Source organism: Monodelphis domestica, chromosome 4 (assembly GCF_027887165.1).
Source record: "Monodelphis domestica isolate mMonDom1 chromosome 4, mMonDom1.pri, whole genome shotgun sequence".
Lineage (NCBI taxonomy): Eukaryota > Metazoa > Chordata > Mammalia > Didelphimorphia > Didelphidae > Monodelphis > Monodelphis domestica.
This window is the reverse complement of record NC_077230.1, coordinates 111,132,533-111,204,621: the sequence shown is the minus strand read 5'-3', so window position 1 is coordinate 111,204,621 and position 72,089 is coordinate 111,132,533. Positions and strand designations below refer to the sequence as shown.

The window sequence follows — 72,089 nt, the reverse complement described above, 5'->3', positions numbered from 1 at the left end:
GTTGAGGGCCTGGGACTGCTGGGTAAGGGAGTCTCTTGATTGACTTTAGTGTCCCAAGCACTGATGACTCATGAGTGTGAGCTGGAACTGAGAGTCTTTACAGAAGTGATGGGCCCCTCATCCCACTCTTTTGCTTCTCTTTTTCTTCCTATGGAGGAGTGAGGTGAGTTGCTTTCCTCATCCAGAAGTGATGTGTGCATGGGCACCGGGGGCTCCTCTTTGTGGGTGTGTTTGTTCTGTGGAAAGGAAACTAGACTAACAGTTGGTGGGGGAAGAGGTAACTGGGAGTGGCAGTTGGGTCTTGTGACTTGCACTTCTTTCCTGGTGGATTTTGACTTCCTTCCTGGTGTTGGAGGAGGGAGGAGCTTGTTCAGCCCAGTCTGGTGTGGTGTACCTCTTCTTGGTTCAGCCAGAAGGTTCAGGCCCAATCACTTCTGAATGTCAGAATTGTTCTTGTTTGCTTTCTATCTACTGCTAAGATTCTGAATTAGACAAAGTGAGAACTGATATACAGTAGACAGGAGTGGGAGAAACCCTCTGCCAGCCTCTGGGGCCTGGCTCCAGCTCTGAAGCTGAGAAAAAATTCCAGTCCCAACTGGTTATTAAACTTTATATTATTTGAATTCACAGTCAGATAAGTGGACTATCTTTTCTGTGCATAGAGGGAGCTGAACATCGGTTCAGTCATTCAATGACAAACAGTCCTTATTGGACCCCTGCTGCTTCCTCTCAGCAGGGGGCATCTCCCTCCTTTGCATCACCAAGCAATAGTCCCTCTCTCCCCTCAACTCCTCCATACCCCCATACAAACCTACCATTATCCCCTGGTTTTTTTCCAGTTTCCCCATTTCCTTTCCCAATAAATATTACAGTTTTTGGCGAACCAGCTAGGTTTTCCAACCTATTTTGTCAAGAATTTGAGAAAATCGGGCCTGCATACATTTCAAAAGCCTGTGTGACTGTGAAAAGTAACCATTTTGAGAGCAGTGTTGAGTGCAACCAATCTGCCTAGTGATACCACACCCAAAAGAAACCACTCCTCCTGAAGGAAGGAGGCGACTCTTAAAGGGCCATACTTAAAAACATTTTTTCTGTTGCAAAAAGCTTGTCAAGATACAAGACTGCAAAGAAACTATTACTTGCCATGGGTTATCTAGCCTGGATTGGATATTTATTTTATATGTTTTACAACTTATTTTTGGTCACAATTCCGGATTATATTTATTTTCTGCTTAGCATCTATGAAACTTTGCAATGGCTGAATATAAATATATATCTTTTGATTTCATTCATTCCTACATATGCTGGAGCATTATTCTTCTTAAACCAATTATACTATACCCTAAAAAAAGGTGTGCATCTAATTTATGGGAAAAAAGTAAAAGACAATGAAATGGCTGTGATGATTTTAGCCATGAAGGAAGAGATGATGCAAGTAAAGCAAATGATTAAGCAACTGACTGAAGAGATACAAGGTGGCAAAGGTATTAACACATAACATGACATACCTAAAAATAACAATGTAGTTAATCAAGAAAATACAGATGGGGCTGAAGGTGGAATACCAATATTGCCACTAAAAGATCAAACAAGCCTACAACCAGATAGCGGCATAATTCATATTAAAACACATAAACCATTTAAAACAGGTGACCTTGAAAGTCTGAAAAAACGGATGCCTTCCTGGTTTTCAGAACCGATGAGATGTTTAAAAGAATTTAAAAGAGCAATTAGACTTTATGATCCAGATTTCCAGGACACTGAAATTCTTCTATCAGAATTATTTTCAAAAAGGGAAAAACATCAATTCATTGATGAAACAAGAAACAATCCAAATTTAACATCATGGCCAGAGGAAGGAACAGACTTAGAGTTATCTAATAATGAAAATCTATGTTACCTAAGAAAGGCCGGAGAAGACTTATTAGAGGCAATGAAAAGTTTTTCAAAAAGACCAGATACTTGGGGAAAATTTGAGAAATTGAGACGGGAAAGTGGGGAACATCCATCAAAGTTCCTTGATAAAGTGATTGAGGTAGCAGAGGATGTGCTTGAATTTTAAAATTTAACTGAACAAAATCTCCAACACATAAGGAGACAATTTGTGAAAGGCAGTAACACATCTATTAGGTCATATTTTAAACTTCAATGCCCAGATTGGGAAACACTAAGTCTGGAAGATTTAAGAAAAAACTGCAACTTACATATTTTCAGGTCATAAAGAAATCCTAGAGGAAAAAGATGAAATAATCAAAGAGCTTAAAGCCAAACTCAAGGAGGCAAATAGCACAAGTAAACATAAAGAAATTGAATTGAAGAAATAAAAAATCTAGCCACTCTGCAATCATACAAACCCACAAGAAATTACACACAAATCAATCAAAGGAGAAATGTACCCAGATGTTTCCTCTGTGGAAAAATGGGTCACATGATTTGAGACTGTTATTTAAAGGCACAATTATTCCAAGCTAATAACAAACAGAGGTTCTGGAAAAGCAACATAAAATATAGCAGCAATAATACACAAACAAATACAGAATGTTGTGATTGTAATTGCAAGAATTCATTGCAAGCACCAAATTTAGAAACCATGGAGAGGTACATCCAACAAGGAGTGAAACCATGTTATTCGCAAGTAGTCTCAGGTGCTGCCAAACAAAGAAAAAAAAGCTGAAATGGACAGCTAAGACTTTGAACTTTGTAAATTTGTTTATGTAAGAAGAGGACAGATAGAAAATGAGACTTGTATGTAAGAATGAGTGTGTTGAAATAATAAAACAAAAGTAATTTCACATATTAGGGAAATAGCATGCATCACTACATAACTTGGAAGAAAGAAGAGATCCATTAGTCAACATGAGAAGTGGAAATCTGAAGAAACTTGTTAAGTATTAAATCAACACAACACTATTAGATACAAAACACAAAATCACAAACTAACATATTGAGAGACCTTGTTTATATAAACAAGTATCTGAAATTGTATTTATACAAAATGTAAATATGTATATAGTTAGTTCCATAAGGTCTTAGGCAAATAGAAAGATCAACAGATATTCCTATTTGACTGACATCATGATGTGGAACAATGCATATTATTGTATTATATGTAAATAATTTCTATAAATAATGTATTAGTTTTCGTTAACTTAGAGTAAGTAGTATTAGCACTAAGATTCAAATTTCTTCTAATAGTTTTGTTCAACATTTATTGTACTGAATTTATTGTAAAACCCCCAAACTACCCTTGCCCAAACTTTCCTGCAAAGAATCCTTAAAGTAGATTTAGTAAATTGATAACTATAATATAAATAAGTGACCTTGGGAAGGTCACAACAAAAAAAAGGGGACAATTGTGGAAAGGAAACTAGACTAACAGTTGGTGGGGAAAGGGGCAACTGGAAGTGGCAGTTGGGTCTTGTGACTTGCACTTCTTTCCTGGTGGATTTTGACTTCCTTCCTGGTGTTGGAGGAGGGAGGAGCTTGTTCAGCCCAGTCTGGTGTGGTGTACCTCTTCTTGGTTCAGCCAGAAGGTTCAGGCCCAATCACTTCTGAAGGTCAGAATTGTTCTTGCTTGCTTTCTGTCTACTGCTAAGATTCTGAATTAGACAAAGTGAGAACTGATATACAGTAGACAGGAGTGGGAGAAACCCTCTGCCAGCCTCTGGGGCCTGGCTCCAGCTCTGAAGCTGAGAAAAAATCCCAATCCCAACTGGTTATTAAACTTTATATTATTTGAATTCACAGTCAGATAAGTGGACTATCTTTTCTGTGCATAGAGGGAGCTGAACATCGGTTCAGTCATTCAATGACAAACAGTCCTTATTGGACCCCTGCTGCTTCCTCTCAGCAGGGGGCATCTCCCTCCTTTGCATCACCAAGCAATAGTCCCTCTCTCCCCTCAACTCCTCCATACCCCCATACAAACCTCCCATTATCCCCTGGTTTTTTTCCAGTTTCCCCCATTTCCTTTCCCAATAAATATTACAGTTCTTCCATGACATTAGGAGAATGAGGATCCAGAGATAGAATCGGGCAGGTTAGGACCATTTACACTTCCAAAAGCTAAAAGAGTCCCTCTGCCAACCTGAGGCAGCAACAGCGTCTAAGAGGAGAGGATGTACCTGAAGACAGATGTGGGAAGCCGATGCAGTGTCCCTGGAGCATGTCTCTTTAAGAGAGAACAGTGAGGACTCCAGCAAGGCACTGGTCCTCAGAGCTCAGAAGAGAGTCACCTCTAAAGGACTCCACATAAAGAGGAAAGGATTCCCATCACCAAGAGTTCTTGGCTCCTATGTTTTCTACATTTAGGACTCCCTCATTACCTTAAGATTAAGCTCTCCTCCCTAGGAAACTTGAATTTTAAAAGGGAAAATGCACCTCTGGTTTAAGGGGGAATTTTAAAAAAATAAAACCTTCTTGCTCTGTTTTCTTATAGAAATTCTTTTTCTAAAATTTAATAAGAATTCTATTGATTGATTTATATTTGAGAGCACACTAGATGGGAGCTTAGGTCAGAGGAGGCCAAATCCAGCCTACAGTCTGTTTTTGTTTTGCAGAGCTAAGAATGTTTTTTTTAATATATATTTTTTAAAAAAGTTTTATTGTATTTAAAAATGAAAAAAAAAACCACTCTTATCTCAAGGGTCACATTACAAAACAAGCAGGCAGGTTTAGGAATTTTAGTTCTAGAGTCCTGAAGAATTACTTCTAAAGCTCTCTGCCATAGTGACCTGATCTTCCAGTTTAAGTGTGAGCTGGAAAGGTGTGCTACATGCTACATATGGGGCTTTTTCTGGTATATATTTGCAGTAACCCTTGGAAAAAATTCTTCTTATGCCTAACCCAGTAAATACCTGTTTTATAAGTAAATAGAATTTTACTGATTAATTGATATTGGGGAACAACCCAATAGGAACTCAGAACTAGTATGTTTGAAATCCTGCTTTCTGGATTCCCCTCATACCCAGAAAGGGGCTGTATCGAGCTCTCTTCTGGGCATCCTACCCTGGGAGTGAGCCCAGAGAGGCTCCTCTATAAGACATCCTATGTTGCTCTGAATTGGTCCCTTATCATTTCCATCACATTGGGCACATTGAAGTGAGGGCTTGCTGAGCCTTTTCAGGGCTGATTTCCCCTTTGATGTTCACCTGCCAAATAGCTCCCACCAGTGGCTCCAAGAAGCGATAGCACATTCAGTGGCCACACCTGTAAACCAACTCTTTTGGTGTTAGGGGAATGTCTACCCCAGGCATGGGGAGACTTCCCCCAATGGAAAGGACAGATGAGAACAACTGGTTCAGACTATTAAGATGGCAGAAGCAGGCACTGTGGAGTGCTTAGAGCTTGGTTAGATATAAAAGAAGTCAAGGATCATCCACTGAATCATAAGCCATCACCAGTTGTCTGGACTTCTGTTCTGCTGCTGGATGTTGATGACTGGAAGGGAGAGAGTGAGGCTGATGACTTTATGCAACTCTGACTTGCTTAAATCCAATTCATGCTCAAGTCAAAAGACATCACCCGTGATGTAATTTTAGTCTTTGTCCAGTACAAAGGACAACAATCAATTCCATTACATTCATATGCCATCATTTATTGTTTTTCCCCAATTGATGGATACTTCCTAATTTTCCAGGTTTTTTTTTCTAAAACAAGAAGACATAATACAAATATTTCTTTTAACACATGGGTCTTCCTTCTTTGAAGTCTTGGGGCAAAGGTCTAGTAGTGGTATTTCTGTGTCAAAGTGTATGCACAGTTTAATGATTTTTTTGAGCAGAGTTCTAAATTTCCTTCCAAAATGGCCAAACCAATTTATAGCTCAACTAACAGAATATTAGTATTCTGTCCATTTTGACTGGAATTGAGAGTTTATAAAGGGGGCAAATATGAAATAACTGGGGACTTGGGGAGGGCTTTAAATGCCAGAATCACTTCAATACTGAGTTCTTTTTTGTGACATAATTTTAATTTTTTTTTCCATGGTTACATGTGTTGACTTAGAAACAACACAGAACTACTAAAATAGTCAGCAAAAACCAACTCTTTAATCAGAAAAATGCCAACTTGGAAATACACAGAACTACTAACGTAGTCAGAAAAAAAAAAAAACATGTCTTTAATCAGGAAAGAGCTAGGTCCAATAATTGGACACTATCACAGAGCCAAGCACCAAAAACTACACAGGGTCAAAACTCTGGGGCTCTGGGGACAGTATATCTTGGGAGGATCAATGGGTACATTCATATGTATGAATTTGTAAAAAAGCTTTTGCAGTATAGCAACTATGGACAAACTAATACAGAAATATATTACAAAATATACAGACTATACAAAGCACATATAAACTATATACACATAAGTACGTGGATGTACACTCACTGTATTACAAAATACAAATTATGTACAGACCTATTCACATATGTGGGTAATGTGTACTGCAGACCACCACCCTTTTGTGAATCTTAAACCCTAATCTGTCTATATGTCCCTATATGTTGTCTGATGTTACCTAAACAGAATATCTCAAGTCAGACCTTCTATTTAGATAAGACCTTATTGAAACTAATGTGAATAGCTATTTTATTGTTATCCTAAGCAATACCTAGTCTCCAGAAGCTTCTCCCAGTATATCGCACCCTCGACCTTCAGTTTGGGAGACTGATACGCTGCCTATTGTGTCAGAGAGTCACTGGATTTCAGCTTGGGTTTAGCCCCCCTCTGAGGTGGGTTGTGGATTCTCACAGGCCCAGGCTCAAACCTGAGGCTTTCGCCTCTGAGCTAAATAAAACTTGGGAATCACTAAATCTTTCTAGGCCACAAGTTTGGGGATGTCTCGATTCCATGTTGACACTAATTATGTGCATGTTGGATGTAAGCATACTTACCAAACTCTTCAGACTCTCCTCTTCTCATGTTGCCTGTTGACTCTCTTCTGTCTTTATAGTCCTTGTTATTATGTAGTGTTGCATGTAACTAAAGTGGAAATGTGTTATGTTACAATGAGGCAGAGTCTCACTGTCATGTGTCCATTAACCGTCTGCTCCTCTTCTGTATAGAATCTGTCAACATGGAATCTATGTTGACAAATCTTTGTGCAAAGTCTTTGTTACCCTGTCAGCTTCAGGTCAGCTGCTTTCTGTCTGACTCTTCTTATGCTGATATCCTCTTGTCTGCTTGAATCGTCCTCTTCCCCTGGAATGGTCCTCTCCTTATTGAACTTTTTGACTGCTGATTCTTTTGACTGATGTAATCTCTCAGTTTTCTTCTATGTATCTATTTGCTATCTCTTCTTCTCCTTCTCCTTCTAGATCTACTTCTCTTTCTTCCCTGTGAGCTACTTTTATGTGCAAGCAATGAAACCACAAATCTCTGTCTAGGACTTTAATTGATAAAGGTGAAGTTAAAATTAGGGTGTTGTAAAAATTAAAATTAGTTTCTTTACTAAGAGTTATATTTTTAGAGGTTTATTAAAGATTATTAGAATTAAGAAATAAAGAAATACAAAATAAGAAAAACACGTGTAACCTACCACTACATTTTGCCTGCCTGGTAGAGAGATGCGTGTGCTTAGAAGCAGAAGCCGAGAGATCGCAAATAGGAGGTACAATCAGTTTAAATACAAATTGTGTTCTTGGCACAGGTGAGCACTAAGGTGAGACGTTAGGGAATTTTGGGAACTACCAAGGACTTCTGGGAATTGAAGTCTGGGGTTCAAATCTCCATTTTTACAGTGTAAGGACCAATCCAATTTTGTTGTGTGGCTGATGTTTTTGTAAAGTTCTTAATATAGACTGAATCACCTGGCTTAATGTTGTGCAAGGAATAATCAAGAGGACTACACTGGACTAACACTCCCATGTCATGAATTTCTTTTATCCTTTCTTTCAAAGCAACAATATAGGAAGCAATTTGTATATCCCTTCCTAACACTGAGGTATAAGCAGTTTTGCAAGTTTTGGCTTGCAACAGTGGATGATCATATAACATTTCATATGGTGATATATGTAAATTAGCTAGAGGTCTAGTTCTTAAGTAAAATAATGTTATTGGGAGAATATCTGGCCATTTGAGATGACTTTCTGTACAAAGTTTCCCCACCATGGTCTTTACCTCTCTATTGAGTCTCTCAACTTGTCCAGAGCTCTGTGGGTGATAGGACACATAAAATTTTGTTGTTATACCTAGATTTTCATATATTTGCTTTAACACTTCCTATATAAAGTGTGATCCCTTATCCAAATCCATCTAGAGTAGAATCCCAAATCTAGGAATAATCTCCATTAGCAATGCTTTTACTACAAAGCCTGCTGTGTTTATAGTAGATGGAAATGCTTCAGGCCACCTCATTAGCTTATTCACCAATAGCAAGCAAAACTTGTATTTTCCTGCTTTTGGCATGTTAATGTAGTCTATCTGCAAATTTTCAAATGGGCAGTATGCTAGAGGTCTCTGTAAGATAAAAGAGAGACTTTACATGAACAAGAGATCATCTCTGGAAGGGACTTCCTGAAGGAAGAGTGGGAGAAGGGAAAGAAAAAAACAGAGTTCTAAAGAAGGAACAGAGGCTGGAGATTCAACAGACAAACTCACTTCTGGCTTGGGGAAGGAGAGAAGAGAGGTGGATCCCCAGGAGTTCAAGAGAAACCTATTCCCTTGGAGAGCAATTGTCCTTTCTGAACCCCTGAATACCTCCAACCAAACTCTTTATGATAGCAATCTAAAGTCCTCATTGGGACTTTTTGAAGAGAGCCATTCACAGATCCTTTCCAAGGATTCTCTCTCTGTATCTCTCCCTTACCTGTCCCTGGACTCCCATGTTCAAGTTTTAGTTAGCTGAAGAGTAGGGACTAATAGGCAGTTGGCAAGAAAGAGGGATCAAGGCTGAGAAGCCTTGAACCCCCAGATTTTGGAGGGCCAATCTGCTAGAGGAGGTAATTGTAGGGCTTTCTTGTTTACCCACTTTTCTACTTGATATCCTTGCCACTCCTTCCCTGCTTGAACCCCAATAAATCACCTATTATTCAAGATTTAGGTCTGGGCCAGTTTCTAACCAACATAGTTAGGGGGATTGAAGATTTGGGGAGGGTCACACCTCTCTCCAAAAGGGGGTTGACTTCTAGATCTCAGGGATTCAAGATTGCCTGACCTAAGGAATTGACATCTCTTCTTGGCAGTGAAATAGCCCTAAGATCTTGAAAGGGGGGAAACAGAGGCACAAGAAATCATCTTGCCTCTCAAGGATCCTCAGAGGGGGGCATCTTGTTGTCTCACTAAGGCTTCCCTCTCTAGTCTCCTGTTCTCCATCTCCCAGAAAACAACCCTTGGGGAGATATACTTCCCTTTCAAGGAGACAGGATTTGGCTATCTCCCCTCAGAAGGAAGGGAGGAGAAGAAGGATCTCTTCACTCTCTCAACTCCATTCCCTCTTTTTCTCCATCATCACTATCCCTTCTCCTAATCCCTGCATTACATCTCCTTCCTAAACCTTTCTAAATGCTACCTGATTGAACTTTGACAGATAGAACAGCTAGTACAGACCCTACTTGCAATTGTACTAATTCCTGGGTTGATCCAAGATCATTTTATCATGTCCCCTAATGCCTGAGTGCCAAAATGTCCTTCTTTATGGATGACTTTACATACATGATTATAAAAATCTTTTGGCAAGATTCATTTTCCAGTGTCTGTGACCCATATGTCATTTACTTCTTCAGCTCCAAACTTGTTTCTATGTTTGAATCTCAGAGTTCAGATATGCTTTTTGGAGATCTGTTGACTCTATGATGGAAAGATTCATGACATAGAATGGAGCTTTTCAGGCTGCATATTTTGCTGTTACACCTATAATTTCCTTTTGACACCGGATCCCTCCCAAAAGTATGGCCTCAGCAACTATTTGTTTTGGCTTTTGGCTAGCTGCTAGCAACTCTGTTATTATTTCTGCATGCGCTATTTGCTTTCCCCCAGCTGTTATGAACCCATGCTTCTTCCAAATCGAACCTGTTGCATGGCAAACTGAAAACACATATTTCGCTTCTGTATAGACATTAGCCACTTTGCCCTCTGCACGAATGCAGGCTTGCTTCAATGCAATCAGTTCTGCCCCCTGGGCACTTATGTTTTTGGGTAGTGAGGCATACCACAGAGTCTCAAACTCCGTGACTACTTCAACTCCCGTGTAATGGATACCATTATGCATATAAGAAGACCCATCAGTAAAAAACATTAAGTCAGGATTTTGAATAGGTGTATCTTTTAAATCATGCCTCGGTTGGTCTACCAGTTTAACTACTTCATACTCATGCAGTGATTCCTCACTTGTCGGTAAGTCTGGTAGTAGTGTTGCTGGATTTAACATACTACACCTCTTTAGCTGTATGCTTTCATTACCCAAAAGAAGTATTTTGTACCTGGAAATTCTCTGGTCAGAAAAAGCTTGGGTATGAAATCTTCTCATAAGTGCTTTAATTTGGTGGGAACTGTCAAAGGGCACCCTAAAACTAAATCAGCTGATTTTTGCACTAGCACTGCTGCAGCTGAGACTCCTTGCAGATGCAGACAAGGAACGGTCCCTGCAGCTATCCAGTCAAGCTGACAGCTGTAATAGCCTATAGGATGGTAATTTTGTACTAGCCTAATGCTATCCCTGTGTAGTAGTAGTAGTAGTAGTAGTAGTAGTAGTAGTAGTAGTAGTAGTAGTAGTCTCTCGGTAACCAAGGATGACGATTGTCTTTGTGCATTTTCATCTATGGTGTATAGATGAGTGTGCACAAAGACACTTGTGCATGGAGATTTAAGTGGAAAAGTCGTTGCACAGAGACAGTCCCACTCTCTCGGCGTTGGAAGCCTGGGTCCAGTGGTACGAAAAATCGTTACGTCTGGAGACTTCCTCAGCTGCATTGGATGGCCGTGTTGTCCTTTGTGCTCCAACATGCCCTAAGCACTCCACAGTGCTTTGCTGCGTTGCCATCTCAGCTGTTGAACTTCTTCCATCTGTTCAGCCAAAGCAGTCTTCGCATGCTGGGGGAGCAAAGCCCTGGTTCACCAGGGGTCTATGACCCAATGACTACCTTCACAAGGTTTAGCCGGCCTGTCGAAGCCGTTGCCCGGGGTGTGGCCACTGCCGCATGCTAGCAGCTACTGGGAGCCACAAGTAAGAGCTGGGTGTCAAGTGAGGGTCAGAGGCTAGAGAGCTGCCCTAAGAAGGCACGACAAGCCCTCCATACCAGAGATACTACCCCTCCCTGAGCACCCTTTGTACTCATTTACAAATAGCTGGAATGGTTTTGAATAGTCTGGGATCCCAAGTGCTGGGGCAGAAAGAATAGATTCTTTGAGCTTTGCAATGGCTTACAGATATTCTGGTTTGAGCTTTAAAGGTTCAGGTTCTGCATTTCTAGTCAAATCAGTAAGACACTTAGTTATTTCACTGTACCTAGGGATCCATTAATGGCAGTATCTTGTTGTCCCAAGAATTTCTCTGAATTGCTTTTTAATTTTAGGTGCACTCAGTTTTTGGATATCTGCAATTCTTTTCTGGGTGATACTTCTAGAATCCCCCAATAGTATGACCTCTAAATACTCAACCCTTGGTAAGCACCACTATAGTTTTGCTTTGGAAATCTCATGTCCTTGCTTATACAATTCACACAAAAGAAACTTGCTGTCTCTAAGACAAACTTTTGCATTTGGGGAAGCTAGCAAGATGTTGTCCACGAAATGCACTAGTTTGCTCTCCTTAAATTTGATTGTTTTTAGGTCTTTATTAAGAATTTGGGAGAAAGGGGGGCAGTTGGATAGCTCAGTGGATTAAGAGCCAGGCCTAGAGATGGGAAGTCCTAGGTTCAAATCTGGCCTCAGATACTTCCCAGCTGTGTGAGCCTGGGCAAGTCCATTAACCCCCATTGCCTAGCCCTTACCACTCTTCTTCCTTGGAACCAATACACAGTATTGATTCCAAGAGGGAAGGTAAGGGTTTAAAAAAAAAAAAGAATTTGGGAGAAGATGGAAGTGCTTTCCAAATAATCCTGGGGCAGAGTAGACCAGGTCCACTGGGACCCATTCCAGGTGAAAGCAAATATCTTTTGCAAATCTTCATGAATGGGAGTTGAAAAGAAAGCTGAATGTTAAGTCCACCACAGTGAAATATCTAGCATGACTTGGGATTGAGGACATTATAGTTGCTGGGTGATACTACAAGATGGCTTTTTATTTCTTATATTTACGGCTCTTAAATCTTGGATGAATCTGTAGACTGGTTTCCCTTTTTCATCTACATTTGGTTTTTTAACTGGAAAGATTGGAGTATTAAATTCAGAGTAGCATGGTACTATTATCCCTTGATGCATTAGGGATTTGGTAATTGGTCGAATTCCCTTTACAGCCTCTTTACTTAGTTGGTATTATGGAATGCAAGGAGGAGATCCACCCTTGGTCCTCAACCTGTGTTATAATTAAAACTAATATATCTGCCATTTATTATTTTTCATAAAGTTTATTAATAGAAAGGTAGATAAGCACAGGGTTAAAGTTTCTGCTTTACTCTAAGTTCTTAGAACACATGTGTCTAGCCTCCAAATATCTTCTTCTCCCCCATTATCTGCCTCTCTCCAGCTGTCCATGCAAAAAGCCCCAGGTGAGCACTGCCCCTTTCTTTTATTGATGTACTGCACATTCACAGACGTAACTCTAGTATTTGAAAAATGTTGACGGACTAATTCATCAACCCAGGAGGGGGAAGGGATAAGATCCCCTTGGCACACCCTGACTGGTGTTGTTGACTATAATAACCCCAAGTCTGTAGAAGACACAGTCCAGAGATCTTTAGGAATATCTTCTGGTATTAGGTATACTGATCCTGTATTCCCCTCTGCTGAATCAAAGGTCAGCATTGGAAATGCTTTCAAAGATTCCTCTGGAAGATACAGTGATATATCTCCAGAGGATGTGCATTGGATAGTTGCCCTTAATTTGCACAAAAAATTCCTACCCAATAAGTTCATAGGGCAGGAAGGCATAAGAAAAAATGCATGATCTACAGACAGGGGATCCAAAGATACCATCTTTGGCTGTAATTTTGCTACTCTCTGAGGTCTATCTGTAGCTCCTACAACTTTCATTGACCTTATGACTTTGCAATCCTCAGAGTGTGCTTGCACCTGTGTTCACTAGGAGATCATAGATCTGTTTTCCCACTTTTAATGATAAGTGTGGCTCTGTGCTATTTGGTGGCGAATGTGTTTCTATAATAGGGGCCAACACGGTTGGGTCTGGGAACTTGATCTCTACACTCTGTTCCTCAAAGTCCATCTCCCCATTTGCTTCCACTTCATTGCACTGCTAGGATTTTATACTGTTGTTGCTTTCTCAGGATTTAGTAATTTCCCCACAGCTTCCTTCAGCTATTATTTGTTTCAATGCTCACACTTGCTATTATTGCTTTTGAATCTGTTTTCCTTTTCACAGCTTACTATTGCTTCATTGCTCATACAAGTTACTGTTGTTATGCTATTTGTTCTTCCTTACATTCAGTACTTATTGCATTGCTGTTATTTTGAATTACATTGCTCCTATCACGTTCTCCATTAGCTAATTCCTCTTGCCTTGTTATTCCTCGCTCTGTGCATTGCTGAGTACACCTTCATAATGAACATGTCCCTTTTTTGTTGATTCCCTTTTTTGACAATATGACCCTGCCACCTGTGAGAATTTAGGCCTGGCTCCATTTTTAATATAATCTTGCATAGTGTATAAATCAGGAGCTTGCTGGGATCCATAGCAACAGCTTTGTGAACAAGTTAGTTTGCTCCAGAGACAGGAGTAAATGAACAGGAGCAAATATTGTTGCCATTGTTGTACCCATAAGAGTTTTGCCTCCAGTTATTGCTGTTACAAAATCCTCTATTCCCTCTGTTTGCCTGCCCAGAGAATTGCCCCCAAAAGTGGCATTCCCTCTTAAAGTGCCCAAATTAGTTACACAGGTAATATCTGGATGGGTTTGCTCTTTGCTGCCTGGGTGCATAGTCTGTCCTTGGTTTGTAGGATCTAAGGGCTGCTACAATTTTCACCTCTTTAATTTCACTTTCCCTTAATTTCTGGTTAGCCTCTTTTAGTTGTTTCCTAAGGTCCTCTATGAGATCATTCTTTTCTTCTCCATGCTTTTCTTTATCAGCTTGAAAAACATAGCATGCATTCCATTTAAGCTTCTCTAGCCCCACATTCTCCCAGTTTGGGCAATTGGTCCTGAAAAAATTCTCAACTGCATTGCAAGAATTTCTAACAAATTGTCATTTGATATGGGCAATATTGTCCACTGTTAAAGATTCCATTCCTAAAAGATGTTCCCCTGCCTCTATTATCTCCTGTCTGCAGATCTGGCCCTCTATCCTCTGAGCAACCTAGGCCAAGCACTAGAGGTACAAAGAAAAGCTAAAGGCAGTCCCTGCTCTCAGGGAGCTCACCGTCTAATGGGGGAAAGAACAAGAAAACAAGCTATAGGGGTGGAAGTGTAGGCAATTACAGAGGGAAAGCACTAGAATTAAGAATTTGGAAAGGTTCTCTGTAGAAGGAACTTTCACTGGGACTTGATGGAGGCAGAGGTGATGAGGGGAAGTGTGCCAGGCACAGAGGACAGCCAGGGAAAATGCCCAGAGTTAGGGCATGAAGTAGCTTGATTGAGGAACACCAAGGGTCATTGTCATTGGATCACAGCAGGTTGAGAGTGATAGAGCAGCTCATGAAGGGCTTTGAATGCCAGAGGATTTTGTACTTGATCCTGAAGGTGCCAGGGAGCCATTAGAGTTTATTGAGCAGAGGACCCATGTAGTCAGACCCACTACACCTTGGGAAGATCACTACCAGGGAAGTATGGATAGCCTGGGGAGATGCTTGATGCAAGGAGGCAAACCAACAGGATGATGTAGTAGGCCAGAAGGGAGCTGCTGAGGTCTGTACCAGCATGGGAAGAGAAGGGGGCCTATGGGGGAGATAGTATGAAGGCAAGAGGCATCTGTCTTCCAAACATGCCTATTTCTGGCTCCACCAGTCTTCCAGGGAGTCATCTCTGACTCCTTGCTCTCACCCCACCTATCTAATTGGTTGCCTGATCTTGCTGATTCTACCTTGACAACACCCTCAATTCCGACGCTCTCTACTCTCTGGCTAACACTTTTATTATTTTATTTATTGCCAATTATGTGTAATAAATTTCCACACGTTTTCCCAAGTTATACGATCCGTATTGTCTCTCTCCCTTCTCCGTCCCCCACCCCCACGTCATTCATTCTGGGTTTTTCATGTATCACACACATTTCCATCTCATTCACCAGCGCCCATTTTGGATCTGGCCCTCATTTCTCCCCTCTGTTCTTTCAGGAGACTCCTCACGGGTGGCTCTGCCTCTCATCTCTCACAACACACATCCTTGGTTGAAGGGTTTAAGGCCATCCTGGCGGGGTCCCCAGCTCTCTTCCCAGCCTCCCTGTCCCTCACTCTCCCTCCCAGTCTGTGATTTTGCCACAGAGACCCCTTCTCTGTGCCTCCGACCCTGCCATCTCCCTCTTCCCTCTCGTCTTCCAAAATACTCTTCTCCTTTAGGCAGTAGCCGGGGCAGCGCCTTCTCCATAAAACCTTTCCTCATCTCCAGGCTGCTCCCTTCTCCTAAGTTCCTTGCATTACTTGTCTCTATCCGGTGTCAACTCCAGGGCCTTGGCTTCCGGTTAGAACGCAAGCTTCCTGAGGGCGGGGGCTATTTCCTTTCTGCCTCTTGGACCCAGGGCCTATGTTGTTGCGCCTGGCAGAGTGGGTCTAAGCGTCCCACAGGGTGGCCTCGGGATGTTTCCGCCACTTTCCCAGTCACTCCTTGGTGAGTCTTCGATGTTTCCGCATGAATCACTGCACAAGCATTCATTAAACACTGATTCCATGCCAGGTGCGGTGCTGGAGGGGAAGGGGAGGGTGCAGAAGGACAGAAATGAAAGCCCCTGCCCTCCTGGGGCTTACCTGGGTTGCGGGAACCCCGGTGCAGGGAGCACAAGAAATACAAGATGCTTTTCTCAAGGGAGGGGCCATGACAGAGGGGAAGGGCAGGAAGGCTGCATGGAGCGTGGTTGGGAAGGGACTGAAGGATTCTGGGAGGCGGAGGGGAAGAGGGATCCGCCTGCATGCCGCAAGGGAGGCTGCTCTGGCTGACCTGGGGTGGGCGAGACTGGGCAGGGCCACTGGTACCAGGCTGTGAAGGGTTTAAAATGTTAAAGGAGTCTATATAGGCTCCAAGGGACGACAGGAAGTCATCAGCAGTTTACTGGGAAGGGTAAGGGGAGGGAAAACCATTTATTAAGCCCTTAGTGCCGTCCAGGAGTGATACCAAGATCTGGGTACGCAGATATAAGCCAGAAAAGTTTCTTACCCTCGAGGGGCTTACATTCTGAGAGGAGACAGCCCACAGAATGGAGCGGAATAGGGAAGGCATCCATGCAGGGCAGAGCTATGAAGGGAATGAAGGATGGGGGTCTCTCCCCCAAATGGAGACTCCTGAGGAACTTACCAATGCAAAAAAGATGGGCACGGTGGAGGAACATTCCAGGTGAGAAGACAACTGAGATATGACAAGGAAGGGAGTGCAGAGGGAGACAGACGGACAGGCAGACACGGGATGCCTGTGTATGCTTTAGGAACGTCCCTTTGGTGGCTACAAGGCAGGCAGCTAGTGTGGCAGTAATGGTAGGCTCTAGAGTGCTGGGCTGGGTGTGCCGAGAGGCAGAGATGACAAGGGTTGACAACTGTATCCTTTGGTTAAAGGAGACAGGAGTCAAGCATGTCGCTGAAGGTTAGTCTTCATTCCTCTCTAGGCTCCACACTTGACTAGACCTTCTTGGCTTCCTTTTTGTGTTGTCTTCCTCCGTTAGATTAAGTTCCTTGAGGCTCTTTCTGTCGGTATTTGTATTCCTACTGCTTAGCACTGAGCCTGGCTTATAATAACCACTTCAAGTTTGTGGAGGGGGTCAAATGTTGAAGGGGTCAAAAAGATGAGGCTTGAGGGACACTTAAGTGGCTCAGTAGCTTGAGAGCCAGACCTAAAGATGGATTCAAATCTGGCCTCAGACACTTCCCAGCTGGGTGACCCTGGGCAAGTCACTTGACCCCCATCGCCTAGCCCTTACTGCTCTTCTGCCTTGAGAACAACACTCACTCAGTATTGACTCAAAGACGGAAAGTAAGGGTTTAAAAATGAAAAAAAGGTCAAGAATGAGGCGGCCATCAGATTCGGCAATTAAGGGGTCACTGGTAACTTGAGGATGAAGCCAGAATGCCAGGAGCACTGGATTTTAATACTTCTCGAATGCCTCATCTGAATGGTACCCAGGTGAAGTGGTTTATAATAGCTCACACAGTCTGGATGCCTGTCAAACAGGATTCTCCCCCCTTATCACGCACAGAACACGGACCTATCTTCTGGGATGATGGGGAGCTTCCTTCTCAGACACAAGAGCTTTCACAAAAGTCATCTCTGAGAACCGGCATTCCTGGAAGTGTTACAAAGGCAGTGTTCTAGTTCTAGCTACGTCTTACTGGAACAAGAGGCACCATTGTCTTCTGATCCATCGTGGGCTGCTGGGCAGCTTGCTTTACCAGGAAGCTGCCTTCAGACTGAGGCTTAATTGCAATAATGAAAAGGAACTGCTGCTCTAGAATTGTAAGGGGTCTGGGAGAAACAAACCAAAAACCCCCAGTGGTCAGGGGTCATCAGGGTATTACTTTACACAGCTGTGAAAAACACACCACACACACACACTGTTTCCTATGAAAATACAGACACATATAGAGAAATACCAAGGCCACTTAGGCTGTGGCCCAAACTGAATCAGAGCAAAAGTGTTTCCTTAGATCAGGGCTACATTCCTAGCTTACTTTTGCTTCTCCCCTCCCCCAGCTTCTTTTCCCCATCAAGAGTAATTTGGGAAGGAAGGCCAAGAAGGGAAAATGTGATTAAAGAAAAAACATGCAAGCCAGAGGGGCTATAGCTTGACATTTGGAGAAAAAATGTGGTCCTTCATGTATTTGAAGATGATGCAGTTAATTCATTACCTATGATAACCTATGGTGTGAGCTGTGTCTCTGACCATACAGACAGATTTGATTGGTCCCTCTCTTTGTGCAGCCAGTAGCCACAGAATAGGACAAAAGCTACTTTTTTAAAAACTCTTACCTTCCACCTTAGAATCAATACTGTATATTGGTTCTAAGGCAGAAGAGTGGTAAGGTTAGGCAATGGGGGTTAAGTGACTTGTCCAGGGTCACACAGCTAGGAAGGCCGTATTTGAAATGGGGGAAGGGTCCATGATCTTGGCTTATCCATCAGAATCCATGGATGTGGATATCCAAAACAGGGATAGAAATAATCACCAGGTTCCCATCCAATGAGACAAATCTCTAGTCATGAATAAAGGAATTGATAGAAGTTTACAAGAAAAGAGGCCATTTAACTTTTCTCACAAATGTTTAATGTTCATTTAATAAAACATTCATATATATAAATTTTACTGCTATTACAAATTTTTACACACAAGAGCCTCTTTCCAAATTGAATTTGAAAAGTGGTTAGAAAAGACAAAAATAATTTTCTTTTATTATGCTTGGAGTGCCAGAAAGCTGTACCCAAAAGCTTGCTGCATTTACAACATTTCCTCAGTGTGGCTAGCATTGGTTATTTAGTTTGGACCATTTTAACCAATGCTAGCAAAAAATGCATTCCTTTGGAAATCCAAAGCTCAGCTTCATGCTTCAGGGTTTGGAAGTTCTTGAACAAAACACACAGTTCTTAACTAAGTAGCTTGCATTGACATCATTTTCTGAAGCGTTTGAAAAGTGGGTGGACATGCTTATTTACAGATGCTTTGCTCCTAGAAGTATGGTACTCCATATAAACAGTGTCATCTGCACCAGACATGGAGCTCATTGAGCCAAAACGACGGGACACCTGAATGGGTAGAAAGCAAAGAAGTGAGGGGGCAGGGAGTACTACAGGCATGGGGGACAGATGACGCAGGGAAGTAGGAGATGAAGTATAGCGTTCCCAGTTCCCCAGGGACAAAAGAAGACTTCTTCATTTCCATCTTAACCAGAACTTCCAGAAAATATGTATAAAACTGAAGTCAAAAGCATCTCAAGAAATGTAAATTCAGGCTTCACTAGTAGGCTACTTCTCAGGGTTATTCCTTAAAGGTAATCAATAGATAAATTAATACAAAGGGTGCCCCCAAATATACCTCATATCTATGAATTTGCAAGACAGAGATGTCTTCCTGGGTTTCTAAAGCTGGGGAGAGCACATGAAAAGACTACAATCCAAAGAATGTTTCCCTATTATCGTAGTTGACCCTTAATCACCTTATAACAGCAAAAAGTCTAAGGTTTATTACCCTTATGTGACCGATGAAGAAACTGAGGATCAAGTGACCTGCCCAAAGGCCACACACTAGTTAATGGCAAGGCTGGGACTGCAGCCCAAGATATTTAATGAACTCATAGCTCTTATTTACATTTTCTTCTATAGACTCAACAAGTAGAATCATTGGGGAAAATCACATCTACTTCTTTGGAATTAAATGTTAAGAACCTTCTTCTTTGCATAAATTGAAGCCTGAAACCCACATGACAAGAATGATTGTCAAGTCTGGCTTTCTGCCAACTCACCTGAGTGGATCTGGAGCCAAATTCTCCGGCTACCACCTCTTCCTCAGCATCCAAGTCAGTGGCTGCCAAGACTTTCTGCAGAAGCTGCTGCTGTTCCTCTTTAGATGAAAATGCCAATTCTTCTTCCTCCATACCAGCAAGCTTTGTAATTACCTATAAAGGAGGAAATGGCAGACTTGTTCTCTTTTGGTAGCCATTAAAATATTTTCTTTATTATGAGCTTAATAATCACCAACAACTTTGACCATATTTTAACCAAAAGAGTAACAACAACAAAAAAGAATGTAAAAAGGAATTCTTAATCCCTTTCTCTAATTTAACTGGTGAATTGGAGGTCCTTTTACCATAGAAGATGTGTAAAGTTATATCAGCCCACAGTGAAAGGAAGTAGAAACCAGAGAGACAGGAAGTGAGATAAGAGGGAGCTATTGGGGGCAGTTGGGTAGCTCAGTGGATTGAGAGCCAGGACTAGAGATGAGAGGTCCTAGGTTCAAATCTGGCCTCAGACACTTCCCAGCTGTGTGAGCCTGGGCAAGTCCATTAACCCCCATTGCCTAGCCCTTACCACTCTTCTTCCTTGGAACCAATACACAGTATTGATTCTAAGATGGAAGGCAAGGGTTTAAAAAAAGGGGGGGGGGCACATAAAAGACCAGCGTGAGTACTGAGAAGGGCTTTTTGGACCTTTTTTGATTTGGGAGTTGGTTGTTGTGGATTGATTGCTAGTGGTGTGGGTTGGTGATTAATTGGTGGTTGCTTGCAGGTGAGCTGAGCTGAAGGGGGATCAGCTGAACTTTTCCCTATAGGCAGTTATAGGATAGCTAGTTAGGTATTAGGCAATTTATTTCTCTACCTCTTTCCTATATTTCCCTCCTTTTTATTATATTCTCATTAAAACTAAAATGGTTAAAAGCTACTCCACTATTTTGTCAAACTCCTAATTTAACCCTTACAACAATTCTATATGGGATAATATTTTAATTTTTGTTTATTTGCCAGTTCTCACTAATTAGCTGCCTTTTCACTGCAACAACCTCTCTGGTTCACTATGAAATAATGTGCTGCTTAAGAGATCCAGCACCTTGGTTTCATAGCAAGTGGGCTGTGTGGGAAAAGAACATCTGATAACATAGTTCTTAACATATGAATATGACTCTCCTGACACACTGTAAACAGGGCAGCAATCTCTGTTGGGGATAGATTCATAGATCATAAAGAGCTATTGTGATATGGAAATCACTTTAAAAGACTGATATATATTAATTTAAGGTCGCCAAGGAATTCAGCTATGTAATTCCTAAATGAAAACTCAAGTCAGCAGTCAACCTTTTTATGGTGTTTTAATTACAAACAGGAAGAAGAAAAGTATTAGAGGGAAAGAGAAAGAGGGAGAAAAGGGAATAGGGCTTAAATACCCACTCTGCTTAGGCTGGGCCAAAGGCCCTAGGCCCTGGATAGCCGAGGCAAAGAAAAGAGATCAGTCCCTATCATTCACGTGACCAAAATGGAGAAACAGTCTGAGGGCCTCCACTCCAAGCACCAGCTCCAACAACCACCTCTCCTCCACCCAGGAAGAAAGAAGCCCTCCTCAGCTGTCCTCTACCTCACTTCCTGTGTCTCACCTGTGCCAATGGTGGCTCTAGCTTAACCCAGGACCGCTCGGAGGTCTGTCCCCATTGCACATGTCTGTTGAAGGCCATATTCTCAAATAATTAAATCTTGAGTTTTGCTGCAGCCCTTCCTGATCTTGTTACACTGAGTAGGGTGGAGATTGTAGTTTCCAAGATCTGATTCTGTTATTCCAAGTATCTCTATTGTTATTGATCAGGAAATAGCTAAATCCTATCTTCTAAAGAATGGTTTGAACAGGGTTGAGTAGTTTTGAAATTCACACTATAAGACACCTTTGGGGTCTTTTAGTATAACCCACTTACTTTTACACATAGGACCCAGAAGTTGGAAGTGGCAGAGATTGAATAAGAAAAAGAACAATAATCCCAAATGTTCATACACTCCTTTGAGTTAAGGTGATGGTACCTTCTTATCAAATAAGATAATATTTATAATGTCAACATCATGTTTGGCCCACAGTAGATGCTATATAAATGCTTATTCTTGTTCCCTTCCTCTTTTTTGTGTTATATTTTCTATTTTGTTCTTCTAAGGAATCACTTAGTTCTTCCCCTCTGCTTGTTAATTATTATTCAAATAAAATAACATATGAATATATGAAGCCTCATACTTCCTTCCATCACAAAAACCTACTCTGAGATGAATCAGTAGGTATGAACACCAAAGAACAAACTTCTACATTTCAATAAACAGGAAAAAACTTGTTACTGTGGTGGCAGTTTATCCTTGAATCAGTTGTGTAGAGTTTTAATGAGTATAAGAAATATGATCAGGATTTGTAAAATGAAAGATTATGCTGCACATTTAAAACTACTTAACTAAGCAATCTTTCATTAAACAAGTTATTGAAAATAAAAAATGGGAAGTGGACACCAGAAATTATATCAACACTGATCAGAAGAATTTTATCCTGAAACTTAACCAATGTAAATTAGTTGCCACAAAAGATCAAAAGAGAAAATGCTTTGTTAGCAAGTCTCATACTTGGCCAAAGTGTGCCAAGTTAGAATATAAACTCATCAGTAAAATCTTACAAAGAATAAAGAGGAATAATTATGGGCAATATTGTATAATAAAGCAGAGTGAAAGGGTGAAAGGTTAAACTAGTTTAAAGAAAGTTTTTCAAGATACCTAATAAAACAAAATCAGTCCAAGAACATTCAAATATTAAAATGGGAAGACAATGAACAGAAGAAAAATACACAAGATTTGCAAAACCCTTTTCAATGTGGATCCCGAATAATGGATAATAGAACTACTGACACTTGAAAGGGATCCTAACATTACAGTACTGTGGAAACTTACAGAATAGGAGAAAACTATAAAGAGTACAAAGACATGAAAAGCAGTTAGACTGGACCAAATATAAGAGAAGATTCTTGCTGGAGGTGAAAGAAGTGTAAAGGGATTTATATACAAAGTATCTGGAGGAAGGGAAGATATTAAAAAAACATGGAAAAAATCTGGGGCCATATTAATATTGAAAAGGGGTTATCAGGAAAACATTAGTAATTACTGACCTATTAAGACTATTTTCCTTTCTATACAATAATTTTTCAAAAGTCATCTATATACACATAACATCCTCAATGAGGGCATTCGGAAGAAATAAGCAATTTTTTTAAATTATATTTTATTTGATCATTTCCAAGCATTATTCATTAAAGACATAGATCATTTTCTTTTCCTCCCCCCAACCCCCCATAGCCGACGCGTAAATCCACTGGGCATTACATGTTTTCTTGATTTGAACCCATTACTATGTTGATAATATTTGCATCAGAGTGTTCACTTAGAGTCTCTCCTCTGTCATGTCCCCTCAACTGCTGTATTCAGGCAGTTGCTTTTCCTCGGTGTTTCCACTCCCATAGTTTATCCTTTGCTTATGAATAGTGTTTTTTTCTCCTAGATCCCTGCAAATTGCTCAGGGACATTACACCGCCACTAATGGAGAAGTCCATTACGTTCGATTATACCACAGTGTATTAGTCTCTGTGTACAATGTTCTCCTGGTTCTGCTCCTCTTGCTCTGCATCACTTCCTGGAGGTTGTTCCAGTCTCCATGGAACTCCTCCACTTTATTATTCCTTTTAGCACAATAGTATTCCATCACCAACATATACCACAATTTGCTCAGCCATTCCCCAATTGATGGGCATCCCCTCGTTTTCCAGTTTTTGGCCACCACAAAGAGCGCAGCTATGAATATTTTTGTACAAGTCTTTGTGTCCATTATCTCTTTGGGGTACAGACCCAGCAGTGCTATGGCTGGATCAAAGGGTAGATATTCTTTTGTCGCCCTTTGGGCATAGTTCCAAATTGCCCTCCAGAATGGTTGGATCAGTTTACAACTCCACCAGCAATGAATTAATGTCCCCACTTTGCCACATCCCCTCCAGCATTCATTACTTTCCTTTGCTGTTATGTTAGCCAATCTGCTAGGTGTGAGGTGATACCTCAGAGTTGTTTTGATTTGCATCTCTCTGATTATAAGAGATTTAGAATACTTCTTCATGTGCTTATTAATAGTTTTGATTTCTTTATCTGAGAACTGCCTATCCATGTCCCTTGCCCATTTATCAATTGGAGAATGGCTTGATTTTTTGTACAATTGATTTAGCTCTTTATAAATATGAGTAATTAAACCTTTGTCAGAGGTTTCTATGAAGATTTTTTCCCAATTTGTAGTTTCCCTTCTGATTTTAGTTACATTGGTTTTGTTTGTACAAAAGCTTTTTAGTTTGATGTAGTCAAAATTATTTATTTTACATTTTGTGATTCTTTCTATGTCTTGCTTGGTTTTAAAGCCTTTCCCCTCCCAAAGGTCTGACATGTATACTATTCTGTGTTTACCCAATTTACTTATGGTTTCCTTCTTTATGTTTAAGTCACTCACCCATTTTGAATTTATCTTGGTGTAGGGTGTGAGGTGTTGATCTATTCCTAGTCTCTCCCACACTGTCTTCCAATTTTCCCAGCAGTTTTTATCGAATAGTGGATTTTTGTCCCAAAAGCTGGGATCTTTGGGTTTATCGTATACTGTCTTGCTGAGGTCGCTTTCCCCCAGTCTATTCCACTGATCTTCCTTTCTGTTTCTTAGCCAGTACCAAATTGTTTTGATGACTGCTGCTTTGTAATATAGTTTAAGGTCAGGGACTGCAAGGCCCCCATCATATGTGTTTTTTTTCATTATTTCCCTGGATATCCTTGATCTTTTGTTCTTCCAAATGAACTTTGTTATGAGAAATAAGCAATTTTTAAAAAGTCATTTAATAATGGATCACTTCTTTACCATCTTGTATTTAATTTAAAGAGGTAGAGAACATGAGATTCCATTATTCCTATTACTTATTAATTACAAAAAAAACTTATCTGGGGTCACCCATCTATATATCAAGATCATTCAAGATTCCTTGGAAGACAGGGGCAGCTGGGTAGCTCAGTGGATTGAGAGCTAGGCCTAGAGACAGGAGGTCCTAGGTTCAAATCTGACCTCAGCCACTTCCCAGCTGTGTGACCCTGGGCAAGTCACTTGACCCCCATTGCCTAGCCCTTACCACTCTTCTGCCTTGGAGCCAATACACAGTATTGACTCCAAGACGGAAGGTAAGGGTTTAAAAAAAAAAAATCCTTAGAAGACATCACATTGATGAAGTATGCTTACAAAAATTATTCACCACTGCAATGGAGATCGTTATCAAAATCAGTTCTCTGAGTTATAAAATTACATCTGCATAGTCATTAGCCACCAAGTATCAGGGTTAAACATAAAAAATCTAGGCACTGTTATTAGCTATCAATGAAAATGGTTTTACTGCTCCAGCTCTTAGAATCAACCTTGATATTTATTGGAAGGATGCAGTGGGGAAGTAGAAAGAGCCCTGACCATGGAAGACTTGGGTTTCATGTCTTAGCTCTCTCATTTACTAGCTGTGTGATTTGGGCAACAATCCAATAGACTTTTATTAAACATCTAGATGCAGAGAATAATATTAGGTGCTGGCAAAGACAAAATTAAAAAGTCCTTACAATATTTTTATCTAGATTTTATCAAAGTATTTGATAGAAGAACTTGTACTTTTCTTGTGGAAACATGGAGAGATGCAAATTAGACTATAATAAAATTAAGTGGATTTTAAATTGGCTGTCTTAGTCAATAATAGTTTGATTTCAATTTGGCAGGGTGTCTCCAATGGAATGCCCCATAAATCTGTGGTCAACTCTGTGCTGTTTTAAAATTTTTATCAATTATGTGGATAAAGGCATTAGATGACATTGAATTTGCAGATGGCACAACGTTAGGTAAAATAGCTAATGCTTTGGATAATAAAGTTGGGATCCCAAAAGATTTCTGATAGGCTAGAACATTGGGGCTAATTCAATAACGTGAAATCCGATAGAGACAAATAGAGCCTTATATGAGTTTAAAAAATTTAATTCTACAAATACAGAATAGGAAAATCATGGTAGAGAGTAGTGTGTAGAAAAAGAGATCTGGAGAGTTAAGGAGACTTCAAGTCTCAATATGAGTCAGTAATGCCATGGCAGCTACCAAAACTGCCACAATGTGTAAAGCAATCTTGTGCTGCATTAAGATAAACTATAGCTTCCAGGAATAAGGAGGTCCCACTGTATTCTGTTCTGGTCCGATCACATTTGAAGACTGTGTGTGTGTGTGTGTGTGTGTGTGTGTGTGTGTGTGTGTGTGTGTGTGTGTGACACTGTTTAGGAAGGACATTAAAGAGCCCAAGAGTATCTACAGAAGGGTAACCAGGATGGTGAAAGGCCTTTCCTTAAATTCATGTATTCCTAAAGAATATTCCCCCCACCCCCCACAACACACACATACACCAGTGACTACCTATCACACCCTGGATCAAATATAAAATCCTTTGGCTGGGGCAGCTGGGTAGTCCAGTGGATTGAGAACCAAGTCTAGGGATGGGAGGTCCTAGGTTCAAATCTGGCCTCAGACATTTCCTAGCTGTGTGACCCTGGGCAAGTCACTTAACCTCCATTGCCTAGCTCTTACCACTCTTCTGCCTGTAGAACCAATACACAGTATTGATTCCAAGACGGAAAGTAAGGGTTTAAAAAAAATCCTTTGGCATTCAAAGCCCTTCATCATCTGTACCCTCTTTTTAAAAACTTACACCTCTCTACATATTCTGTAATTCAATGACACTGGATGCCTTGTTTTTCCTCAAACAAAACACTTAAAATTAAAAAAGAAAATTCCGTGGCAGGATCAATTTCTAGTCTAATCCTTCTAATTGTACCTGGAAATGAAAATTAAAAAACAAAAAAATTCCGTACCTTTCTCTTAAGATAAAAACTGCTCAATATTAGTGGAAAGTGAATCTTATCCTTTCTAAAGATAAATTATTTAGGATTAGAGTTTTAACAGATTTGTGATACAGTGGTTGGATGGAAAGAGGCAGCTAACCTTCTAATGTGTGCCCCCCAAAACCAGCTCTGCTGCTCATTCCTTCCCCACATAAGTCATTTAGGATACTAAATTCTGCCATTGACTTGCTAGGCATAGTAAGTAACCTAAAAAGAAAAGCCATGGCATAAGATGAATCAAGCCACAATAACCTATCCTTGTAAAATCTTTAAAGTGGTCAAATTTATTGTGGTTGTTCAAGTCATTTTCCTGTTATGTTGGGCTTTTCGTGACCCCACTTGGAGTTTTCTTGGCAAAGATAATAGAGTGGACTGTCATTTCCTTTTCCAATTCATTTTATAGATGAGGAAACTGAGGCAAAAGAGTAAAGTAACCTCTCCATAGTCACACATTGAGTAAGTGTCTGACATCAGATTTGAACTCAGGAAAATGAGTCTTCCTGACTAAAGGCCCAGTCCTTTATCTACTGTGCCACCTAATCTGCGCTAAGCAATTAATAATGTGCCTTAAATGACCCTCTCAACCTCCTATTTCCTAACTATGGCAAACTAAAGAAGGATTAGTATTACCAACTTGTTGGTGAGTTGTTTCAGTCACACCTGACTCTTCATGACCCTATTTGAGTTTTTCTTGGCAAAGACAATGGAGTGGTTTGTCATTTCCTTCTTTAGCTCATTTTATAGATAAGGAAATCAGGGTTAATTAAGTGACTTACCCAGAGTCACACAGCTAATGAGACTGGATTCAAACTCATGAAGATGAGTCTTCCCGATTTTAATTCCAGTGCTCTATCTACAAAATTAGCCAGTTACCCAGTATTACAGGGTACTCTGATGAAGAGTAAGGAGTGCTGTACATGAATGAAAGCCATGAATGAAAGACTAAGACATGCTCGTTTATTTTTGACAATTAGAAGGCTTTTATGGATATTTTACTTGAATTTTCTCTTTTTTCTTTTCCTGTATGTGCCCTTACCTCTATTCTAACCCCAAAATTTGATTCAGAATCTTGTCAGAACCTCCAAAGCATCCCAAGTTTCAACATATTTAGCTCATTTTCCAATTGGCCACTTATTTTCTTCTTCCAACATTCCCTTTCCATTCCACCAAGAAATTCGCCTGTGTCCTCTAGTTACTGGTTTGGAAAGGCACTAAAGCCCATTCGTCAAGCCCTCAATTGAGTACCTTCCTAATTAGTTAACCAACAATTCATCCAGAGACAAAGGACTTACATAAGATTTTTAACTACCTAGTGATTCTTTATGCCTAAAGTTTTTCTCAAGTAAGTATCAACAGTGGTCACCACTTCCCTCTGAGGCTGAAACCTTCCTTCCAGCACTTGTCCTAATGGGAAAAGGAATCCAGTGCAACTTACCTTGAAGCTGTAACCTTGATCTACCAGGAACCGCTGCCGTTTGGTTGAATATGCCATTTCCTGTGTATCTTGGGATACCAACGAATAGAAGAAGGCATTATACTCCTCTGCAACCATTCCTAGGAGACATGAGACAGCAGATATTAGTTTGTGAAAAAACAGTGAGATTTCCTATTGAGTTGGAAGCTTGAATGGAAGGTAGATTGCCTGACCAACATGTATTCACTTCAGGAAGACTATACAGTTTGTACTAGACTGAATAATGATCAAATATCTGAAGGAAAACTATTGTGATATCTTCCATCCCAACTGTACAGGAGGTCAGCCAAAAGCAAAGGACAATAAAGAAGGATTCTTCTTTTCCTAATCACCTCACTCCTATTCTAGAGGGATCCTATCCAATAGAATTCACTGGGACATAGAAACAAAGCAGTTCAATTCCCTTCAAAACTTTTAAGAGTTAATGTTTAGGTCCCTATTAAAAGCTTCTTAAGGGGGCACCTAGGTGGCTCAGTGAGAGGTTCTGAGTTCAAATGTGGCTTCAGCCACTTCTTAGCTGTGTCGTGACCCTGGGCAAGTCACTTAACCCCTATTGCCTAGCCCTTACCACTCTTTTGCCTTGGAACCAATACACAGTATTGATTCTAAGATGGAAGGTAAGGGTTTAAAAAGAAAAAAAAAAGCTTCTTAACCTTTTTTTTTGCATGTGTCACAGACCCCTCTGGTGGTCTAGTGAAGCCTTTTCAGAATATTGTTTTTTAATGCATAAAATACATGGGACAACAAAATGGACATCAAAAAAATATTTTTTAAAAAAAGTTCACAACTCAGGATTCTGCTTTAAATAATACAGAATTGACAGGTGGGAAGGGAGCTATCCATTTTATGTTCCTTCAGGCTTCCTTATCTAACATTGTCTCTGAAGTGTTGAAGTGCTTACCTCCCTTGCAACCCCTTCTCCAAAAAACCAGTTTCCTCTAATCCACAATTCACCAAGTCCTTGGTGTCCTTGCTGGAAATAGCAAATCCCAGCTAGCAAGGATGCTGGCTGTAGAATATGATTACGTCTTTCCATTTTGATTTTTACAAATGTGGTTCTGCCCGCATCCCCTCTAGTTTATGATTCAAAGTCAAGAGTTTGGTTTCAATTTTTGCTGATAGTTTTCCTATTACTGCTTTTCTGGAATAAAATCCACTTGGTCACATTGAATGATCCTTGTGATATATTGCTGTAGTCTCCTTGCTAGTATTTTACTTAAAATTTTTGCAACAATATTCATTAGAGAAACTGACCTATAATTTTTTCCCTCTGTTTTTACTCTTCCTGGTTTAGGTATTGGCATCATATTTGTGTCACAAAAGGAATTAGATCCCATTCTACCTTTGTTTGTTTTCCAGTAATTTATATAATATTTGAATGAATTGTTCTTTAAAGGTTTGGTAGAATTCACTCCTGAATCTATCTGGTCCTGGGGATTTCTTTTTCTACAGGGAGCTCATTTATGGATTCTTCAATTTTTTTTTTCTAAGAGGATTATTTAAGAATCCTATTTCCTTTTCTGTTAATTTGGGCAATTTATATTTTTGTAAATATTCATCTATTTTACTTAAATTGTAAGATTTGTTGGCATATAAGTGGGCAAAATGGCTTCTAATAATTGCTTTAATTTCATTTTCATTGGTGGTGCATTCCCTCTTTTCATTTTTGATCCGGCTTCCATTTTTCATGCTACCTCTTGTGTCTCAGAGTTTTTAAGCTTGTTTTTCTTTTCTTGCTGCCCCAGAAATAACTTTAGCTTCAAATCTTTCCCCATCAGGTCTTTTTTGTATGAAGACATCCTTAGTCCTCAGGGTCAGTAGATTTGGCTTCTGGTATCCTCAATGAATTCCAAAGGAGCATTCCCCTGGCAAACATCCATCAGTTTCTAATTCAATGTGAATGATTGGATTAGTGTCCAAATAAAAATGTTTCATGGTTAAACTTTTCCATTTAACTCAGAATCTTTGGGTAACATCAGAAAATTCTAGTAAACACCCCATGGGTTGTGGATGTTGCCCTTGGAAACTAAGGGGAACTATTTTATTTTTGGATCAAAGATTTTGATTACTAAGTTCAAATTTCCCCTGACCTCTATTTTATTCAACAAACAGCCTGAACAGTAGAAGAATTCTATAGGTGGTATCTTTCAAGACACATTTCAGAACATAGGGATCTTAGATAAAACTAGATTACCTTTCTTGGCTCGAAGCACCCGCCCCAACCTTTGTGCCTCTTGTCTTCGGGAGCCACCATGAGAAGATATCTGAATTAGAACATTTGCTTCAGGAAGATCAAATGAAGTGTCTCCTACCTGCAAAATTGAAGTATGTACTGAGTTTGGACTAGGCAAGAACCAGGTTTTGAATAAACAATGAAAAGATATAAAGAACAGATCTATACTTTAAAAATGATGCAGAGTGAAATAAGCAGAATCAAGAATAACACACATACAATTATAATAAAAAAGAAACTGAATGCTTTGTGATTAAAATGACTAAGCATGGCTCCAGTTAAGAGATAAGAAAACTGCTTCTCTTCTGGGCATAAATGGGGAATAATACACACACACCATTAAAAATATGGAATAATACACACACACCATTAAAAATATGGTTACTATATCATCTGATTTTTCTGAATTTTTTTCCCCTCTTCTTGCTTTGTTATAAGGGATGACATGCTGGATGGGGGAAGAGTAAAAGGATATTATTTGGAAATGAAGGTACTATAAATACAAAAGATAATTATAAAATTAAAAAATATGTATGAAAAATATGAAACGAAATATATATGAGAATTCCTGTATCCCAAATTCTGTAAGTAATGTCTTGGTCAATGTAAGAGAACATCATCAAATGGCATTAATATTCTTCTGATACTTGGATTAGTAAGTGCGTTGACATTCTTGAATAATCAAGTCAATAAAAACCCACTTGTGGAATATCCTCAGGCTTTTTTAAATCCCTGAAAGCTCCCAAATAGAATCCCTTCTTGGCAAACTTTATTGTAAACTCTAAGAATGCAAACTCATTTGTAGTATTACAATGAGCAAAACATAATTAAGAAGGTTAAACTGTGGTCCCTCAAATCCTGATACATTCAAATCAAAGAAATAACTTTAGGGCTAGCAATCCACTATTTTGCTGTTCTGTCAGCACAAAGAATGGCAAGTAAAAATTAAGGACAAACTAGCCAAGAGTTATCCATTCAACCAGAGGAAGTCATAATTATGATCTGTATGTTCACCCAACTGCCTTCTTCCTGTTAAAGCAACATCACCTTGAAGGAGGCCTTACTTACTTTGGATATGAAGATAGTGTTGATCTTTGGATTATGCTTGAAATTCTGTAGAATCTGCATCCTTTCCCCTTGTGATGTAGGACCATAGATATAGGGTCTAGAAAAGAATGCAGCTCAGTTAGAAGACTAGGAATGACTTGTTAAGGTCCAGCTTATAGAAGGCCCCCTGATATCTTAAAAACCTGGCACAAGCATGTGATCCTTCACTTTTATTCCCTGCATGAGTTTATAGTATGTGATATGTGTCTTAAGTCATAATGTGGGGAATATTGAAAAATGTATTCCATAAAAGCACTGGTATAACCTCTACTGGACTGAGGGAATGTAAATCACAAAATGTCAGAAAACAATTGTCAAAAATTGTTTCTACATGTAATTGAAAAAATTTAGTAAAATATAAAATTTTTTAAAATCTTCAGATCTGTGACTTCATTATTGTGGGGAAATTACCTCCTTATAAGTAGATAAGCATCTCTTCTGTAATTTAGTCTTAAGGAGCTGCATGAAGACAATGAGAGGTTAAGAGACTTGCCCCACGATCATAGTGTTAGTATATGTTGGAGGATCCAAGTCTTCCTGACTCCAAAGTCAGGGATTTTTAGGGATTATTCCTGTATGGCAAAGCTATGCTAACTGAACTCACTGCAACTTTATGATACTTAATCTCAATCAGGCCCTCACTGTGACAAAGTAATCCTTTTACACATCCCTAATTAACTCCTTATCCCAACAGCCACCCTGGAGCTTTTCCAAACTTTTTCTGCCTTCCTTAAATTTTCCTTGGTTCTTCCTCTCCCATCTCTCAGCTAAGAATTGTCTTTCATATTCCACTGAAAAATAATGAGGATGTTTGTTTGAACCTCTTCTTCTATGTTCCTGATCTCATATCGCACAAATGCTTTCCACCTCCATCTCCTCCTTCACCCCATGTCACATAACGAGGTGCCCTCATTCTTGCCAAGGCAAACCTTGTAATATACAAGTGTGCATTTTAGCCTCTCATCTCAAGAATGCTGATCCCTATATCATTCCTTCTTTATCATCCCTACTTTCTAACTTCTCTTCAAGCTTCCCCTATCTACTAAATGATTCCTTTCTGACCACAAATATGCTCATTTCTTACCTACCATCCTCCTTAAAAATCCATCCATCCCTGAAAGATATTGTCATACACACACACACACACACATACACACACACACACACACACACACACACATGCACATTCTTTTGAGGCTAATTTCTTAGGTCATTCACAACAAATACCTCTACTTCTCTTTATTCACTCTGTTCTTAACTCTCTGAGGAATGGCTTATGATCTCATAATTCAACTAAAACTACTCTTTCAAAGGTTAACTAATGATCCTTTTTTTTAAAAACTCTTACCTTCTTGGAATCAATACTGTTATTGGTTCCAAGGCCAAAGAGCTTTGGAAGGGCTAGGAAAGAGGGTTGTGATTTATCAAAGGCCACCAAAGATCTCACTGCCAAATGCAATAGCATTTTCTCAGTTCTCATTCTGACACTGTTGATCACCCTCTTCTCCTTGATATTCTCTTCTTTAGGTTTTCATGGCACCTGTTCTTTTCTGACTACACTTTCTGCCTCCTTTCCAAGATCTTCATGTAAGGCATGCCTGCTAAACATGTGTTGGACCCTCTCCTTCCTTTATATGATTTCTTTTGGTGATTTCATCAGCTCCTATGGTTTCAAATGGCTGGAAGATTCTCAAATGTACTTATCTAGTACTTATCTAGACCTAATCTCTTGCCCACCCTCCAGTTTCATATTTTCAATTGTCTATTAGACATCTTAAAAAAAAAATAAACCCTTACCTTCTATCTTAGAACAATACTATGTATTGGATCCCAAGCAGAAGAGTGGTAAGGACTGGAAAATGGTTGTTAAGTGACTTGCTCAGAGTTACAGAGCTAGGAAGTGTCTGAGGCCAGATTTGAACCTAGAAGCTCCCATTTCTAGGTCTGGCTCTCAAGCCACTAAGACACCCAGCTGCCCCCTAGACATCTTAAACTCAGCATGCCTACATTCTTTTCTTGCCTTCTGAATCCACCATGGCTTTTCTGTAGTTAGGCACAAACCTGTCCAGCTCCCTAAGAAGTTATCACTAATTGGCAGCCAGGAACCACACTCCCTTCTCTGTCTCCTGATTTCTCTGGCCTCCAGGTGAGATAGCCCTCCCATGAATATTTCAGCAAGGACCTTTGTGCTCCTCAAGTATCTCCTATGGGTGACAATCTCTAGGAACTAAGTCAGGAGAGAAGTTTCATCTTTTGCTAAGATTGGTGCTACCTAGGTTTACAAGCAGTTGCTTTCCCCCTTTCAATTTAGTTTATACAAATATCAAGTTAAGCTTTTGCTTGCTCGATCTTCTAGCCTCCTGTAGGTTGGTAGAGAGGGTGTGGAGTGTGAGAATGGAGGTCAGATTCAACCTTGCTCTTTCCCCTGCCCCAAATCCTTTTAAAAAAAATGGTATTGTACTTTTTCCTCTATTACATGAAAAAATAATTTAAAACATTTTTTTAAAGTACTAAATTCTTTCCCCCTTAAAAAAAATAACCCTCACCTTCTGTCTCAGAAACAATACTGTATATTGGTTCCTAGGCAGAAAAGTGTGAAGGGCTAGCTAATGGGGGTTAAATGACTTGCCCAGGGTCACATAGCCAAGAAGTGTCTGAATCCAGATTTGAACCTAGGACCTCCTGACTCTAGGTCTGGCTCTCAATCCACTGAGACACCCAGCTGCAACCCCCCCTCCCTTTTTCTGACCCTCTCACTCTCTCCCTGAGATACTAAGTAAATAATTTGATACAGATTTTACATGTGTAATCATGAAAAACATTTTTTTATACTAGTCATTTTGTGGAAGAGATCTCAAAGGAGAAAAAAAAATAAAAAAATTTAAAAATAAAAGAAATACTGCCATTAGAACCAGGAAAACATTGTGCATAGTAACAATGATATTGTGGAATGATCAACTGTGATAGACTTAGCTACTCTGAGTAATACAAGGATTTGAGGACAATTCTGACAATGAAAAAGAATGCTAATCATCTCCAGAGAAAGAATTGTTGGAGTCAGAATGCAGATCAAAGCATAAAAATTTTCACTCTAGTTTACTTGGATTTTGGTTTTATATGATTATTCTCTTACAAAAAACAAAATGGAAATATGTTTTGCAGATAATACATGGATAATCCAGATCAAATTGCTTGCCAGCTCCAGGATGGGGAAGGGTTAGGAGACAATTTGGATCATATAACTTTGAAAAACTTACGTGCAAATTTATTATAACATGTAATTGGTAAGAATAAAATATCTTTATAAAAATAAAATAAAAAATAATAGAGAAATAAATATTGTTGTCAATGTGTACAATGTTTTTTGGTTTTGCTTGCTTCATTTTGTATCAGTTCATGATAAGTCTTTCTAGATTTTTCTGAAATCATCCTGCTTGCCATTTCTTATAGCAGTTGTATTCTATCACTATCATAAACCGACACCTGTCCTAATTTCAATGAGGAACTGTAAAATGGATTAGTAACATCTGCTTACCATTATTGCCAACACTGAAGATCTTTTATAACCCCTCCTACCAGTCTTGAACAAGACAGTGCTCTACTGTACTCTTGGCACTATTATTTTTCTTTAACCACTCCATTGTCCAAAGTAAATACTTTTCATATATTCGTCTGCCATAATTATTTTTTTTCTTTAGAATATTTTCCCATGGTTACATCATTTATGTTCTTTCCCTCACCTCCTCCCTCCCCACTCTCGTAGCCAACGAGCAATTTCACTGGGTTTTACATGTGTCATTGATCAACACCTATTTCCATATTATTAATATTTGCACTAGGGGAATCATTTAGAGTCTACATTCCCAATCATATCCCCATCAGACCATGTGATCAAGAAAATGTTTTTCTTCTATGTTTATAGGATTCATGATTCTCCCCTCCCCCCCTTCTCCTGGAGCTGACAAGCAGTACCACTGGGTTATACATGTATCTTTGTTCAAAACCTATTTCCATGTTATTCATATCTGCAGAAGAGCGATCTTTTAACATCAAAACCCCAATCATATCCCCATCAAACTATGTGATTGATCATGTTTTTCTTTTGCATTTCTACTCCCACAGTTCTTTCTCTGGATGTAGAAAACATTCTTTCTCATAAGTTCCTCTGGATTGTCCTGGATCATTGCGTTGCTGCTAGTAGAAAAGTCTGTTACATTCAATTGTGCCACAGTGTATCAGTCTCTGTGTACAATGTTCTCCTGGTTCTGCTCCTCTCACTCTGCATCAATTCCTGGAGGTCGTTCCAGTTCACATGGAATTCCTTCAGTTCATTATTCCTTTTAGCACAATAATATTCCATCACCAACATATACCACAATTTGTTCAGCCATTCCCCAATTGATGGGCATCCCCTCATTTTCCAATTTTTTGCCACCACAAAGAGTGCTGCTATGAATATTCTTGTACAAGTCTTTTTCCTTATTATCTCTTTGGAGTACAAACCTAGCAGTGGCATGCCATAATTAGTGGTATAATATGAAGAACACTGGACTTTGTAAGAGAGGAATACCCGAGTCTGAATTCTGTGCTTTGCTACTTACTGGCAGTTTAACCCTGAATAAGTCACTTTTCTCTGGGAGAGTCTCTTCATCTGTAAAATGAGGGAACTGGATAATGTGATATCTAAGAACTCTTCCACATTTAAATCCTATGATTCTATGATGGCTAGACAAGCTATATGAGCATCATCGGCACTGTTTTCAAAGCATTTTTTTTAAACCTTACCTTCTGTTGGTTCTAATGCAGAAGAGTGGTAAGGGCTAGGCAATGAGGGTTAAGTGACTTGCCCAGAGTCATACAGCTAGGAAGTGTCTGAGGCCAGATTTGAACCCAGGAACTCCTATCTCTGGGTCTGACTCTCAACCCGCAAAGCATTTTAACAAACATGAACCAAGAAAACTTCTTGAAACACTCCTGAATTTTGCATCTAAAGATTTTTACAAGTTGTCATCATTCTTTCCCAAAGATTTCCACAGTTAGGTTTCAAACAATTACTAGCTCTACTGGTAGTGTATATGCACTGATAGTATCATAATGACAAGTGATGACTGTGCTTCAGCTCTTTTTAAACATACATTTTGTGAGCTACAGAAACTAGTAAGTAGTCATATGATTAAAGATTGTAAACCTCAAAATTCCTTAGACGTATAAATGTTGGAAATTTCACCATTGGGATATTTCATACTTGGAAAATTTCTTACTGATAGTCTATTGGAATGGGAACCCCATTGGCATGGGAGGTTCCTTCTCTTCCCTTCTTAAGATTACTTTAGGACAGAAACCCTTTGCTGAACAATGGAAAGGACTTTGACCTATGCTTAAGCATAGAACAGGAATTTCTTTGAGTCTTGATTGATTTTAGAATTGATACAATGGAGATACTCCACCCTATTCAGTCCTAATAGGATTGAGTAAGGGCTGCAGCCTAGATCAAAATTTAATTATTTCTAAATCTCTACCATACTCAAGTTAACAGGATTTAGAAAGGGCTGTAGCAAAGGAGTAAAGATTTAATCATTTGAAAAATATGACCTTCAACAGACATGTGCAAAAGCCAGAAACCTCTGGGCGGTCCTGGGTTAAGCGAGAGCCTCCATTGACAGGGAAATTGATGAAGAGTGATTGGTAGATGTGAGGACTGAGGGGAGGCAACTTGGATGGTTTCCTTAAAGATAGGAGGGTCTGGAGACTGGGTGTGGTGGTTGAGGTTTTGGTCGGTGTGGTTCCTGGGCTCTGAGAAGGCTTGCTCTGAAGGAAGCTGAAGGTGGGGGCCTCTGAGACTGTTTTCTCCATTTTGGACACGTGAGTGAAAGGGACTGGTTTTTTTTTCTTTGCCCCAGCTATCTAAGGGCTTGGGCCTTTTGGCCCAGCCTAAACAGAAGGGGTATTTAAGCCCTATTCCCTTCTCCCCCTTTTTTTCTCTCTCTATCTCTAATTCCTTTCTTACTCCTATTGTAATTAAACTCCAAAAAAGGCTGACGGCTGACTTGAGTTTTTCATTTAGGAATTACATAGCTGATTCCTTGGCGACCTTAAATTAAGATATATCAGTCTTTTAAAGTGATTCCCTTGTAACATTGTGGCTGACCACACGGGAGTCTAAAGAATCCTCTCAATAAACTTTTGAAATTCCTTGCTTTTTTACTATACTGTCTCACCACTTAGTCCCTCTTTTTTTTTTAACAAAAAACTTGGCTTAAAGACACAGCTGCTAGAACACGTGAGTATAAAAAACTTTTTCTCTTTTCTCCTTAAGTTAAATTGGAATCAGCAGTTTTTTCTTTTTCTTCCCTTTAATCTTAAGGGACAGCTGGGTAGCTCAGCGGATTGAGAGCCAGGCCTAGAGACAGAAGGTCCTGGGTTCAAATCGGACCTCAGATACTTCCCAGCTGTGTGACTCTGATAGACAGAAAACAGCTGTTTTAAATCTCAGCAACAGGACTCTAAAGTCCTGGCTGGAAGAACTGTTTCTAAATATCCTTTCCCTTAAGGAACAACTTCCTGCATTAAAAAAAAAAAACCCTGTGGAAAGTTTGTTGCTTTGCCCTGCTCCCCACGTGTTTTGTGAAATTACAAAATATATATATAAAAATGAGTACTACATTCTTTGACAATTATATGGCAGCTGAAGAAGTAGGGGCATTGAGGAATGAAGGATACCTCCAAATTTTTATATTAATAGGTACTGTCATTTTTGTACTCCTCAATACTATATTTAGAGATGAAAAAATAAAAAATATTGAGGATAAAATAAAACAAAATGAGGATAAAATAAAACAAAATGAGGATAAAATAAAACAAAATGAGGATAAAATAGAAAATGTTGAGGATAAAATAAAAAAAATGAGGATAAAATAGAAAATATTGAGGATAAAATAGAAAATATTGAGGATAGAATAGAAAAAATTGAGGATACAATAGAAAAAATTGAGGATAAAATAGGAAATATTGAGAATAAAATAGAAAAACTTGAGGATAAAATAGGAAATATTGAGAATAAAATAGGAAATATTGAGGATAAAATGGGAAATATGGAAGATAAAATAGGAAAAATTGAGGATAAAATGCAAGCCCAATTAGAAGATCTAAAAAGTTTCTTACAGGATCAATTGGCAAACAACCACTCTACCAGAAACAGACCTGTTTCTGAACCTTTGAATGAGGAAATTTCCTTCCCTGAAATAGAGATGGAAAACACCTTCCCTATAGCCCAGTTAACAGACTGCTTCTCTCGTGTAGTGCAAATCTTGTCTGAATTTAATCCCCAAAACCCTTCCCCTGCAATCCCAGCTTCTCATGTTCCTTCTCCTACAGAAAACCAAATTCCAATGCAAGGGAGATCTTGTCCTCCTAGAGAAACCTGTCCTTGTCAAACTGACTCACAGGTGCAAAATTCAACTAGAGGCCTGTTTCCTCTAAGAGAAATACCTGAAATAGGACGAAATGGGGATGTGGTGACTTTAAGACATAGGATACCGTTTACTCCCCAAGAAATAAATGAATTTACACGAAATATCCCCACATATGAACAAGATCCTTTTCTAGTAACAAAAAAGATGGGAGACATATTTTTTCAATATAATCCGTCTTACAAGGACGTTGAGAGCTTACTACAGGCTTTTTTAAGTGAACGTGAAAAAAATAAAATAATTGCTCATGTCAACAAAACCCGGGGGCGTAATGCAGCACATTGGCCATCTCAGGATCCCGAATGGGACTATAATAATCCTGAGGACTATCTACAACTATACCGTTGTAGAGAGGCCATCCTCACGGCCATGAAGGAATGTGCGGACAGTACAGATAAGTGGATGGAACTGGAAAAAATTAAGCAAAAGGAAAACGAAACACCCTCCAGATTTATGGACAGAATTATCGAGTTTGGGGACAGATACTTAGATTGGGACTTAACTAAAGAGAATAGTTTAAGACAAGTTAGAAGAATATTTGTAAACAATTCTTGCAAAGTAATTAAAAATTATTTTAAAACACAATGCCCAAGATGGTCAGATATGGACCTTGAAGAATTGCGAAAAACAGCTATATATGTTTTTAAGGGAAACGAAGAAAAGGAGAAAGAAAATAATGATGACATGGAGGAAATGAAGAAAAAAATAAGATATTTAATAGATAGGATAACTAAATTAGAAAGTGGGCATGATAATGAACCAACGACAATTGCCCCTCTCCAGAAATCCAATTATCAATCCATTACTTGCCACTTCTGTGAGAAGAAGGGCCACAAAATGATGGAATGTAGAACCTTTCTTAAGATGTTTGGAAGGAATACACAGTTTAATAATGGTTTTAGAAATAATAACTATAGAAATTATGATAATGGTTATAGAAACCAGAATTCTAGAAATTATAATAATGACTATGGAAATAACTATAATGAATATAGAAATAAGAACTTTAGAAACCAGAATTATAGAAATAGGAATTGGGAATTTAATGACAATGCTCAAATTGAAGAAAATTTTAATGATAATACTCAACAATATATGAGAAATGGCGCTCGTCCAAAAATTACTCGAGGTACTAATGACCCTCAGAGAGGTGCCCTTCAGGGGGGTGCCCAAGGAATATCCCAAACACAATGATGGTGCCCGGGGGGGGGGGCTGGGGCACAGGAATCAGAGGATACAACCTTTGATTTCCCAGACCCTGATGCCCTACTACCCGTTGTCCCTATCCACTGCCCTCCCCATACTAATGAACCCCATGTTACCTTAAAAGTGGGTAACACCTATTATGATTGTCTATTAGACACCGGAGCTTCCTGGTCTGTATTAAAGAGAACACCTGATTTACAATGTTATTCTATTGGCTCAGAGAATGTAATGGGAGTATCAGGAATAACCCAAAGAGTTAAAAGACTTCCTCCTAGAATGGTGTCTGTAGGACCCCTAGAGGTACAACACTCCTTCCTTTTGATGCCTGACTCCCCTTTAAATTTGCTGGGGAGGGACCTTCTATGCAAACTCAGAGCCACAATAACCTGCTCCCCAGATGGCTCATTATCATTAGAAGTACCAGAGGAATCTTTAAATTTACTCCCTGTACTTCTCTCGGAAAACCAGGAGGCAAAAGAACCTTCCATTTTTGAAATACCTAAAGATATACCGGAGTCTCTTTGGGCCACATCTTCTTCTGACGTAGGCTTACTTAAATCTGCTGTTCCTGTGCAGATAAAAACTAAATCTAGCCCACCTCCTTCTATCCCTCAGTATCCCCTCTCAAAGGAGGCAATTGAGGGTATTACACCAGTTATTAACTCATTAATAGAACAGGGAATAATAATCCCTTGCAAATCTGAATACAACACGCCCATCCTGCCAATTAAAAAACCAAAAAAAGGACCCGATGGCAAGCACATCTATAGATTTGTACAGGATCTAAGGGCAGTGAATAATCACGTTATAAAGAGACACTCCGTAGTTTCTAACATACATACTATTATTTCATCTATTCCTAGCACAGCTACATACTTTACAGTAGTAGACTTGTGTTCAGCTTTCTTTTCCATACCAATACATGAAAACTCCAGGCATATTTTTGCTTTCACCTGGAAGGGCTCACAATATACCTGGTGTCGGCTGCCACAGGGTTATGTCGAAAGTCCGAGCTTATTTGAGCAAATTTTGAGCCAAGACACAGACAATATAACATTTAAAAATAGCAAATTAATCAAATATGTAGATGATCTACTCTTGGCTTCAACAGATGCAAAAACATGTCAAGAAGATAGCAAACACCTTCTTTTGGAATTGCACAAAAGAGGACATAAAATCTCTAAGGATAAAGTTCAATGGTGTCTCCAAAAAGTAGAATATTTGGGATTCATCTTGACTGCGGGTGCTCGTTATATTTCTCCAAAACGAATTGAGAACATTCAAAAATTGAGTGCTCCTACCACTAAGAAACAGCTGAGAGCAATTTTAGGAGCAACAGGGTTTTGTAGACAATGGATTCCTTGCTATGGGGAAATCACTAAACCCCTTATAGCATTAACAAAGGATTCGGTTCCTGAACCCCTCAAATTAGAGCCTGAACACTTGTCAGCTCTAACAGATCTGAAAAAGGCTATCATGTCTGCCCCTGCTCTAGGCATCCCAGATTACAACAAGCCATTTACTTTATATGTGCATGAGCGAAGAGGAGTAGCCTCTGGTGTGTTAACTCAGACTTTGGGACCTTCTCAGCGCCCAATTGCTTATTATTCTGCCCAACTAGACCCAGTAGCAGCAGGAGCACCACCATGCCTTAGAGGAGTAGCTGCTACAGCCTTACTAGTAACAAAAACCATTGATTTAGTATTGGGATGTCCATTAACAATAATGTGCCCACATGAGATTGAAGCATTATTGGTAAAACATAGAACACAGGCATTCTCGGATCAGAGAATTACAAGGTATGAAATAACCTTATTAAATAGTGAAAATATTACCTTGAAACGCTGTTCAACTCTTAACCCTGCCACCTTGCTTCCAGATTTACCTACTTCAGGAGAACCACTACATAACTATGAAACATTAGTGTCCATGGCAGAAAAGCCTCGAGACAATCTCTTGGACACTCCCTTAGACAATGCAGATCTGATTTTATTTACCGATGGTTCCTCTTTTATGAGGGATGGCATACGTTACACTGGAGCTGCCGTAGTCTCAGAATTTGCCACTGAATGGTCAGCTTCACTACCTTCTAACATTAGCGCTCAAGGAGCAGAACTCATAGCTCTAAAACAAGCTTGTATAATTGCCAAGGATAAAAAGGCAACAATTTATACGGATTCTAGATATGCTTTCGGCATTTGTCACTCAGTTGGGATGCTATGGCTCCAAAGAGGATTTTTAACCTCAGCTGGAAAATCCATAGCTAATGCAGAAATTATTAATGAAGTTCTTTCTGCTCTCAAACTGCCTAAAGACCTAGCTGTAGTTCATTGCTCTGCCCATACAGGTGGCTCAGACCCTGTCTCTAGAGGAAATGACCGAGCAGATGCCGCTGCAAAACTAGCAGCCATAGAAGGACCTGGATTAATTTTAACATTAACAACCACTGATAATTTAAATTTATCACTCTCCTATAATGAAAAGGAAGTGGAAAAATGGAAACAAAAATTTAAAGCAAAACAAATTAATGGAGTATGGGTGTCATCTGAAGGAAAACCCCTGCTCCCTAGAAGTTTCTATAACCAAATTTGCCAATCTATTCATAAAAATGGTCATTTTGGCACCCAGGGCATCGTGGACTCTGTCAAGAGAGTATGGATAGCCCCTGGTATAACTACTGTAGCCTCTAAAGTATGTTCAGCCTGCCCTATCTGCCAGGCATATAACCAACATGCATATCGTGGAAAAGCCTTTGGGGGACGTCCTCTGGCTTACACACCTTTTGAACATCTACAGATAGATTTCATAACAATGCCAAAGGCTGGACGTTATAAATTTTGTCTAGTAATTGTAGATCAACTAACCAGATGGCCGGAAGCATTTCCTACGACCCGAGCCACAGCAGATTTTGTTGCAAAGATACTTTTAAAAGAAATTATTCCTCGGTTTGGCCTACCAGCACGTATTGACTCTGATAGAGGGAGTCATTTTACCGATTCTGTCTTAAATCAAATATATTCTTGCTTGGGGATAACTCCAAAATTCCATGTTCCATATCACCCCCAGAGCTCAGGCCAAGTGGAGAGGATGAATAAAGAACTTAAGACTATGATTGGCAAATTATGCACTGAGACCCATTTAAAATGGCCTGAAATTCTCCCTCTGGCCCTATTTTATCTTAGAAGCAGGCCTAGAGGAGACTTACATATTTCACCATTTGAGATGCTTTTTGGACATCCGCCTATACAGGCTAAGCCTTTCTCCCCGGCTTATACATCGCTATTAGGGGGAGATATTACTATTGCTTCCTATATACAGGAGTTACAGCACAAACTACGTGAACTTCATGAATCCGGAGCTGCAGTACAAGCTGGACCATTAGACTTTTCTCTGCATGACCTGAACCCAGGAGATAAAGTTTATATCAAGAATTTCAAGCGAACTGGAGCAACTGAACCTTCCTGGGAAGGACCATTCCAAATATTATTAACTACTCCAACATCTATAAAGATTGGAGAAAGAGACTCTTGGATTTACTGCTCACATGTGAAGAAAGCATCTTTTGCTGAGACTGATTGACTCTATCCTATCATATGAATTGTGACTCTATCTTATCATATGAATTGGAGATAATAATCCATAGACAAATGGATGCTGTTTTTTTTTCCAAGAATATATTGAATTACTGATTTTTTTCTTATTTTTTCTTATTTCTTTTCTTTTCTTTTTTGATCAGAATATTTGATTTTTTTTCTCATTTTTGTACTGAAGGTACACATAATTAATATTAATATTTTTTTCCCTGCAGTAATACAAGTTAATATATATACTCTTGCTATAATATCAATATATGCCTAAAAGCTTTAAACTATGGGAACCTGCCATTTATTGATAAAATATTATAGGACTGTGATTAATGTTTGTGTCTGATTCCAGGAAAAGGGATAAAAACAAGGAGCACAGACTAAACCTGAATAGTGCCAATAGAGCACACATGAAATATTAAAGTGAGACTCGAGGTTGCGACGCTTAACTTATGTTTAAGTTGTAGGACTTCCTTGTATCTACACTCTTTTCGAAGTACTCAAAACAAGTACAAAGCTTGACTATCATGCTGGCTCCCTATATCCCTGAGGAAAAAATCAGACAAGGGAATGACATTTCCCCATCAAAATAGAATTCTAATTCTTTTCTTCTTATATTATGGCAACTTCCTGTATGGCAACTTCCTGTAGTCTTGGCTACAAATGGCTAAGTGAAATATTACTGCATTCTGTCCTACATACTTGTGGGATAGAAATTACTTTAAACTGGGCCTATACAAGGTCTATTTTGAATTTTTCTTATGTTTTTGATTATTTTTCTATTCTTTTGATAATTGACACATACACCCCCATAACTGAACATTGCATTCTGAGCTAAACTTGATTTTTTTTTTTTAAATACTTACTTCAGGGGGGATTGTAATTTAATTAAAAATCTAAGAATTTTTGAATTTTTTTGTTTGAGATTGTATTTTTATAAAAATCCAAGACTTTTGTTTAAGATTTTACTGTTATAAAAAATTTCAAAGATTTTGATTTTGTTCGAGAAAAGATCTTCAAGAAAGAAGCTTGAAACTTTTATATCCAGAGAATGAACTGTTGCAGAAAGATGCCAAAAACCTACACTTCATCAAGAAGATCAAGAATGAACTTTGGATGTGATTGATTGGACTGAACTTTTGATTGAACATTTATTGTAACATTTATGCCAAAAGGGACTGCCCCTAATTTGGCTTTCTGTCAATGCGCCTAGCAAACATTGGTTTTGCTTTCTTTTCTTTTCTATTTCCTCTCTCACTATTCTAATTTCTCCTAGAAAATTGAATATTGTGTATATCTTTAGTTAGAAGTGAATTTAGAACTACAAAATGATTATGTTAAATGATCAATGGGGAGACTAGTCTCCCAATGATCATCAGGGGGGATTGTAAACCTCAAAATTCCTTAGACTTATAAATGTTGGAAATTTCACCATTGGGATATTTCATACTTGGAAAATTTCTTACTGATAGTCTATTGGAATGGGAACCCCATTGGCATGGGAGGTTCCTTCTCTTCCCTTCTTAAGATTACTTTAGGACAGAAACCCTTTGCTGAACAATGGAAAGGACTTTGACCTATGCTTAAGCATAGAACAGGAATTTCTTTGAGTCTTGATTGATTTTAGAATTGATACAATGGAGATACTCCACCCTATTCAGTCCTAATAGGATTGAGTAAGGGCTGCAGCCTAGATCAAAATTTAATTATTTCTAAATCTCTACCATACTCAAGTTAACAGGATTTAGAAAGGGCTGTAGCAAAGGAGTAAAGATTTAATCATTTGAAAAATATGACCTTCAACAGACATGTGCAAAAGCCAGAAACCTCTGGGCGGTCCTGGGTTAAGCGAGAGCCTCCATTGACAGGGAAATTGATGAAGAGTGATTGGTAGATGTGAGGACTGAGGGGAGGCAACTTGGATGGTTTCCTTAAAGATAGGAGGGTCTGGAGACTGGGTGTGGTGGTTGAGGTTTTGGTCGGTGTGGTTCCTGGGCTCTGAGAAGGCTTGCTCTGAAGGAAGCTGAAGGTGGGGGCCTCTGAGACTGTTTTCTCCATTTTGGACACGTGAGTGAAAGGGACTGGTTTTTTTTTCTTTGCCCCAGCTATCTAAGGGCTTGGGCCTTTTGGCCCAGCCTAAACAGAAGGGGTATTTAAGCCCTATTCCCTTCTCCCCCTTTTTTTCTCTCTCTATCTCTAATTCCTTTCTTACTCCTATTGTAATTAAACTCCAAAAAAGGCTGACGGCTGACTTGAGTTTTTCATTTAGGAATTACATAGCTGATTCCTTGGCGACCTTAAATTAAGATATATCAGTCTTTTAAAGTGATTCCCTTGTTACAAGATCTAGATCTAGAAAGGAATTCTGCTAAAAGAGCAATACTCCCTGGTACTTACTCAAATATCTAGAGTCAGAAAAGCCAATCACCTCTTTTTGTATACATTAAGAAGTTTACATGCTTTCCTCATTTCAAAACTATGTCCTCGAAATATGAAGGGAGCTCCAAAGTCTCTTTTGGTATCAGACTTCAAAAGATTTCTGTCCCCAAACACCTTCAATTAGGCCAAGAAGAAGGGTTTGTCCAGTATCAAGGAATAGGCATCCCACTATCTCCACTTGATATTACCATCCACTGATGCTACTATGGCCACACAGCAATTCACGATATAGAAATAAAACCTTATCCTTTCTCCAAGACAAGTCTCTGGCCAGGTAAATGGAGGCTCTCATAGAGTAAAATAAAGCAACCTTCTCCTCAAACCTGATTCCTAACCATAGGTTTTAAGCTCTGCCTATGGAAAAATCACTGACAGGTACAGGAACTTTCCATTTGGGCCAAAAAACTGTGGTACATTCAGGTGGTAAAGGGCTTAAAATCTAGTCAAGTTGAGGTTATTTTTATGTATTTCTTTTTTTTCTGTATTCATTACAAGACTAATCAACAAAGCTGTTTTCATAACTGACCACCTCTTAATTTCCTAGGGTCCCCAGATGGCAAATCTTTATCCATATGAAAGAGTCTAGAGAAGGGAATAAAACTGAAGAGAAACCCAAAATTATGAGTCCCAAATGCCTGTCCCTGCTTTCCCTCCACTAGATGATAAATAATTTGATCTAGGTTATACATACATTATTGTGCAAAACATTTCCATATTGGCCATGTTATCACTATTACTAAAATATATTTGTAGATAAACCCAGAAGCCATTAAGAAAAAATTAAACTATGTTCAATATATTATTATTTTTTTTTAACCCTTACCTTCCACATTAGAATCAATACTATTTATTGGTTCCAAGGCAGAAGAATGGTAAGGGCTAGGCAATGGGGGTCAAGTGACTTGCCCAGGGTCACACAGCTGGGAAGTGTCTGAGGCCATATTTGAACCTAGGACCTCCCATCTCTGGGCCTGGCTCTCAATCCATTGAGCTACCCAGCTGTCCCCTATGTTTAATATATTCTGAAAGATTTCCATTTAAATAATTTCTCCATTTTCTTAATAGTATATATTCTCCACCTCTGCAAAGAAGGGAGGAATTTTCCCAACTCCTAACTGGAGCCAAGCTTAGTAATATATCACTGATACTTCATTTAACTGATATCTTCAGAGTATGGAGAGTGAGGTAAAGTTCTAAGTAAATAAAATTTCCAAATACTAATTCTGGATCTTTAAAGTATCCAAACTTTTATACTTTAACTATTTTATATAGAAACAAACATTTGTCCTTAGGATGTGCTGAGATAAGGCTATTCCTTGTGCTAAATGGCCCATGCATATTGTTGAGTTCTTATATCTATTTTTATAGTTTTCCAGTTTCCTTCAATGCCAAGAGTCATTTCTTGCTCTTATCAATGTTCCTGATTCTAAACTACTGTTAGCTTCTTAGAATTAGGTCGAAAAGAAAGCCAAAAAGGCTTTGAAAGCCAGAGGACTCTACTGTAAGTCAAGTGCATGAATTTGAATGGCTTCATTTTGGGACATTTATTTGACTGCTCCAGATCTTTCTGATTACTGACCACACTTTTTCTAGGTAGTGTCTGCAGGATGTTAGACAAGTATCCTCCAGATGAGGCTTTGTTATAATGATTTCATTTGCCATATAATTTGAACTATTCAGCATAGTGTAGAAAGTCTGATGAGGATCTCATCATAGGTTCAGGAGAACCATCTCTATACTAAGATCTTACATATATGAAAGCCTAGAAATCAACTGCTCTAATTTGAGCTTTCCCTAAGAGTTCCCTAAGTGCATGAAACCAGACACCAATATACCAAAAAGAGTGTCATCTTTGAGATCAAACTTTGGCTTTGGAAGACAGACTCAGGAGACAAAGGAAGTTCAGTGCCAACATTTTCTATTACTTCATGTACTAAATTTGTTTTTGTTACAAACATCTGTGGTGAGTCCTTAGAACACCTAGCCTTCCACTACAATCACTGGAATATGTGGAACGGTGCCTTGTTCTAAGAAGCAACAAACACTAGTCCTTTTCTATTCAGAGCAAAAGTTCTCTTACCATTTCCTCAAAAATTCTCTATTATAATGTATCTAATAGTCACTGCCCAATGTACAGGTATACTTGAAGCATTATAACAATATCAGAAACACTGTGGTCCATCTAGCCTGGTATTGTGTCTTGGACAAAAGAAACAAGGGACAGTTTCTGGGCAGAAGAATAGTATGTATACTCTTTAATATCAAACTATAAAGATTAAAAGAATGTGTCTCCAAATTCCCTAACTTCCAATAACACGTCTACCTATGGCATTATACAAAAACCCTTTTCAAATAAAATCTTCAGGTCTTAAAAAGCTTTGGGAAGAACTTAATATACATACATACACACCCACATGCACACAGACACATATACATATATATAAATATATATTTTATATTATATAATATAGTTATTCATGACCAGTAGTACAAAAGTTGCCCCTGGGGTGAAGGAAGCTCTCAGTAACATTTTCTCAACTTACTTGTTCAGCCGGATAGCATATTCCTTCAGGGCGAAGACATTGTCTGCAAAAACGATGATCTTGTCATTCCTTCGTTCATGGAATTTGATCAAAAACTGGCAGGCTCTAAATTTGTTGGGGTTCATGGTGTATAGTAATATCCGCTTCTTGGTTTTGATTGCCACATATTCCCTATAAAACTCAGGAGACATTGGACACCAAACCTAGAGTGAAATAGGAAGATAGTTAAACCCTCTCCAGTCCAAAAGCCCCTTATTAAGAACTTGGGAAGTCCTTTCATTTAGCATACTCAATATTCTAAGTGCCATAATTTCCATATGATCACCAACAAGGCATTTGATACTCTCTTCAATTAGCTAGCACTTTCTCACATATTCATCATTTGTGATAGACCTTGGGAGATGGCAATAAAAACAAAGAATTTGGTATTAAGCTCTAGATTTAAGTTTTTTCTCCACTCAATATCTATTTGACCTTAAGGAAGTCATTTAGCTTTTCTTTAAAAAAAAAAAATCTAATTAAAACATTTTTTTAGCTTTTCTGAACCAAAGTTCTCTCATCTTTAAAAGGGAGGGTTGGACTAGATGCTCGCCTAAGATGTTTTTCAATTCTAACTCTATGATCCCAAACAAAATAGTGTTTCCATGAGAAAGTGATATAATAGTTACACAGTTAACAAGTGTTTGTGATGGCATTTGAACCCAGGTCCTTCTGACTCTAAATCCTATAGTCTATATACCATGCTAAGCCATCTCTAAAAACCCAGAAACACTTTCTCATATCCACTAAATAGTCAAAGACAGTTAAAAATCAGAAAAATCAATGCTGATGGGCCAGCAAAATTAGGCACAGTCATGCAGAGCTACTAAGACTGTGAACCAGTATAATCTTTCCAGAGAGGAGAACAGAATTATACAAAATTTGCCCAATATCTTGTGGAAACCTAGAATATTGCCATGAGCATGAGAAATGACCAATAAAATTTGGGAAGATTTTCATGAAGCAATATAGAACCAAGAAAACATCACTATGACTATTTAAACAATAAGATGACATGAAAGTAAACAGGATAGCTTTGTTACCACCCTAATACCCACGTAATACTATAAATAGTAAAAAAAGCTTATGATTTCACCTACAACCTTTTTTTTGGTGTTCTTGTTTGTGTAGTTAAAAATTTGTGTGTATTAAAAGTTGCTAAACTTATGATAGAAATAGAGAATTGAAGTATGTAAGTAGCAGCCTGCTTTGGTGAGAAAATAGGAAAATATGCACTATAGTTTGAAGTAATGGGAAAACTGCCATTGCATGACAGGCTTTTAGAAAGAACAAGGCACTCCACATAGAAGCATATCAATAAATGTATCCAATCTGTATTCTATGTCTAATAGGAGCATTTAAAGTGAATCTGTGGAAGGTAAATATATATATACTTCAAAACAGTCTTAGGTTGTCAAATGAAATTAGAGCTACCAGCCATGATATTATGAAAACCCTTTTCCAAATTTGTTCATCTTTCTACCTCTAATACTGTTTAGGTTAATGAGTTATAACAGAAGAATTTGCCCAGTAGAACATTGGGGCCTTTCGTCTTCTAGATTAGAAGTATCTCTTAATCTCAGCTGATTTCTAATTTTAAAGGTACTTTCTTTATATAAAAAAATTATTCCATGTAATCCTAGGTTGTGTTTTCTAAATAATTTTTGATCCAAAATGTTTTCAAAGGCCCTCTGAAATACACAAAAAATTGATTATTTAGTGCACTGGTTAGGCAAAATAAATCTTTTCATAACTTGAAGTGTTTCAGTTTCTGAAAACCATCTTATTGCAAGTGGTCAATCAAATGACTAGAAAACTATTTCTGTTAAGAATACAAAAAATATGATGACAATATAGGCAACTCAAGAAAAATTTCAACTAACTACATTAGATGGTGCCACCTGCTGGTCAAAACATTTACTATATATGTAACTTTTTGGATACTTGCACACCCTACCAATCTATTTGATTTTATGACATCACAAGAAATCACATAGAATTTAAGAATATTAAGACAGCTCAGTCTAGTAACAACCACTTAAGCTGTTAAAATATAACTGTTTAAATATTTTGTTTTGAGTGAAAAAAGATCATTTAAAAATGAAGTTTAGGGGGCAGCTGGGTAGCTCAGTGGATTGAGAACCAGCCCTAGAGACGGGACATCCTGGGTTCAAATCTGACCTCAGACACTTCCCAGCTGTGTGACCCTGGGCAAGTCACTTAACCCCCATTGCCTAGCCCTTACCACTCTTCTGCCTTGTTATTGGCTCCAAGGCAGAAGGTAAGAGTTAAAAGTTTTATCTACGTGAACAAAGCCTTTATGGCTTTGAATGCTATTGCTGTACTCACAAATAAGATCCTGTAGGCAACAATACAACATCCTTCAGGAATGCTAGAATCATTGGACACTGAATGGCAAGATACTTCTGAATGACAACTATGTCTCAGGCAGGTAATACATAAGACTTATCTAAGCCCATATATTTGGTCCTGCTCTGAGTTATGGTTAAACAAGGTTGCCAAGACCACATTCTGATATTATTCCCCTTTCCTACTGATAACAATTACCTACCCCCAAAGAATGGCAGCCCCAATGACCACATCCCAAATACCACACACATTACTCCTAATAAGTCTACTTATCCTCCTCCCATGCCCCTCTTCACAGTTCTAACAATAGGAAATTAATATCACCTCAGCACACTGGACTTTGGCAATATAGCCATTATTCTGAAGTTCCATCCAATTTGCTTCATATAGTTTGGGTCCAATCAAGAAATTTAAGTCCACAATTTTGTCATCTTCTCGGACGAGGGTAGCAGTCAAACCCAACTTGCAGTGAGCCTGTACGATTGTGAGGACTCGTCGAAACATTTTGGCTGGTGAAATAACCATATTTTTCATATTTTCAATAATATGAAACACCCAAAGGAAAGCCATACCAAGCTTGACATTACAGTCACAGTTCTTTGTAGAACTAAATCTTATCTAGAACTTTTCATTTTAAAATACATAAAAACATAACATATGGGTTCTATAATCAGAACAATCCCACGACAGACTAGATTGTGTTAATTCCTAAATCCCTGAGTCAGAGCTGCTTAGTTTACTACAGAAATGAATAGCTGGTGGGAGCAGCTGGGTGGTTTAGTGGATTGAGTCAGGCCGAGAGATGGGAGGTTCAAATCCGGCCTCAGACACTTCCTAGCTGTGTAACCCTGGGCAAGTCACTTAATCCCCAGTGCCTGGCCCTTACTGCTCTTCTGCCTTAGAACCAATACATAGTATTGATTCTAAGATGGAAGGTAAGAGTAAAAGTAAAAAAAAAATTAAAGGAAAAAATAGAAATGAATAGTTAGAATTTTAAACTCTCATTTTCAGGTCTGTATAGAGGAAGAATCAATGAGGAACAGAAGAAAGTGGTGATAGTTTTAAAGTCATGCAAACAAACACAAGCCAATACCAAAATAAAATATTCAATTTGTAGAATAATTAAGAACTTGAATGTGAAACTTTTTAATAAAAAGCTTAACTTCAGCAAAAATTTGGATAACAAGGGCTGAGATGGAGAGGAGTGTGGAAATGGTTTTTCCACTCCTACTCTGTTTCTTATCCCTTAAACAAACAGGAAGTGAACTCTTGCCTCGGAAAATAGGCCTTTAGTGAGAAAGGAACTTCATACCTTCACTATGCTGTTCTGGAGAATCTTAAATGGGAGAACAAAATGGCAGAGGCCCAGACTGAACAAATGGTATCGGGAAGCTAGTTCCCTTATTCAAAATTAGTTTCTTTATATATATTCCACCAAATAGAATCATTTTGGGAAAAGCAAGTTTCTATTATTATGGTACATATATGTATGTCATTTGGGGGAAGTAAGATTAATTTTTAAATGTCTTATTAATGATGGTTTCATACTATTATTAGCTAATATTTCAAAGCATAATACATACTTAGGGGTATTGTCAAAAATAGTCAATGTAAATCAGCATTTAAATAATCTTCTTGATAATTTTTCATTCTTTTGGTTGATCTGTCAGACCTGATTAGAACAGTTCTTACTTTATAATGTCTTTTACTTCATAATGTCTCCTCTGATGAAGAGCCTGAACAAGTGGATTCCCCCTTTAGAATGCCAGCTCCTTGAGAGAAACAGCATGTGAGCATTTCTTTGTATCTCTAGAATTATAGGGCAGGTGTATAATGAATTCTTGTTGACTGAATAACTAAGAGTAGAAGAGTCAGCTCTGCCATTTCTTATTTTCACTTGGGTTTGCATTTTACAATTATTCCAATCTCAAGTCTGTTTATTTTTGTGGTTTTAAATGAAAGAATCCAAAAAATGGTTTAAATAAATAATTATTAATATTTTGGCATATTCATAAAAGGGAAGATCACACATTAAATATGAATTCAAAAGATATATTAATTTTAAATAATAACAAAATTGTAATTTATTTCCCTTCATGAACGTTTTTGTTTTCTTCCAAGTACTTTAAAAAATTTTATCCGTTATTCCTTCCTTTCCATTTCTATCACTACTCATTAAAAAAACAAACAACCCTTACCTTTCATCTTCGAATCAATATTGGTTGTTTGTTTTTTTTTGTTTTTGTTTTTAAAACAATTTTTTGTTTTACCTTCTGTCTTAGAATCAATACTGTGCATTGGATCTAAGGCAGAAGAGTGATAAGGGCTAGGCAGGTCACACAGCTAGGAAGTGTCAGGTCAAATTTGAACCCAAGACCTCCCATCTCTGAGCCTAGCTCTCAATCCACTGAGCCACCTACCTGCCCCCATGGTTATTGGTTTTAAGGCAGATGAGTGGTAAGGGCTAGGGCAATGGGGGTTAAGTGACTTGCCCAGGGTCACATAGTTAAGAATTATCTGAAGGCAGATGAACCCAGGACCTGTGATTTTTAAATTTCCTCCATCTTGGTTGGTCTAGCACCCAAGAATGTGCACACCCATATTACACGGGCATGTGCTGGCTAATGACAAATCAGAAACAACTAACTGCCCCCCATGGGCTGTCCTAAGCCAAGCTTGAGCCACCATTGGCACATGTGAGGCACAGGAAGTGAGGTAGAGAACAGCCTCTGGAGTTCACTCACTTCCTGTGGACACGGCTAGATGCCAGTTCAATCCTGGAGCTGGGAGGAGGCCTGCAGACAGCTTTCCTTCAGATCAGTCATGTGAGTCATAAGGACTGACTCCCTTCTCTGCCTTGGCCCCCCAAGGCCCAAGACTCCCTCTGGCTCAGCCTGAGCCAGAAGGTTGAGTTAACCTCTTTCCTTCTCTCCCCCTCTCTCTCTCCCTCTAATAATTTCTTGCCCCAGTTGTAATTAAATCACCATAAAACTCCATTCTGACTTGAGTGTTTCATTTAGGATTTAAGAAATTAAATCCATGGCGACCAAAAATATAATTAATATCATCAGTCTTAAATCATAAATCTAATCGAACAGACCTCCTGTCTCTAGGCCTGGCTCTCTAGCCATTGAGCCACTAAGCTACCCCCTCTATCACTACTCATTAAGGAGTCTAACTCATCTACCCCAACTAGAAATCCTCCACTGTAACAAAAAAGTATAGCTAGACAAAACAATTCACTCACAGAAGGCAGGTACAATTGGGAAAAGTCACTACCCCATACCTATCAATTGCCCGCCAGATCACCTCATAACTGTTTCTGCCACTCCTCCCATGTGCTCTACACTCCAGGTTAGTAACTGAGGAATAACAGTCCTATCTCCCCACTTTTTATTTTGGCTAGGATAGTCAGTCACAAAGGATAAATAATTTCCCTGCCCTCCCCTGCTACCTGTCTATATATTTTCTGCATCTTTTCCTTTCTCTCAACTTATATAACTCTCATATTTTAGGTTCCCGTCACCTCTCATATAGACTACTCTAACAGCCTTTCAGATAGATCTCCTGACCTCAAGATTCTCCTACTTCTAATCCATTTTTCATACAAAAAGCTCAAGTTTAACTATGCCCAATTCCCTACTCAAAAAACTTGGGGGTGGCTCTCCATTGATTCTAGGATTCAATATTATTTTCTCTCTTTTAAAATGTCTATCTTTGTGTATTTAATAATGCACATAGTTACTGGTATAGATATTCACATATATAAATCATAAATATACCTATCAGAGGCACATGATCAAAACTGTTTTACAGAGGTGTGCACTCAAAATGATTTGGAAACCACTGCACTAGGTAAAACTTTTTGAGCTCAGTTTAAGTAGAATGTGTGCATGTGTATGAATATTACACTTATAAGTAATGCTTCATTTCATTATTATTCTCTAAAGGAGACTTGCTATTAACTTACCATTCCTTATTCCCACCACCATTACCTTGAATTAGTGAGATGTAAATGTACTAATCCTTTAAATAAAGGCAACTGTTATGTAATCATAAACCCTAATAAATATCTGGGCCTCTTTTAAAAAAAATATCACTTTTGATTTAATTAAAAATATTATCAATGCTCCCAACTCCCAGTTCTCAAAAGTGCAACATACAAGAAATACTAATGGTGTTTTAGATACCAGAGTCATAAACAGAGCACAGGTGTTATTAAGAGATGTACCTAAAAGAGGAAAGAACTTTCTAGTCCAAAATATTTATAGAAGCTCTTCTTGTGATGGCAAAATTGAGGGGAGGTGCAACAATTGGAGAATGGCTGAAGAAATTGAGGTATACAAAAGTGATGGAATACTATTGTGCTCAAGAAAGGATGAACAGGAGGATGATTTCAGAAAGAGCTGGAAAGACCTACATTGACTGATGCATAGTGAAATAAAGTAAACTAGGAAAACATGGTATGACATAATAGCAATGCTGTATGATGAAAAAAGACTTAAGTATTCTCAACAATACACTGATTTGAGATAATTCCGAATGACTTATGATAAAGGAAGCTATCCACCTTCAGAGAAAGAACTGTTTGGGTCAGATGCAGATAAAAGCATACTATATTTCGCATTAACTTATTTGCATTTTCATTTTGAGGTTCTGGTTTTATATGAGTATTCTTTTCCAACAATGACCAATATGGAAGTATGCTTTGCATGATAATACATGTATAATATCCAGATCAAATGCTTGCCATCTCTGAGAGGGGAGAAGGAAGGGAGGGAGACAATTTGGATTTTATAATTTCAGAAAATGTATGCTGAAAATTATTACATGTAACTGGAAAATAAAATATCTTTTAAAAAAAGAGATGCACTCCAGTTGGAATCAAACCCCTGCCAAAAAAACCATAGTGAGTGTTTACCTCAAGATATTGTTTGTTGGTGTTATTATTATTGTTGTTTTCTTCCTACCTTATCTTCAAAAGACTAGAAAGCAATTTATTGTCTTAAGGAATGGCTAGTTAGCTTACCAGGTATGGTATGTACTTCATCTAGGATCATAAGTCCCCATTCCTGAGTCTTGAGCCACTCCATGACTCGTTCAGCCTCCCAGGATCTCTTGGTGGTATGGCCCAGCATGGAGTAGGTACTGATAGCGATGGAACAGCCAATGGGTTTATCTTTGGCATCTGAAGTAAACCGGCAGATCTGGCTGTCATCAATGGTAGACCACATCTTGAACTGAGCTTTCCATTGCTCCACAGACACAGCTGAATTGCCAAGTACTAGACACCTTTTCCGGACAGTGCATGCAGCTGTCACACCCACCAAAGACTTCCCAGCTCCTACAACAAAAAGCCACAAAGCTTAACCCAGGTTGCGTCAAAAGAAATTCCAAAGAAATACAACCTCATTACTTGTTATCCAAAAGAGCAACTATTATTGGAAAAAGAGAAAAAATTATATTCATTCACTGATTTTGGGTATAAAATGATCTTGAACCAAACCCAATTTAAACTATTTCTGAAAGAATCTCCAATTAATTCTAGAAAGAAATTGGAAAAAACTGTCTCTGAAATAGATAGATGGATTCCTATGAGGTGGAAGTATATTCCATTTAAAAATTAGCAGCAATTCTTGACCTCTTAAGATCTCAGGACTAATACCTCAGAAGAGTGTTACAACATGCCACAAGACCAATCAAAGATGGCTTTATAGGAAAAGACTACTTGAAAAACAAGAGTTTTAGGGACACTTATAAGGGTGCAGGAGTTGGGGGGGGGGGTCATCTTCTTTACTGACAAGCTGTTGGGCTTTAGGTTTCCCAACTGTAAAATGACTGAGTTGGACTTGATGACATCTAAAGTTACTTACCACAGGGGAGAACAATGACCCCTGACCTGGCACGTCCATTCCCAAACATCTTCCTCAGGCTCTTTTCTTGATAGGGTCTGAGGACAGCTGTGGGTTTCAGGTCTATGTTGATGTCAGGGTTGACAGAATCATTCCGGAAATCATATTCAGCCAGCAATGGGTACTCCAGATGGATGCAGCGCTTCTGGAGCTCCTCAATCATTTCCTGGAGGAGAAGTATTGATGAAGTTTTGTTGACTGTGTTTTATAGAATTAATGTTTAGGTAAACTAAAGTTCAGAACATTGCTCTTTAAGTCAGTCTCTGCCACTTCTGAACTTAACAAATACTGATAGAGCTCTGGTACCATAAGAAGCCACAAAACAGAATCAGTTGAGCCAGTCATTCCAAACGTGTTTACAGATGCAGCTGGAAGAAGAATGATAAATATGCAAAGTTTTTTTATATTAGTTTTTTGAAGGCAGTTCATTTGTTTCAACCCCATTTGAGGTTTTCTTGACAAAGATACTGAAATGGTTTGCCATTTCCTTCTCCAGCTCATTTTACAGATGAGGAAATTGAGGCAAACGGTGTTAAGTAATTTGCCCAGGGTCACTCAGCTAGTAAATATCTGAACATCTGAACCCAGGAAAATGAGTACTTTATCCACTGCACCATCTAGCTGGTCTAAAGGCAGAAACTATGTTTCATACTTGGTATGCTCCAGAGAATAGGTTGGACACAGGACTCTACATCTAGAAGATAATTAATCAATGAGCATTTATTAATTGCCTATACATATATACACCAGTAACTCTGCTAAGGATTGGGACACAAAGACGAAAATGAAGTATGGATATTCGTTTGTAGTTCCTTTATGGCTTTCTACCTTGTATAGAGGGATTGGAGGAAGACTACAAGAATGTTTATTAGGTCTGTAGGCAAAACCATTTGCGAGTGGCACAGCTCTGTGAAGGCCAGGGAGGCTGAGGTTGTAGGCCAATTGGCATAGTTAGTACCAGTACACTTAGGGAAGGAAAATAAAGTGCTTCAATACAGTGTGGGAAATAACTGCCATGGGCTACTTCTGATTGCCCATGGCAGTTATTTCCCACTTTGTTTTGCAATTAGAACAAGGTAAACTTGGACAGAGGTCAAGAGTAAAGATTATTAAAGAGTTAAACTGTAAAAGTTCAAAAGAAAAGCTAAAGCTTTTCTTGAAAGCTGAAGGGCTTTGAATCATGGTCTTCTAGTCACTAAAAAAAAAAAATAAAATAATAGACTTGGAATAAGAAGAATAGGGCTGTTCTTTGGACCAACTTTCTCATGTTTATGAGAAGGATCCACATCAATATTGAGGATATCACTGATGAAAATATGAGAAGGGAATAAGTAAATTTTTGTAAATGATTTTCTACAGATCATATATTTAATCATATGATTGGAAAAGGTAGGAAATGCAATATCCCATATAACTACTATTTGTTAATTATGAAAAAATAGAGCAAAATGCAGCCTTGAAGTATCACTTCTACCAAAGAGTCTCCTGTGGATATACTAAGACTATACAAGATTCTTTGATAAATACAACCAGGGAGAACTTTGTTAAATGATTTGTTTATTAAAAAAACAAAAACAAGGAAAAGTATAAAACAGAATTATGTTTCACAAAGAGGCCAAACAATGTCATGGAAGATATGCTGGCAGAGGCCAAATAACAGAGGGAAAGCTCTCCTAGCTCTCTTATGTATTGACTTTGACTTTATCAGGTCCCAGGATACTACAAAGTCTCCTGATCTTAGATCCTGAGATCTAAGGCCACTCAAAGGAGATGAGTATAACAACTGATAAAGGAAAAATTTCCCCAACTCAATCAGAAGCAGGGAGGAGAGGGGGTATGAATAAAAGTGCAGCCACTGTTAGAAAGGGAGGCCAATCAAGATGATGATTCAATAAAATTTCAAAGGATCCATGATGAAAAATGCTATCCATATCCAGAGAGAGAATTCAATGAATTCTAAGTACAGAATGAAGCATACTTTTCTTCATTTCCTTTGTTTCTTACTTTTTCTGGGGTGGGGTGCAAAATAGCTAAAACAGAAATATGTTTTGCATGACTTGACATGCATAACTGATATACTGATTGCCTTCTCTATGGGTATGAGAGAAGCAAAAGGGAGGAAAAAACTTTGGAATTTAAAACAAACAAAAATCCTATAAATATATGAGGGCTTCCAGAGGTAACTTGGGGACAGCCAGAAGATGGAAGGAGTGAGAAAGGAAGATTTAAGATGAAACCAAATTTCTTGCTTTCACCAGTCTGCAGAATCAACCACATGGAAAGTATGCTTGCTAACCTGTTTGACTTCAAAAGATACAGTCTGTGTTTCTTCCTCTTCCTCTTCATCTTTATCCATTTGCTCATAAAACTCAAATAAGTCTGCAGGGACATCTGATTTATTCTGATTATCTGTTGCTTGTGATGTGGAGGGTCCACTGCCTCCTTCACTGGTTTTGGAAATCTGCAAGGGAAAGGCAGAACTAGGAGTTGTAGTATAGGGAAGAACTAGAATTAGATTCATGAAAAAATTTCCCCACTCCCAAAAGTTTTCCAGAAACCCAATATACAGCAGATTTGCTTGTGAAGGTTTCAGTGATGAGCTCAGTTTCTTCCCCCTCAGCATTCCTCAGGCGGCATTCTCGGATCACCTGGTCCTGGAGAAGTTCTTTAATGACATCTGGGTGAGAGCTTTCCACAAAGTACCTACAAGGAAGGAAGGCATAAAAAGAGAGGTGGATACTGATTTAGCTGATCTCTGAGGACCTTTCCATTTTGAACTCTGCTACAAAAACGTTTTGATCACTGAACCCTCATACTCCCCTGCTTTCAGCTGAAAAATCTGATTATTCCCAAACAATGGGTCCCCACTTTGATTCTAGTTTATTACCACAAAAATTATTCAGCTAACCAACTCTAGGAATGATGGCAAAATAAATGACACCTCAGGAAACTGAGGAATGGGAGCCCTGCTTGCTAAGAACGTGAGAAGATTCCCTATTACTCCCTTTGACCAACCGGAGGGGAAAGTAAGAACTGAAACCTTGGGCACCGGTCAGTACCTTTCAATTCCCTCTCCCGCCTTGGGCCTGTGACTTCTTACCTGTTGTGTTTCAGCACTAGCTTGACTTTTCCATAGCTGACAGTACACAACTGAAATTAACAACAAAACCAAAGACAAATTAGGAACGGATTTCAGGAAAACATTAACTTATCCAGGCCTGGGGGTACATTAATCCTGCAAATTCATTAATTTTCTAATAAAGTTTTACTGGAACCTTTTATTTGTTACACCTCAATCATTTCCCAATAAATGAGACTGCCTTAAATTGAACCCTCTCTTTTAACAGACTGTTAATAAAAAGTAGCCAAAACCAAAAAAGGCTTCTTTTTAAAAAGTACAATTTTATTGATCCTTTTTACATCACTTAAGTTTTCCCCTTCTGCTCCAAGTAAGCTATCTCATAACAAATAGTATTTTTTATAAGGCAAAAAAGGGGAAAATATCAGCACAATTGATCAATATACTAAAAAAATCTAAAAATATGTGCAATGTCCAACACTTGTAAACCCTCCTTTGCAAAGCAGTAGAAGTGTTTTCTCATATTTCTTCTTTTGAGTCATGCCTTTTTTTTGTAATTTTGAAAATTCACATTTGATTTTATGTGTTTATGTGTGTGATTATTCCATTTACACTGTTGTAGTCACTGTGTATATAATTTTCTGGGTTCTGTTTAGCTGCTTTCATTAGCTATTTTTATATTTATCTGTATTCATCCTATTTGTCATTTCTAGTGATATTCCATAATGTTATACCATAATTTATTTAATAATTCCCCAAATGATGGGCAGCTCCTTTACTTCCAATTCTTTTCTATCACAAAAAATGCTGATATATATATAAAGACTTTCTTATCATCAATAGCCTTATAACAGAATCTTGGGACAAAAGTATGGACATTTTAGTCACTTTATTTGCACAGTTCCAAAGTACTTTCTCTTGTGGTGAGGGGGGCTTAGATAGTATGGTCATTTTATTTGCATAATTTCCAATTCTTTTCTAATACTGATTCAGAGCTCCACCAACAATGCACTTATTATACCTCTCTTTTCACAGTCCCTCTAACCAACTATTCTTATCTTCTATCATCTTTGCCATTTTTCAAGGTATGAAATTTCACCTCAGAGCTGCTTTGATATGCATTCTCTTATCAGTTACATAGAATATTCTTTCATATGGTTGCTAATAGTTTGCTAATGGCAAAATCAGGACACTAAAGGTCTCTGAACAATTTTAGTATTGACTGTGAGACATAGGAAACAGGACTGTTCAGCACAGTGTGCCCCATCAAAGGTGCTATTGTATAGGAGCAAAGCAGAATTGCAGAAGCTCAAAAGAAATGTGAGATGGGCAAATTTAGAGATCCCTCTACCCTAAATGTTCAAATGGGCTATTTGTGCCCAAACTGTGGTAAGTCTTATAAACTTGTATTGGTGTGATCAGCCCAAGTAAGACAAACTGTATACTGACCCTGAGATAGTGACGTCATTTTGGTTCTCTTCAAGTAAGAAGGCCAACCACCAATAGTGTGTAAGTCTTTGTTCATATCCTTTGACCCCACCAAAACCCAAAGACACAACAAAACAAAAAAAAGACTTGACTATGGATAGGGAATATTTCTCATGTGTGGTTTCACTACTGAAAGGGAATTGCATTTCATTACCTGTTGCAATTCTGTTTTTCCTTCTCTTTTGCTACCTTCTCTTTAAATGTTGCTAGGCCATCTCAGATTGCTATTCTGTCAATGTGATTAACAAAATTATATTTCAACAAATCAGCATCCTTGGCCAGTGGTGGGCTCTATGAGCACCTCAACCAAAAGGGGGAAACATTAAAATCCTCCTGAAACCAATATGTCTGCTTTCCACAAGCTATTTTACTATACAGATGCATGGATGCAGAATAACCCTATCAGAAACCTGTAATGAGCCAGAAGTCTTGTTCATTGCCCAGACAACTTTGCTAAAAGTCTTGCTCACTCTCAGACTCCTTCATGGTACTTACTGGCTGATCTTGATGAGCTGTCCATCACAAACTCTACCTCAAGCAATCTAAGCTGGATTAAAACAGTCTTGTGGTCAGTCAGCCCTGAAATATTCTGCTTCTGTGTTCTGCTACCCGTCCCTGAAAGGGACTGCTCATTTTTTACCTTCAGATCACTTCCCTTATGGTGCCTAAGTTTAAACTGTAACTATCCTCCTAAAGCTGTGAGTCCCATCATACTCAGTACTTTGGCTGCTTTGGTATTGATATGTCAGTAATTTTCCCTTTTAATAAATAATCTCTTTGCTTCTTCTGACTTGATTAGGGCTCCTCTTTATCTGAGGGCCAGCTTATTCAGTTGACACATTCATAAAATCCAACTTATTCAGTGATTGTCCACAAAAGAAGTATTCATCTTATTTTCAATTTTTTTTTCAACAGGTGCCACTCTATACATACTCCAATAATCCCACTGATCTGTGCAATTTTGTTAATGTGGTTGTTCCCTCCAAAGATGAAATTACAATTCACTCATACATGCCCTGTTTAACTCCTGTCTTAAGTCCTTCAATTAATTTGATACATGAAGTTACCAATGTACTAAGGGCTATCCTTACTTCCTTTTTTTAAAAAAATTACATTTTCTTTTGGCATAATGAAATATTTTTTCTCCCTTCTACCTCTCCATTGGGTGGGGGAAAGAGGGAAGGAAAAACAAAACCCTTGTAACAAATATGCATAGTCAAGCAAAACAAACTCTCTGGCTAGTCAAGTCCAAAAATGTATGCCTCATTTTTGCACATCAGTCCACCTATCATCATTCACCTCTAACCAGAGTACTTGCCTCAATTTTTTTTGACCGTCTAAAGTAACCCCTGAAATATATCAGTTATCTGTTATTCTTACCACATGACCAACCCATATTCTTTTAAACTCATACATTTCTTTGAGGGTGGCCTTAACTCTGAATGATACAACAAGATTGTAACTACTTATTTGTAATGCATTTCCCCAACTAGCATTTTTCTACTGGATAATAATGGATAAAATAACATTCAATTCTTTGGAGACTCTGACACTCCCATGTCTCATAACCATATGTCACCAAGAGAACAGTGATACTAAAAAAATGGGCCATAGTTCCTATAGATGTAGGTGGTCGATGAAGAGATGTGCTGATGTACAGCTTGAAAAGAAAGATACTAGGAGAAGACTTTCTCAACCTTGAGATTTACTTGTCAGCTACAAGTTCAAGAGTTCAAGGTTCAAATTTTTAGAGAGAAAATATTTCTTGATTCCAAGAGCTTCTTGGGGGAAAGTTCCTATGCAACATCCTAATTGATATGTAAAACCAATGAGTTATTCAGATAGCAGAATCTCAAAGCTAAAGCACATTAATTCTAAAACATTATTATATTTCAAAGAAAAATAATATAGTTCAAAGGGGGTCAAGGCAGGCTAGACTCCATGAAAGAGAATAAGTTTCCATGGATATTGCGTTTCTGACTCTCTTATGGGCAGGTAAATTTTAGAAAAACAATTTAGAATGTGAAAAAGCCTTGCATGTAAGCAAAACAAAAAATTCTTACCTTCTATCTTAGAATCAATGCTAAGTATTGGTTCTGAAACAGAAGAGTGGTAAGGGCTAGGCAAATGGGGTTATGTGACTTGCCCAGGGTCACACAGCTAGAAGTGTCTAAGGCCAAAGTTGAACCCAGAACCTCTCACCTCCAGGGTTGGTTCTCTAACCACTGCCTCACTTGCATGTAATTTAAAAAATACTCAGGACTACACACAATAGGTCCTTTGCTAGTATTATTGAACAATACCAGCTTAATTAGGGAAGGAAGGCACAAGAAGAAATTGGTAGAACATCTATGTCAACAGTCTCATAGCTGTAACTGCATAAAGATTTATGCAATTATGAAAAAATTGGACACCAGCACACAACAGCCCAAGAGGAACCTTTAGCCAATTTAATATAAGAATAAGGAATAGACACAGGTTATTTAACTTGTGTGCAGAGTACTACTGGTAATCATACTGGTATGCTATTCTGCCATGGCATACGTGGCGTTGAATGGTTTGGAACACAAGAGATAAGAGAATAGAGATACTTCCTTAGGATGTATGCAAATAGTAGCCACTTACTCTCCTATAAGTCTGTTCTCTGGGGAAATGTGTGCATCTGTTTTCTATAGACAGTGGCAGCTGGGGGCTGAAACTGGCCTTTTCTGGGACTTCACAAGCAGTTTACCCAGTTGTGCTGGCACTACTGTATACAAGTAATCACAAGAGAGTACAACTTGATCCATGTCACTTTCAAGAACACTCTTGAAATGTGGGGTTCCCATAACTAGAAAGTAGCTCAAGTAGGCAATCCTGGGTCCCAGACAACAGAATGCTGGGATTTAGATTTTTAGTTTTGGTTTAGATACTCACTTGACTTGTCTCTCAGGTATTTAGTTGCATGGGTAGGTTAAGAGACAAGATATTTAGTAATAAGACAAATGCATCTATGACCAGGAACAAATGTTTATTAAATGCTAAAGCATCATTTGATGATTAAAAATTCATAATTTGGCTCAGGGCAAATCTAGGGAATTGGTCCAATAACCCTATGTCCCTTTCAGGCCTCCACCTCTCACCCCCAACTTCAAGGGTGTCTAGTGCACTAATCTTGGTCAATACCTCTATACCTTAGAACCAAAACTTTCTTTGTGTCCAAAACTTCCCTATCCCAGGACCCTATCCTCTAAAAGTGACATAAGATTATAATAAGGTCAACTGACACATTCATGTAGCATAAGTTCTGTGGTGTCCTACTAGACCACACAATACCAATCCCAGTTAAAATATACTGTATATCTAATTAACCAAGCTCTGTCTTTCCTTCAAAATATCTTTTAGGTCTGCCCCTACTTTTCTCTATCCCTCTTAATCTGCTGTCTAGGCTTCTTATGTCAATTCTACGACATAACAGATTGCCTCCTTAAGGAGAATAGCTAAAGTACTGGAAGAGTCCTGAGAAGGGAGAAATTCTGACCAAGATGATGAGGGAAGGTCTCAGTGAAAAGATGGCTATTAATTGAGCCTTGATGCATGGTAGGAGACAGTTGGAGGTTAGTGAACCACATCCTGTGCAAATGTACAATATGATGTGAACAAATTCACAAAGGTGGGAAAACACTCAAGTGGTGATGGGGGAACGAGGTGTCCATAGAAGAAGAATCATGTGAGGCAGTTAGGTAGCACAGTAGATAAACCTCCAGGACTTTCAATGCCAAAATAAAGAGTCTAAACTTTATTTGGTAAGCAATCGATTTTTGAGCAATGGGAGAATCCATCAAATTGTATTAGTAACAATAATATGGCAGCAGTGAAATAGAGAGTGGATTGGAGGAGTTAAAGACACATCGGAGGCAAGGGAACCAGGTAAGAGACTATTTATTAACAATAGTCCAGGAAAAGGTCATAGGATTCTATGCAGTCTGACCTTTACCTCATGTAACATCTAATCTTGGTTTCTCAAAATAATCAGTTCACTGATTTAATTACAGTAAATCCTAATAATGAAGTATCCTAGAATCACATTACACAAAGAAGTAGTTTTTGACTATGTCAAATCTAAATATGCCACAAGCCAAGAGCAGTTTGAGAAATAGTAATTATGACATTTGGGGAAAGAAAGGGAGAAAGGCTAAAAAGGCTATTTTGAAAAAGAAAGCTAAAATTTAGAATTAGAAGAGATTACATTCAGATTACCATAAAGGAATATATCAGAAGGTCAAAAACCAAGAGCACACATGCCAAAGGGAAAACAAGCTTGTTACTGTCACCTGAGTCTTCCTCAGCAATTTAGGGCTTCTGCTTACATCTGAGTGCCTTCTACACACAAAAAACCAGTAAATATACCCACTCAATCACTTCATGTGAAAGCAGTTCCATGATCATTTCTCCTACATGTGCCAAAAAACCAAGGATCAGATAATCATTCAGGAGAACAAATAATGAAACAATTATCTCTCTCTTTTTCATGGAGAAGCAAGGGACTACAAAGGCAGTACAGTTATATACTCTGCCAGACATATTTACTGTGTAAATTGATTCTGTTTTTTTTTTTTAAAGGACAGGTTAAATTTCAGGGCAAGGTTGGGGCAGGTTTGCAGATAACCAGAAATGACTGTGATATTTTTTTAAAAAATGTATAAATAATTTAATTTTCTTACAATCCATTTTCCTCTTAGAATCAATACTGTGTTTTGGTTCTCAGGCAGAAGTGTTAAGGACAAGCAATTGGAGTTACATGACTTACCTGGGGTCACACAGTACTAGGAAGTCTCTAAGGCCAGATATAAATCCAGGACTTCCTGTCTCTAGGCCTGGCTCTCAATCCACTGAGCCACCTAGCTGCATCCAATCATTTAATTTTAAGAACAAACTACATAGTACATGGTTGTAGGGACAGCTTAAAATTAGTAAGTAGGATTAGAGGATCATATATTCAGAGTTGAAAGGTACTTTCTAAACCATCTAGTTGAACCTACTTATTTTACAGGTGAGGAAACCGAGGTCCAGAGATAGTAAGTGATAAGACAGATAGTTCAAGTTACTAAATTATTAATTGAGAGAGGAAGGATTTGAACCCAAGCAACTTTTAGATTAATTATAAAATATTTAGCAACTCTAAAATGTTATTAATGGCATCTGCAGAAGCCTCTGGTACTAGTTAAGGTATAGTCACTTGCCTTAATAAATTGCATGATTCCATCTGGAACACCGGTCTTGCTGAGCTTTTTGAGGTATTCAGTAATGTCACTTGTCTGTAATCCAACACTAACAGCAGCATACAGGGAATAAGCAGTCAATTTGTATTCATGAACATGGCTTGGTCTGCATACAGGTTCAGCAATAGCCACCAGGAAGTCTTGGGCATACTTGTAAACAGGAGAGAAGGCTTCTAGAAAAACATGGCCATCGGGAGCCTATGAAACACCAAGACAAATATGGCTATAACACAGGGAGAAGAGTTAAGAGTGCCTTCTAGAAAAACAACTACTTGATCATATGGGTTGATGGGGATAAGACTGGGGATGTAGACTCTAAAAGATCACCCTAGTGCAAATAATAATATGGAAATAGGTCTTGATTAATGACACATGTAAAACCCAGTGGAATTGCTTGTTGGCTAAGGGGTGGGGGTGGGGGAAGCAGGGAGGAGGGGAGGGAAAGAACAGGAATCATGTACCCTTGGAAAAATATTCTAAATTAATTAAATACAATTTTTCAATAAAAAGAGTGCCTTCTATACAATAGTACTCAAATCACCATCAGAACAGATAATTTGGATCCATTTAAACTGTATGTTTTAAGTTACCCATTGTGAAGATTAAATTAACTCTCCCCTGATTGTGAAGATTAAATTAACTCTCCCTGCCCATTTTTTTTATTTAATCACCAAAAGCATATACACCCCACTCACAATGAGCAGGGGAGGTCTGTGACCCACCTGTGTGATGGGTGACAAATCAGAATTGACTGACTGCCCCCTGGGCAGTCCTAAGCAAAAGCTTTAGCTGTAAATTGGTACACATCAAATGAAGGAAGTCACAGGAAGTGACAAAAAGAAATAGTCTTTAAAAATGCCAAGAAACTTCCTGTGAGATCTCTCTTCTCTCTTTGGTCTTCAACTTGACTTTGGAGGAGCTTGGGCTTGAGATCTCAGACTGCTTCCCTTTGAACTGACATGTGGTGAGTGAACAAGGCTGACTCCTTTCCTGGATTTTCTGGAAGGGACAAGCCTCAGGAGAGACCTACCCTCTTGAGAAAGGCTCCCTCAATCCCCAGGTCCTTGGCTCAAGGCTGAGGCCCCTCCAGCTAAGGACTAACTAGCCCTGCCTGGGATGAGCCAGGGCCAGAACAAAATACTTAGTAAGCTAGATATCTTACCCTATCCGCTCTCTGATTTTTCTTACTTTCACTTTCTATATTTTATAATAAATTGTTAAAATAAATCTCTTTGGAATTAATTACATTCCTAGCGACCCTATTCTTAAATAATCCAGTCCAATCTTTTATAAAAACCTCTCACATTTCTACCCCTTTCAACATTGAGACATCTTCCATCCAATATAAAGGTTACTCCTAAAAACAATACTGAAACACGGGACAGAGAGAGAATGCCTCTCTCTTACATTATAAGGATCCCATACTAAGGAACCTCTTTTGTATCCAAAGCTACTGATAAGTTGGCTATCATTTTTAGCTATAGCATGCCCTTACCACTTACTCAGCTCTACCAACATTTCAGGTTAAAGATTCCCCCATATCTTGAAGATTTCTTTGAAATACTACCATCTACATTATTTCTCTCTTTTTTGACTCACCATATGATATAAAGTTAACACAGACAATTGAACATATAATTGCATTCTATCTTAGACTGTTCTAATGATTTTGTATGTAAATACTATCTCCAGAACCAGATTATAGCTTGTGGGCACAGTCTATCATATACTTCCTTTGTATTTGCCAGAATGTTAGGCATATAGCAGATAGTCTATACTTAATGATTTGGAACCCTTACCACCCAGAGTGGGCGGGAGGCATGGTCATCTTTTAGTGGCATCTGAAGTCTGTAATCTTTAGCCCCATATTCATCCAATTTGGTTCCAGATTCATCCACTTGCTTCCCAGCTGCTGATGGAACTGCTTCCTGAGATTCATTCCCAGGGGCATCATCTTCATCATCATCTTCTTCTTCATAGTGTCTTTTCTTGGACTTTTTTTTATCTGTAAATACAGTCATAGTAGCTTTTGTCAGTCAGTTAATAAACATTTATTAAGTGTTTACTCTGTACCAGGCACCATTAGTACTAGAAATAGAAAAAGAGTTCATGTCCCAGGAGCTGGCAATTTAATGGGGAAGACTGTAAGCAGACAAAGAAAAGGCACTAGAATTAAAAGAGGATGGGAAATGCTTTCTGTAGAACATGGGGTTTTAGTTGGGACTTGAAAGAAGCCAGAGAAGCCAGTAGGTATAGATGAAGTGAGAGAACGTTACAGAAATGGGGAACAGCCAGAGAAAATGCTTAGTGCAAAGAGATGGAGTGTCTTGTTTGAGGAACAGTAAAGATACCAGTGTCAGTAGATCAAAGAATTTGTGATGAGGAGTAAGATTTTAAAAGCCTAGAAATGCAGAAAGGGCACTAGGTTATAAAATCTTTGAATACCAAACACGACTTTTGTATTTGATCCTAGAGGTGAGGGGGAGTTACTGGAGTTTACTGAATAAGGAGGAGACGGGTCAGATATGTACTTTAGGAAATTCACTTTAGTGGCTGAATGGAGAAAAGACTGGAGTGGAGAGAGACCCACTAGCAGACTATTGCAGTAGTCTAAGCATGACTTGATGAGGGCCTATACTTGAATAATGACAATATCAGAGGAGATATAAGGAGGCATTTTTGATTAATGTAGCTATGTTTTCCAGAAGAAATCCCAATTTGCAATTCAAATGATACCATTATCAAGAATACTACTTCCAAGTAATCATTTGGAAGTGGCATTCAGCCATGAATAAAGCATATTCCAGGACTTTGCAAAACTGACAGATATCTAGAGTACAGAAATATACAGATAAAGCTTCAACACTGAATCTACTAATGACTGCCCAATGACCCTGTGCCAATAGGATGCACCTATAATTCCAGAATGAAGTAATAAGGAAAACATGTGAATTAAAAAAAAAATTCTTGGAGCTCTTTTTGATGATCTCTTCTTTGTACACTCAACTTTCCTGAAAGTCACAGCTATTTGTGTTTATTGCTCCTGCCCCATGAAGATTGTAAACTCCTTTAATGTATCATTTTTTTGCATTCCTAGTAACTAGCACAGTGTCTCAGACATAGAGGAACATTAAATAAATGTTTGTTAAATATATGTGTTTGGAGCAACTTGTAAAGAAAGTACCTATCACAAAGTAAGAAATCAGCAAATGACTATGGACCAGTTAACTGATTTCTGGAAAAACATTCTCTGTTCCAGGTCAAGAGCTGATCTCTGCTCCCCTCTGTCTAATAAACATTCATTTATTGACTATTATGTTGCAGGAACTAGGCTGTACTCTGGGGATACATAGATCTATGAGAAGAAACAAATATTTACAAGAATATACAAAACAGACAAATGCTAATTGGGGTGGGAGGATGCACTAGTATCTGGAAAAATAAGAAAAGGCTTATCATAGTACTTGAGCTTCTTGAAGAACACTAGACATTCTGAGAGGCAAGTGAAGGTGGAGTACAGGCATGATGATTAGCTAGTGAAAAGGAAGAGAGAAATAAGATGGAATGTACTGAATAGAGAATAAGAAGTAGGTCAGATTGGTTGAATCATTGAGCAAGTTTAATAAGGCTAGAAAAGCATATTGTGAAGGATTTTAAAGGCCTAACACAAGAGTTTCTATATGCTCTCAGAAGTAATAAGAAGTTAAGGGAGTTTATGCCATTACTCCAAAAGGGGAGCGACTTGGCCATATCCCTGCGTTAGGAAAAATCACTTTGACAGCTGTGTGAAGGATAGTCTGGGAATGGGAGAAATGGGATGCAAGGAGAGAGCAACTAGAAGCCAGTGATGAGAACTTGAACTAGGGTGGTGACTGTGAGGGGGAAGGGTACAAAAAACGCAAAAGATTTATGTGAAGGCAAAATGAAGAGGTGGCAACTAACTGGATGTGTGAGGTGAATCAGCGTAAAGTGTGGGGCATAACACCAGGGGTGGGAACCAAAGTGACTGAAAGAATGGTGGTACCTTTAAGAGATATTTGAGTCTGGAGTAAAAGATGCCTTTTACTTTGGGCATAATAGTTTTAAGATGCTTAAGGGCCATTCAGTTCAAAAATTTGAATTGGCCTCTGCAGGTCTGAAGCTCGGGGTCGAGTCTGAGCTGTATGTACAAGGTGTCCCAAAAGTCTCAGTGCAGTCTTTAAATTATGAAAGCATTGGGACGGACTCTGTAAGGATTTGGGAGTCATCAGCATAGCGATGAGGATTAAATCCATGAGGCCAGATGAGGTTAGCAAGAAGATGGGTGAAACAGAAAGGCAGGGCAGAGACCCACACAACTCGGAGACCAGACAGAGGGGGAGGGAGGGTCCCGGAGGAGTAGTTCGGGGACCGTCTTCCTCTGGAGGGCCGGGGGCTCCCGAGGGACCTAGGGAGTGGGAGGTGTCCCAGGATGCGTTCACGGCGCCCCCTCCCCAGCTTCCAGTCTCACCACGGTCAGATTTGTCCTTTTTGCCCATGCTGGGAAGGGGTCGACAGCGGCTACAGGGTAGATGACAAGGACGACACCAGGAGATGGCCGGGGCTGATTTATCCGAGGCGGAATAAACGTTCTATTTAGCCCGGTTCCTGATCTGGAATGAACAGCTTACGATTTAGAGAGCTTCCGGCTACGTAATAGGAAGTCCCGCCTCCCTAGAGGCGGAGGTGGCGCGAGGAGGACAATGAAATTAGTTGTGGACGGAACTTGAAGTGTGACGACAACGGAAGTACAGACTCTTCGGAGTTCCTCCTGTCTACCTTCCTCTATCTCTTTCGTTCCTTTGTCGGGCTCTTCTCTTGATTCTCAGCTGCGTGGCGCATCTTAGACGCTTATTCAGTAAATGTTGTTTGTTGACTGACTGCCTTCACCCACAGTTAGTGACCCTGGTATTGACCCTCCCTGGTGGCCTGCTTCTTGACTTTGGATTTGTTAGACCTCAGTTCTGTACATTTCTGGAGGGAAGGCCTGGTCCCATTGCTGTTTTCTTGGTTTCTTGAGCATTGTGCCATTCCAAGCTCTCAGTCATAGCTCATGCTGGAGACCTGCAGACTTCCCAAGGTAGTCTGATCTAGGGCGAAGGCTGATGGCTGCCCCCTACACTGCAAAAACTGCAAGTTCTTGATCTGGCTTGGTCTCACTGCTACTGGACCTCAACTGTCAACTACATGG

General features: G+C 38.8%; 1 protein-coding gene across 1 annotated transcript; it reads right to left on the bottom strand.

The window, feature by feature from the left end:
• Positions 1-18,483: 18,483 nt before the first annotated feature.
• ERCC3 (ERCC excision repair 3, TFIIH core complex helicase subunit) lies at positions 18,484-71,568 on the bottom strand. The gene is made up of 15 exons (XM_001366457.4): positions 71,370-71,568; positions 68,680-68,885; positions 66,842-67,078; positions 60,153-60,202; positions 59,620-59,755; positions 59,349-59,513; positions 57,014-57,218; positions 56,170-56,484; positions 51,465-51,649; positions 48,732-48,934; positions 31,452-31,548; positions 30,345-30,462; positions 28,112-28,230; positions 19,699-19,851; positions 18,484-18,982 (listed from the first exon to the last, which is right to left on the bottom strand). Exons 1-15 carry the CDS (start codon positions 71,395-71,397, stop codon positions 18,848-18,850), a joined length of 2,352 nt encoding a protein of 783 aa, XP_001366494.1. The 5' UTR covers positions 71,398-71,568; the 3' UTR covers positions 18,484-18,847.
• Between the last annotated feature and the right edge of the window lie 521 nt (positions 71,569-72,089).

Coding starts and splice junctions, on each gene's coding strand:
- ERCC3 (XM_001366457.4), bottom strand. CDS start 71,397: ATGGGCAAAAAGGACAAATCTGACCGTG. Junction 48,935..51,464: donor CCAAAGTCCAGTGTGCTGAG/GTGATATTAATT, acceptor ATTTCACTCTAG/GTTTGGTGTCCAATGTCTCC. Junction 19,852..28,111: donor ATCAAGGTTACAGCTTCAAG/GTAAGTTGCACT, acceptor CCTCCTTTATAG/GTAATTACAAAGCTTGCTGG.